Source organism: Oncorhynchus mykiss, chromosome 3 (assembly GCF_013265735.2).
Source record: "Oncorhynchus mykiss isolate Arlee chromosome 3, USDA_OmykA_1.1, whole genome shotgun sequence".
Taxonomy (NCBI): Eukaryota; Metazoa; Chordata; class Actinopteri; order Salmoniformes; family Salmonidae; genus Oncorhynchus; species Oncorhynchus mykiss.
The window spans coordinates 67657815-67729856 of NC_048567.1; the positions used below are offsets into that span (position 1 = coordinate 67657815).

General features: G+C 41.9%; 2 protein-coding genes across 4 annotated transcripts in view; one reads left to right on the top strand and one right to left on the bottom strand.

The window, feature by feature from the left end:
* Positions 1 to 27235: 27235 nt before the first annotated feature.
* LOC110520454 (nectin-3) lies at positions 27236 to 48407 on the bottom strand. 3 transcript variants are annotated; one of them, XM_036975015.1, is made up of 11 exons: positions 48276 to 48407; positions 47919 to 47991; positions 47245 to 47355; positions 47008 to 47157; positions 38346 to 38651; positions 31227 to 31329; positions 30862 to 31016; positions 28351 to 28453; positions 28182 to 28224; positions 28004 to 28081; positions 27236 to 27894 (listed from the first exon to the last, which is right to left on the bottom strand). In XM_036975015.1, exons 2-10 carry the CDS (start codon positions 47971 to 47973, stop codon positions 28046 to 28048), a joined length of 1062 nt encoding a protein of 353 aa, XP_036830910.1. In that variant the 5' UTR covers positions 47974 to 47991; positions 48276 to 48407; the 3' UTR covers positions 27236 to 27894; positions 28004 to 28045. The 3 variants fall into 3 exon arrangements, with proteins under 3 accessions (XP_036830910.1, XP_036830909.1, XP_036830908.1); XM_036975014.1 differs by having other exon boundaries at positions 28375 to 28453; positions 47008 to 47355; XM_036975013.1 differs by having other exon boundaries at positions 47008 to 47355.
* Positions 48408 to 69078: 20671 nt separating this feature from the next.
* The window catches only part of LOC118936465 (nectin-3-like), a 7154-nt gene continuing 4190 nt past the window's right edge, over positions 69079 to 72042 (top strand). Inside the window, exons 1-2 of the mRNA XM_036965127.1 lie at positions 69079 to 69133; positions 69621 to 69968. Coding sequence (XP_036821022.1) covers positions 69079 to 69133; positions 69621 to 69968 — 403 coding nt within the window. The remainder of the gene's footprint in view (positions 69134 to 69620; positions 69969 to 72042) is intronic.

The window sequence follows — 72042 nt, forward strand, 5'->3', positions numbered from 1 at the left end:
GTGTTTTTTCAATGGACATGGCTTGTCATCTCATGTTTACCGAAGATAAACACACTTTTTTCACATTTTTGCAGCCATTACTGACAAAATAATCAAATGTAACGTTTTTGCTAAAAGCTCTACATGGAAAGCAGAAAGCTGTGTTTTTGTGGACAGAGTTCCCTACTCAAATGTATTTCTCTCTGGATCTGTTTGTTGTCCCTCTCTCTCTGGATCTGTTTGTTGTCCCTCTCTCTCTGGATCTGTTTGTTGTCCCTCTCTGTCTGGATCTGTTTGTTGTCTCTCTCTCTCTCTCTGGATCTGTTTGTTGTCCCTCTCTCTCTGGATCTGTTTGTTGTCCCTCCCTGTCTGGATTTGTTTGTTGTCCCTCTCACTCTGGATCTGTTTGTTGTCCCTCCCTCTCTGGATCTGTTTGTTGTCCCTCTCACTCTGGATCTGTTTGTTGTCTCTCTCTCTCTGGATCTGTTTGTTGTCCCTCTCTCTCTGGATCTGTTTGTTGTCCCTCTCTCTCTGGATCTGTTTGTTGTCCCTCCCTCTCTGGATCTGTTTGTTGTCCCTCTCTGTCTGGATCTGTTTGTTGTCTCTCTCTCTCTCTCTGGATCTGTTTGTTGTCCCTCTCTCTCTGGATTTGTGTGTTGTCCCTCCCTCTCTGTATCTGTTTGTTGTCCCTCTCTCTCTGGATCTGTTTGTTGTCCCTCCCTCTCTGTATCTGTTTGTTGTCCCTCTCTGTCTGGATCTGTTTGTTGTCCCTCTCTGTCTGGATCTGTTTGTTGTCCCTCTCACTCTGGATCTGTTTGTTGTCTCTCTCTCTCTGGATCTGTTTGTTGTCCCTCTCTCTCTGGATCTGTTTGTTGTCCCTCTCTCTCTGGATCTGTTTGTTGTCCCTCCCTCTCTGTATCTGTTTGTTGTCCCTCTCTGTCTGGATCTGTTTGTTGTCCCTCTCTGTCTGGATCTGTTTGTTGTCTCTCTCTCTCTCTCTGGATCTGTTTGTTGTCCCTCTCTCTCTGGATTTGTGTGTTGTCCCCCTCACTCTGGATCTGTTTGTTGTCCCTCCCTGTCTGGATTTGTGTGTTGTCCCCCTCACTCTGTATCTGTTTGTTGTCTCTCTCTCTCTGGATCTGTTTGTTGTCCCTCTCTCTCTGGATCTGTTTGTTGTCCCTCCCTCTCTGGATCTGTTTGTTGTCCCTCTCACTCTGGATCTGTTTGTTGTCCCTCCCTCTCTGGATCTGTTTGTTGTCCCTCTCACTCTGGATCTGTTTGTTGTCCCTCCCTCTCTGGATCTGTTTGTTGTCCCTCTCTCTCTGGTTCTGTTTGTTGTCCCTCTCTTTCTGGATTTGTGTGTTGTCCCTCCCTCTCTGGATCTGTTTGTTGTCCCTCCCTCTCTGGATCTGTTTGTTGTCCCTCTCTCTCTGGATCTGTTTGTTGTCCCTCTCTTTCTGGATTTGTGTGTTGTCCCCCTCACTCTGGATCTGTTTGTTGTCCCTCCCTCTCTCTGTCTGGATCTGTTTGTTGTCTCTCTCTCTCTCTCTGGATCTGTTTGTTGTCCCTCTCTTTCTGGATTTGTGTGTTGTCCCCCTCTCTCTGGATCTGTTTGTTGTCCCTCCCTCTCTGGATCTGTTTGTTGACCCTCTCACTCTGGATCTGTTTGTTGTCCCCCTCTCTCTGGATCTGTTTGTTGTCCCTCTCTCTCTGGATCTGTTTGTTGTCCCTCCCTGTCTGGATCTGTTTGTTGTCCCTCTCTCTCTGGATCTGTTTGTTGTCCCTCTCTCTCTCTGGATCTGTTTGTTGTCCCTCTCTCTCTGGATCTAATTGTTGTCCCTCTCTCTCTGGATCTGTTTGTTGTCCCTCTCTCTCTCTGTCTGGATCTAATTGTTGTCCCTCTCCCTGGATCTGTTTGTTGTCCCTCTCTCTCTCTGGATCTAATTGTTGTCTCTCTCCCTGGATCTGTTTGTTGTCCCTCTCTGGATCTGTTTTTTGTCCCTCTCTCTCTCTGGATCTAATTGGTGTCCCTCTCTCTCTCTGGATCTAATTGTTGTCCCTCTCTCTCTCTGGATCTGTTTGTTGTCTCTCTCTCTCTGGATCTGTTTGTTGTCCCTCTCTCTGGATCTGTTTGTTGTCCCTCTCTCTCTGGATCTGTTTGTTGTCCCTCTCTCTCTGGATCTAATTGTTGTCCCTCTCTCTCTGGATCTGTTTGTTGTCCCTCTCTCTCTCTCTGGATCTAATTGTTGTCCCTCTCTCTCTGGATCTAATCTCTCTGGACCTTTCTTCTGAAACTCGTCAGTCTATTCTTGTTCTGAGAAATGAAAGCTGTCCCATGCAAGAAATTGCCAAGAAACTGAAGATCTCGTACCACGCTGTGTACTACTCCCTTCACAGAACAGCGCAAACTGGCTCTAACCAGAATAGAAAGAGGAGTGGGAGGCCCCCGGTGCACAACTGAGCAAGAGGACAAGTACATTAGTCTCTAGTTTGAGAAAAAAATTAATCACATGTCCTCAACTGTATCTACTAAATTAGTGAAAAGATCTGCATTCTAACTATCAATGTAGTGAAAAGACTTGCATTGTAACTACTAATGTAGTGTAAAGACCTGCATTCTAACTACTAATGTAGTGTAAAGACCTGTTTTCTAACTACCAATGTAGTGAAAAGACTTGCATTGTAACTACTAATGTAGTGAAAAGACCTACATTCTAACTACTAATGTAGTGAAAAGACCTGTATTCTAACTACTAATGTAGTGAAAAGACCTACATTGTAACTACCAATGTAGTGAAAAGACCTACATTGTAACTACTAATGTAGTGAAAAGACCTACATTGTAACTACTAATGTAGTGAAAAGACCTACATTGTAACTACTAATGTAGTGAAAAGACCTACATTGTAACTACTAATGTAGTGAAAAGACCTGCATTGTAACTACTAATGTAGTGAAAAGACCTACATTGTAACTACTAATGTAGTGAAAAGACCTGCATTATAACTACCAATGTAGTGAAAAGACCTACATTCTAACTACTAATGTAGTGAAAATACCTGCATTCTAACTACTAATGCAATGTAAAGACCTGCAATCTAACTACTAATGTAGTGAAAATAACTGTATTCTAACTAACTACCTACAGTAACTACTGGTGGCCAAAAATGACATGCTACACTAACGCTAGGTTAAAACAACAAACAATATAGGGTTAATCAGGGATAAGGTTAATGCGTGGATCGGATCATAAGGCAGCTGTTAGTGGAGCTTCTGTTCTCATTGGATCACTAGCGACACCCTTGGATTCATGGTTCCTCTTATAACTGCTCTCTGTACCAATACTACATAAGGCTGCATAATATGAAGGAACACATTTTGAGCACACACACACACACACACACACGCACACACACACACACGCACACACACACACACACACACACACACACACACACACACACACACACACACACACACACACACACACACACACACACACACACACACACACACACACACACACACACACACACACACACACACACACACACACACACATACATACATACATACATACAGGAGTAATGTTGCTCCCTCTGAAGTCACAAAGCCACTCCACCACGGCAAGGCGGAGTCCAGGAGAGGTGATAAAAAACTGAAACGAGGGCCAGCACTGTGTAAAGCTGTGGTGGAGGAGTGGCCGAGCCGAGGTATCTAATGTCACAGTGAATACTGCATAGGGTCTCTGTTCATTAGATGGTTAGAAAATTGGAGAATGTGCAGACTGGAATTCTTCCCACACCCAGTGCATGTCTGAGATTCTTCCTATCATCCGCTATCAGCCTGTCAGGTGATTTCCTTAAAATACCACAATAATCATACCTCATGAATAGACAATAGCACAAACAATATATATTTTTAATAACATACACAAAAATATTTCCAAAATATCTATAATGTGTGTTCCTTACATCATGATACTTCTTCCTTATCCGCCTTCCTGGTTTGGAGTGGTTAAACCCAGACGCCCATAGTTCATCGTCTTCAACCTTGTCATCAGACATTATAACATAGCAAAAAGTGTCTGATGAGATAGGTTAAGGAAGACTGTTGATTCTTCAAACAACAACTTTATTATAAGATCTGCAAAACTTGGAGTGGTTAACAATCCACTCAACAGTGCAGAGTTAAGAGCCCAACAAACAGAGTTGTCTCTGCTTTTATAGAAAGTACAATCTCCTTTTCTTCGTGACAGTTTAGCAGATGTGTGGAAAAAGGGGCGGAACAGATTATAAAAGGCGTTTGGTTTGTCTGTGCTGATTCAGATAGAGGTTGATAGCACGAGGGCTCAACCGTCTAACTCTGTCACAGTTCACACGAAAATGTGCGAGGTTGATAGCACCAGGGCTCAACCGTCTAACTCTGTCACAGTTCACACGAAAATGTGCTCCTGCCTGCAAGTTTCCAAACAGCTGACTTCCTGCAGATAGTAAAACCATGGGATGTCTCACATGCTGCGTGTGCACCCAAATGGATCTTAGCTATACGCCCAGTCTTATGACTAAGTCACACAAAGACAAGTTTGTATCAGGTTAGAAAAAAACACTAACATAAAACAAGAGACAATTCTCTAAGTAGTAAACACAGGATATCATGAATCATTTTGTAATTTTCCCCCTACAATCCACAAAGACCAAGAAACATCTTGTCCCTGTTTGTGCCTTGTTCCAATGACTTTACAGTGCACTAACCAAAGCACGGCATTGAGTAAACTTTGAATAAGGCATGACATAAGTCTCTTTCTAACCTGCATTCTAACTATTAAGTTAGTGAAAGGCCTGCATTGTAAGTAACCATTTTAACTACTTATGTAGAGAAAAGACCTGCATTCTAACTACTAATGTAGTGAAAAGACCTGCATTCTCTGTAAACTGGTCATCTCTGTACACTCGTCACAAGATCGACTGGTTATGCTTATTTATAAAACCCTCTTAGGCCTCACTCCCAAGTATCCGAGATATCTACTGCAGCCCTCATCCTCCACATACAATACCCATTGTGCCAGTCACATTCTGTTAAATGTCCAGAAAGCACACACAACCCTGGGTCACTCGTCTTTTCAGTTCGCTGCAGCTAGAGACTGGAAAGAGCTGCAACAAACACTCAAACTGGACAATTTTATCTCAATCTCTTCATTCAAAGACTCAATCATGGAAACTCTTACTGACAGCTGTGGCTGCTTTGTGTGATGTATTGTTGTCTCTACCTTCTTGCCCTTTGTGCTGTTGTCTGTGCCCAATAATGTTTGTACCATGTTTTGTGCTGCTACCATGCTGTGTTGCTACCATGTTGTTATCATGTTGTGTTGGTGTCATGTTGTGTTGCTACCATGCTGTGTTGTCATGTGTTGCTGCCTTGCTAATTTGTTTTCTTAGGCCTCTCTTTAGGTAGTGTTGTGTTGTCTCTCTTGTCGTGATGTGTGTTTTGTCCTATATTTATATATATTTATTTATTTATTTTTAATCCCAGCCCCGTCCTCGCAGGAGACGTTTTAACATTTGGTATGCCGTCATTGTAAATAAGAATTTGTTCTTAACTGACTTAAATAAAGGTGAAATAAAATAAATAAATACAATTCTAACTAATAATGTTGTGTAAAGACCTGCATTCTAACTACTATAACTACTGTTGGACAAAAATGCCATGCTACACTAATGTTAGGCTAAAACAACAAATAATACAGGTTTCATGAGGGATAGGGTTAATGCATGTATCATAAGGCAGCTGTTAGTGGAGCTTCTGTTCCCAGTGGATCACTAGCCACACCCTTGGTTTCATGGTTCCTCTTATAACTGCTCTCTGTACCAATACTACATAAGGCTGCATAATATGAAGGAACACATTTTGAGCAGCTACAAGTACCAGCATCAGTCCGGGTTTGGCTTGTCATTACTGACAGGATTCTCCATTTGACATGTTATTTAGATTAAACCTGGCCTCAATTTAGTTGGCTTCAACATGCAACATACATTCATACACACACACACACACGCACACACACACACACACACACACACACACACACACACACACACACACACACACACACACACACACACACACACACACACACACACACACACACACACACACACACACACACACACATACACACATACATACATACATACATACATACATTCATACACACAGGAGTAATGTTGCTCCCTCTGAAGTCACAAAGACCCTCCACCACGGCAAGGTGGAGTCCAGGAGAGGTGCTAAAAAACTGAAACGAGGGCCAGCAATATGTAAAGCTGTGGTGGAGGAGTGGCTGTGGTGGAGATTCTTCTGGCATCCGCTCTCAGTCTGTCCTGTGATTTCTTTAAAATAGTACAATAAATATGCCTCATGAATAGACAATAGCACAAACAATAGATGTTTTTAATAATATTTCAAAATAAATTTGAAAAAATGTGTGTTTCTTACATCAAACTACTTGTTCCTCATCCGCCTTCCTGGTTTGGAGTGTCAGAACCCAGAAGTTCCAGGTTCATCTTCCTCAACCTTGTCATCAGATATTATAACAGTATTATTACATAGCAAAAAGTGGCTGATGAGATAGATTACTCAAGCAACAATGGTGGACTTTAACATAGTCACATACCTGTGGTGGTGCCTGGAACTGGTGATTGGCCATGAGTGAACTCCTGTCATTGAACTCCCCCCCAAAAAATATTATATGAACTTGAGCCAAATCAATATATGATCATCTAATGGCAATTCATTTATTTTTAAATGCAAAATTAAGTTCATAATATTACAGTAGTTGATATTACCAAGGAAACTGTCCGTATATGCACTGTGAGTGCAGCCGCAGCAACAATCAGACAGAGAATGACAATGAGTAGAACCCAACAGGCAGCAGAGGTCTCTGTGAGGAGAGAGGAGATACCGTTAATATAAGTCTGCATTTACAATTACATGTCATTTTGTTTTCCTAGCAGCTGCATTTACGTGTAATTTTGTTGCCCTAGCAATCAGTATAGCTTTGTTGTAAACCCTTCCCTGCAGAAAGTTAAGAGATAATACTAGGTTATAAGACATGTACATACTCAGCAAGAGATAAGTGTCTCATGACCATCTTAGTAATGGTTATACAGTACCTTCCTGTAGAAAGGGGAATGAGGCCATAAGTTTGAAACTAACACATGCAGTGAAAGATAAGTGAGCATCTGGCTCAACTTTGTTATCCATGCTACAACACATTTCTCAACCTCATATATATGTGTGCCATGAATACCTATATCATTGCCAGACACATTTCCCTGTGGGACAAGAAAGTATTCAATAAATCAAGCAATCAAATCAACAAACCAATCAAACTTTATTTTATTTATTTATTTTACCTTTATTTAACCAGGTAGGCAAGTTGAGAACAAGTTCTCATTTACAATTGCGACCTGGCCAAGATAAAGCAAAGCAGTTCGACAGATACAACAACACAGAGTTACACATGGAGTAAAACAAACATACAGTCAATAATAAAGTATAAACAAGTCTATATACAATGTGAGCATATGAGGTGAGAAGGGAGGTAAAGGCAAAAAAAGGCCTTGGTGGCAAGGTAAATACAATATAGCAAGTAAAACACTGGAATGGTAGTTTTGCAATGGAAGAATGTGCAAAGTAGAAATAAAAATAATGGGGTGCAAAGGAGCAAAATAAATAAATAAATTAAATACAGTTGGGAAAGAGGTAGTTGATAGGGCTAAATTATAGGTGGGCTATGTACAGGTGCAGTAATCTGTGAGCTGCTCTGACAGTTGGTGCTTAAAGCTAGTGAGGGAGATAAGTGTTTCCAGTTTCAGAGATTTTTGTAGTTCGTTCCAGTCATTGGCAGCAGAGAACTGGAAAGAGAGACGGCCAAAGAAAGAATTGGTTTTGGGGGTGACCAGAGAGATATACCTGCTGGAGCGTGTGCTACAGATGGGAGATGCTATGGTGACCAGCGAGCTGAGATAAGGGGGGACTTTACCTAGCAGGGTCTTGTAGATGACATGGAGCCAGTGGGTTTGGCGACGAGTATGAAGCGAGGGCCAGCCAACGAGAGCGTACAGGTCGCAATGGTGGGTAGTATATGGGGCTTTGGTGACAAAACGGATTGCACTGTGATAGACTGCATCCAATTTGTTGAGTAGGGTATTGGAGGCTATTTTGTAAATTACATCGCCAAAGTCGAGGATTGGTAGGATGGTCAGTTTTACAAGGGTATGTTTGGCAGCATGAGTGAAGGATGCTTTGTTGCGAAATAGGAAGCCAATTCTAGATTTAACTTTGGATTGGAGATGTTTGATATGGGTCTGGAAGGAGAGTTTACAGTCTAACCAGACACCTAAGTATTTGTAGTTGTCCACGTATTCTAAGTCAGAGCCGTCCAGAGTAGTGATGTTGGACAGGCGGGTAGGTGCAGGTAGTGATCGGTTGAAGAGCATGCATTTAGTTTTACTTGTATTTAAGAGCAATTGGAGGCCACGGAAGGAGAGTTGTATGGCATTGAAGCTTGCCTGGAGGGTTGTTAACACAGTGTCCAAAGAAGGGCCGGAAGTATACAGAATGGTGTCGTCTGCGTAGAGGTGGATCAGAGACTCACCAGCAGCAAGAGCGACCTCATTGATGTATACAGAGAAAAGAGTCGGTCCAAGAATTGAACCCTGTGGCACCCCCATAGAGACTGCCAGAGGTCCGGACAACAGACCCTCAGATTTGACACACTGAACTCTATCAGAGAAGTAGTTGGTGAACCAGGCGAGGCAATCATTTGAGAAACCAAGGCTGTTGAGTCTGCCGATGAGGATGTGGTGATTGACAGAGTCGAAAGCCTTGGCCAGATCAATGAATACGGCTGCACAGTAATGTTTCTTATCGATGGCGGTTAAGATATCGTTTAGGACCTTGAGCGTGGCTGAGGTGCACCCATGACCAGCTCTGAAACCAGATTGCATAGCAGAGAAGGTATGGTGAGATTCAAAATGGTCGGTAATCTGTTTGTTGACGTGGCTTTCGAAGACCTTAGAAAGGCATGGTAGGATAGATATAGGTCTGTAGCAGTTTGGGTCAAGAGTGTCCCCCCCTTTGAAGAGGGGGATGACCGCAGCTGCTTTCCAATCTTTGGGAATCTCAGACGACACGAAAGAGAGGTTGAACAGGCTAGTAATAGGGGTGGCAACAATTTCGATCATTTTAAGATCATTTTAGAAAGAAAGGGTCCAGATTGTCTAGCCCGGCTGATTTGTAGGGGTCCAGATTTTGCAGCTCTTTCAGAACATCAGCTGAATGGATTTGGGAGAAGGAGAAATGGGGAAGGCTTGGGCGAGTTGCTGTTGGGGGTGCAGTGCTGTTGACAGGGGTAGGAGTAGCCAGGTGGAAAGCATGGCCAGCAGTAGAAAAATGCTTATTGAAATTTTCAATTATGGTGGATTTATCAGTGGTGACAGTGTTTCCTATCTTCAGTGCAGTGGGCAGCTGGGAGGAGGTGTTCTTATTCTCCATGGACTTTACAGTGTCCCAGAACTTTTTTGAGTTAGTGTTGCAAGAAGCAAATTTCTGCTTGAAAAAGCTAGCCTTGGCTTTTCTAACTGCCTGTGTATAATGGTTTCTAGCTTCCCTGAACAGCTGCATATCACGGGGGCTGTTCGATGCTAATGCAGAACGCCATAGGACATTTTTGTGTTGATTAAGGGCAGTCAGGTCTGGGGAGAACCAAGGGCTATATCTGTTCCTGGTTCTAAATTTCTTGAATGGGGCATGTTTATTTAAGATGGTTAGGAAGGCATTTTTAAAAAATATCCAGGCATCCTCTACTGACGGGATGAGGTCAATATCCTTCCAGGATACCCCGGCCAGGTCGATTAGAAAGGCCTGCTCGCTGAAGTGTTTCAGGGAGCGTTTTACAGTGATGAGAGGAGGTCGTTTGACCGCTGACCCATTACGGATGCAGGCAATGAGGCAGTGATCGCTGAGATCTTGGTTGAAGACAGCAGAGGTGTATTTAGAGGGGAAGTTGGTTAGGATGATATCTATGAGGGTGCCCGTGTTTAAGGCTTTGGGGAGGTACCTGGTAGGTTCATTGATAATTTGTGTGAGATTGAGGGCATCAAGTTTAGATTGTAGGATGGCTGGGGTGTTAAGCATGTTCCAGTTTAGGTCGCCTAGCAGCACGAGCTCTGAAGATAGATGGGGGGCAATCAGTTCACATATGGTGTCCAGAGCACAGCTGGGGGCAGAGGGTGGTCTATAGCAGGCGGCAACGGTGAGAGACTTGTTTTTAGAGAGGTGGATTTTTAAAAGTAGAAGTTCAAATTGTTTGGGTACAGACCTGGATAATAGGACAGAACTCTGCAGGCTATCTTTGCAGTAGATTGCAACACCGCCCCCTTTGGCAGTTCTATCTTGTCTGAAAATGTTGTAGTTTGGAATTAAAATGTCTGAATTTTTGGTGGTCTTCCTAAGCCAGGATTCAGACACAGCTAGAACATCCGGGTTGGCAGAGTGTGCTAAAGCAGTGAATAGAACAAACTTAGGGAGGAGGCTTCTAATGTTAACATGCATGAAACCAAGGCTATTACGGTTACAGAAGTCGTCAAAAGAGAGCGCCTGGGGAATAGGAGTGGAGCTAGGCACTGCAGGGCCTGGATTCACCTCTACATCGCCAGAGGAACATAGGAGGAGTAGAATAAGGGTGCGACTAAAAGCAATAAGAATTGGTCGTCTAGAACGTCTGGAACAGAGAGTAAAAGGAGGTTTCTGGGGGCGATAAAATAGCATCAAGGTATAATGTACAGACAAAGGTAAGGTAGGATGTGAATACAGTGGAGGTAAACCTAGGTATTGAGTGATGAAGAGAGAGATATTGTCTCTAGAAACATCATTGAAACCAGGAGATGTCATTGCATATGTGGGTGGTGGAACTAATAGGTTGGATAAGGTATAGTGAGCAGGACTAGAGGCTCTACAGTGAAATAAGCCAATAAACACTAACCAGAACAGCAATGGACAAGACATATTGACATTAAGGAGAGGCATGCTTAGTCGAGTGATCAAAAGGGTCCAGTGAGTGGAGAGGTTGGTTTAGGGTCACGGCGATTTAGACAGCTAGCCAGGCCAACCGGTAGCAAGCTAGCATAGGATGGAGTCTGTTGTTAGCCACCTCTTGCGTTCGGTCAGTAGATTAGTAGGGTTCCGTGTGGTAGAGGGGATTAATCCAAATCACACAACAACAACAAAAATAAGAACAATAGATATAGTTATAGAGGCCCGAGAAGAAAACATAATAATAAAAATAAATAAATTGTCCGATTGTCTATTCAGATAGCAGCCGGTAAGACAGCTAACGGTTAGCGGGCCGCAGATGGGCGTTCAGGTAACGTCGCGACAGAGGAGCCAGCCGGATCTCATTCAGGTAGATAACGTCGGCAGTCCGGTTGTGAAGGCCCGGTGGGGCTCCGCGTAGGCAGTGAAACGGGTCCGGATAGGTGACTGCAGCCCAGGAGTGAAAGATGGAACTCAGGAGTGATTGACGGAGCTGGCTAGCACCGGAACAATCGATGTTTGCTCCGGAATCGACGAAAGCCGACTGTCACACGGATAGCAGCTAGCTAGCTGTGAGATCCGGGTATGAATGTCCAGAGAGCAGTTGAAATCCAGGGACATGGAGAGAAAAATTGGTCCGGTATGTTCCGTTCCGAGCCGCGCTGCGCCGTACAAAACTGGCGATAGATTTTCGATAGATTTTCGAGCTAAAGGACAGCCGATGACCACAAACCGTGGTTAGCTTCTGATTAGCTTCTGGATTAGCTTCTGGGCTAGCTCCTGGCTAGCTTCTGGCTAGTTTCTGGCCTGCCTCCTGGAGTTTCTGGCTAGCTTCCTGAAGGATTGCAGATCTGAGGTAAATAATACTTTTTTATAAATATAAATTGGTGAGGCTGGTTGCAGGAGAGTGTTTAGAAGATGAGTTGATGGAAAATAAAAATAAAATGTATGTGAAAAAAGTTGTAAATATATATATATACAGGACACGACAAGACGAGGACAAAAGACGTCTGAACTGCTATGCGATCTTGGAGAAGAGGATCGCATAACAAACGATCGCATAACAATTATAAGCAACTTATAAAACAGTATAAGAAACCAGTTAAGCAACCAGCAGTGGTGTAAACTACATATGTAAAAATACTATAAAGTACTACTTAAGTAGTTTTTGGCGGTATCTGTACTTTACTTAAACTTCTTATGGCTGGGGGGCAGTATAGAGTAGCTTGGATGAATAAGGTGCCCAGAGGTCCTCAGTCCCAGTTTCTAATATATGCATATTATTAGTATATTTGGATAGAAAACACTCTGAAGTTTCTAAAACTGTTTGAATGATGTCTGTGAGTATAACAGAACTCATATGGCAGGCAAAAACCTGAAACAATCCAATCAGGAAGTGGGAAATCTCAGGTTGGTCGATTTTCAACTCAGCCCCTATTGAAGATACAGTGGGATATTGGTCATGTTTCACTTCCTAAGGCTTCCACTTGATGTCATCAGTCTTTAGAAACTGTTTGATGCTTCTACTATGAAGGGGAGCTGAATGAGAGGGGAATGAATCAGAGGTCTGCCAGCAGTCACGCGCTGGTCACGTGCATTTCACATGAGAGGTATCTCCCGTTCCTTTGCTTTTCTGAAGACAAAGGAATTATCCGGTTGGAATATTATTGAATATTTATGTTAAAAACTTCCTAAAGATTGATTCTATACATCGTTTGACAAGTGTCTACGTCCTGTAACGGAACTTTTTGACATTTCATCTGCAACTATTGAACACGTTTCATGAGTTTTGATTTGTTTACCAAACACGACAACAAAAGTAGCTATTTGGACATAAATGATGGACATTATCGAACAAATCAAACATTTATTGTGGAACTGGGATTCCTGGGAGTGCATTCTGATGAAGATCATCAAAGGTAAGTGAATATTTAAAATGTTATTTCTGACTTCCGCTGACTCCAACATGGCGGACATATGCATTTGTTGTCTGAGCGCCGTACTCAGATTATTGCATGGTTTGCTTTTTCCGTAAAGCTTTTTTGAAATCTGTCACAGCAGTTGCATTAAAGAGAGGTGTATCTAAAGTTCCATGCATAACACTTGTATTTTCATCCACATTTATAATCAGTATTTCTGTAAATTGATGTGGCTCTCTGTAAAATCACCGGATGTTTTTGGGAACTACTGAACATAACGCGCCAATGTATACTGAGATTTTTGAATATAAATATGAACTTTATCAAACAAAACATACGTGTATTGTGTAACATGAAGTCCTATGAGTGTTATCTGAGGAAGATTATCAAAGGTTAGTGATTCATTTTATCTCTATTTCTGCTTTTTGTGACTCCACTCTTTGACTGAAAAAATGTTTTTCTGTGGCTTGGCTCTGATCTAACATAATCGTTTGTGGTGCTTTCGCTGTAAAGCCTATTTGAAATCGGACACTGTGGTGGGATTAACAACAAGATTACCTTTAAAATGGTATAAGATGCTTGCATGTTTGAGGAATTTTAATTATGAGATTTCTGTTGTTTTGAATTTGGCGCAGTGCACTTTCACTGGCTGTTATCATATCGATCCCGTTAAGGGGATTTCAGCCCTAAGAAATGTTAACTATTTATATTTTCGACAACTTTTACTTTTACTTCACTGCATTCCTAAAGAAAATAATGTACTTTTTCCTCCATACATTTCCCTGACTCCCAAAAGGGTTTGTTACATTTTGAATGGTTAGCAGGACAGGAAAATGGTCCAATTCACACACTTATCAAGAGACCATCCCTGTTCTACCCTACTGCCTCTGATCTGGCGGACTCACAAAACACAAATGTTTTGTTGGTAAATGATGTCTGAGTGTTGGAGTGTGCCCCTGGCTATACGTAAATAAAATAAAAAAGACAATTGTGCCATCTGGTTTGCTTAATATATTGATACTTAAGCATTATTTTGCTATTACATTTACTTTTGATACTTAAGTGTATTTAAACCCAAATACTTAGACTTTTACTTATGTAGAAATTTGCTGAGTGAATTCCACTTTTATGTAAGTCATTTTTTATTAGGGCATGATGTACTTTTTCCACCACTGTCAACCAGTATGAATAGTGTGTGTGTCTCAGGTGATTCTCACCAGAGGATGTGTGTACATAGAAGGAGCCAGTTACTCGTCCGTAGGGTTGGAGGCCTCACAGACATAGAGACCATTCAGCTCAGAGTTGAGACTGAGGAAGTTCAGTGTGTCTCCTCCCTCTGCTCTCACTGAAGACCCAGGCCATGGCTGGGCCACTCTGAGTGGGAGAGAGAGAGAAGGAGGTCTGTGTGTGTGTGTGTGTGTGTGTGTGTGTGTGTGTGTGTGTGTGTGTGTGTGTGTGTGTGTGTGTGTGTGTGTGTGTGTGTGTGTGTGTGTGTGTGTGTGTGTGTGTGTGTGTGCGTGTGTGTGTGTGAGAAAGACAACGGCATGATTTGACTGCCAGCACAATTCAACAACTGTCCTTTAGAATTGAACATACTGATGATTCAAGCCTACACTACCATTTTAACGTTAGAAATGTCCTTGTTAATTAAATAAAACTTTTTTTTATATAACAATAACATGAAATTGATCAGAAATACAGTGTAGATATTGTTAATGTTGTAAATGACTATTGTAGCTGGAAAAGGCAGATTTTCTATGGAATATCTATATACGTAGGCCCAGAGTTGCAAAGAAAAAGCCATATCTCAGACTGGTCAATGAAAATAAAAAATTAATATGGGCAAAAGAACACAGACACTGGACAGAGATAAGGCTTTTTCTTTGCAACTCTGCCTACAAGGCCAGCATCCCGGAGTCGCCTCTTCACTGTTGACGTTGAGACTGGTGTTTTGCGGGTACTATTTAATGAAGCTGCCAGTTGACTTGTGAGGCATTTGTTTCTCAAACTAAACACTCTAATGTACTTGTCCTCTTGCTCAGTTGTGCACCGGGGCCTCCCACTCCTCTTTCTATTCTGATTTGAGCCAGTTTGTGCTGTTCTGTGATCTTCCGTTTCTTGGCAATTTCTCACATAGAGTAGCCTTCATTTCTCAGAACAAGAATAGACTGACGAGTTTCAGAAAAAAAGGTATTTGTTTCTGGCCATTTTGAGCCTGTAATCAAACCTACAAATGCTGATGCTCCAGATACTCAACTAGTCTAAAGAAGGCCAGTTGTATTGCTTCTTTAATCAGAACAACAGTTTTCAGCTGTGCTAACATTTTTGCAAAAGGGTTTTATAATGACCAATTAGCCTTTTAAAATTATAAACTTGGATTATCTAACACAACGTGCCATTGGAACACAGGAGTGATAGTTGCTGATAATGGGCCACTGTACGCCTATTTTAGATATTCCATAAAAAATCTGCCGTTTCCAACTACAATAGTCATTTACAACATTAACAATATCTACACTGTATTTCTGATCAATTTCATGTTATTGTAAATAGACAAAAAAAAAGCTTTTCTTTCAAAAACAAGGACATTTCTAAGTGACCCGCTCTTTTTAACGGTAGTGTACATGTACAGCTAACATTTACATTTAAACTGGATTTACAGTTTTTCTCAATTGCTACAACACTAAAACCCATTGGCTGAACAAAGTTTTCAGTTGCCTGGACTCATTTAGCTAATTATGCAGTCTGTTATCAATACCTTAAACCATTTCACATGGTAAAACACAATTTGCAGATCTCACTTAGACTTTTCAGCAAAACTCTAAACACATTCTCATTTTCAAAACATATTCTGCACTCTAATGCACATGTCATCCATACTGGTAAACACAAGTGGTAACAATCAAATACAAATAGAGAAGACATGTCATTGATTGAACACAACCACTCAAAATTGATTTAACCTGTTTCACATGATGCGACACAACCAATATAAGCCAGTTCAGAGAGCAAACAGGTTGTTGAAGGTGGAAAGGAGAAAGTCTGAGAATGGATAGAAGAAACAATGTGAGAGGACGAGTGCGTATGCGAGGTGGGCAACGAGGAGGAAGAGGAGGAGGAGGGCAATAAAGAGGAAGAGGAGGACAAAGAGGAAGAGGAAGACAAAGAGTGGAAATATCTGATCAAATTCGAGCAACAGTTATAGACCATGTTCTTGTCCATGGACTGACAATGAGGGAAGCAGGACTTAGAGTGCAACCCAATTTGAGACGATTTTCTGTGTCCACCATAGTAGGGACATTCAGAGAAGAGAACAGGTACAGGATACTACTGTATTTTTGAAATTGCAAATTTACTGTACTACACTATATGCAGCTGTTTCAATAGACATTTGTAAAGTTAACACTGTATGTATTGTACAGCATGAATATGTTTTGTAACTGCACAACTACTTTTTGTAGAATTGCAAGGCTGCCACATGCAGGTGGAAGGTCAGCTATATTCACTTGGGAGCAAGAGGCCGTTATAGTTGGCATGGTCCTTCAAGATAATGCAATACGACTAAGAGAAATCCAGGAACGAGTGATACAAGACAACACACACTTCCAGGGAATCGACAGTGTGAGCATTTCCACAATTGGCCGTGTCCTCCATCGTAACAGGATGCGAATGAAACAAGTATACAGAGTACCTTTTGAGTGCAACTCACCAAGGGTGAAAGAACTGCGAGCTCAGTATGTGCAAGTAAGTGTATTCAGAAACATTTACTGTAATCCAGATTGTCTACAGTACTAACACATACTATGTGAATGACATTACTCTTCAGTACATACATTGTATGTGAATCAGAAGCCTAATTGTACTCTACAGTATAGCACTGTCTCTGTATGACTTACAAAATCCTACGTACAGTATATTGTATTTCTACACAGACAATATTTGACTTGGAATCCTTGGACAGACCCCATGAGTTCATCTTTGTCGATGAAGCAGGCTTCAATCTAACAAAGAGGAGAAGGAGAGGCCGAAACATGATTGGACAGCGGGCCATTGTTGAAGTCCCTGGTCAACGAGGTGGCAATGTCACAATCTGTGCTGCTATCAGCAACCATGGTGTTCTACATCACCATGTTACACTCGGGCCATATACAGTGCCTTGCGAAAGTATTCGGCCCCCTTGAACTTTGCGACCTTTTGCCACATTTCAGGCTTCAAACATAAAGATATAAAACTGTATTTTTTTTGTGAAGAATCAACAACAATCTTGAAGTGGAACGACATTTATTGGATATTTCAAACTTTTTTAACAAATCAAAAACTGAAAAATTGGGCGTGCAAAATTATTCAGCCCCCTTAAGTTAATACTTTGTAGCGCCACCTTTTGCTGCGATTACAGCTGTAAGTCGCTTGGGGTATGTCTCTATCAGTTTTGCACATCGAGAGACTGAAATTTTTTCCCATTCCTCCTTGCAAAACAGCTCGAGCTCAGTGAGGTTGGATGGAGAGCATTTGTGAACAGCAGTTTTCAGTTCTTTCCACAGATTCTCGATTGGATTCAGGTCTGGACTTTGACTTGGCCATTCTAACACCTGGATATGTTTATTTTTGAACCATTCCATTGTAGATTTTGCTTTATGTTTTGGATCATTGTCTTGTTGGAAGACAAATCTCCGTCCCAGTCTCAGGTCTTTTGCAGACTCCATCAGCTTTTCTTCCAGAATGTTCCTGTATTTGGCTCCATCCATCTTCCCATCAATTTTAACCATCTTCCCTGTCCCTGCTGAAGAAAAGCAGGCCCAAACCATGATGCTGCCACCACCATGTTTGACAGTGGGGATCGTGTGTTCAGCTGTGTTGCTTTTACGCCAAACATAACGTTTTGCATTGTTGCCAAAAAGTCAAATTTTGGTTTCATCTGACCAGAGCACCTTCTTCCACATGTTTGGTGTGTCTCCCAGGTGGCTTGTGGCAAACTTTAAACGACACTTTTTTATGGATATCTTTAAGAAATGGCTTTCTTCTTGCCACTCTTCCATAAAGGCCAGATTTGTGCAATATACAACTGATTGTTGTCCTATGGACAGAGTCTCCCACCTCAGCTGTAGATCTCTGCAGTTCATCTAGAGTGATCATGGCCCTCTTGGCTGCATCTCTGACCAGTCTTCTCCCTGTATGAGCTGAAAGTTTAGAGGGACGGCCAGGTCTTGGTAGATTTGCAGTGGTCTGATACTCCTTCCATTTCAATATTATCACTTGCACAGTGCTCCTTGGGATGTTTAAAGCTTGGGAAATCTTTTTGTATCCAAATCCGGCTTTAAACTTCTTCACAACAGTATCTCGGACCTGCCTGGTGTGTTCCTTGTTCTTCATGATGCTCTCTACGCTTTTAACGGACCTCTGAGACTATCACAGTGGCAGGTGCATTTATACGGAGACTTGATTTCACACAGGTGGATTGTATTTATCATCATTAGTCATTTAGGTCAACATTGGATCATTCAGAGATCCTCACTGAACTTCTGGAGAGAGTTTGCTGCACTGAAAGTAAAGGGGCTGAATAATTTTGCACGCCCAATTTTTCAGTTTTTGATTTGTTAAAAAAGTTTGAAATATCCAATAAATGTCGTTCCACTTCATGATTGTGTCCCACTTGTTGTTGATTCTTCACAAAAAAATACAGTTTTATATCTTTATGTTTGAAGCCTGAAATGTGGCAAAAGGTCGCAAAGTTCAAGGGGGCCGAATACATTCGCAAGGCACTGTAACACCCAGCACCTTCTAAGATTTACTGCCAATCTAAGATATATTTTATTTGAGCAGCAGGTTCAAGAGCAGCAGGGTCAAGAGCTAAATGAGAATCCCATTCCCACCTATGTGATAGTGTGGGACAATGTCAGTTTCCACCAAGCTGCTCAGGTAAGGGAATGGTTTAACATCAATGGGCAGTTTATGAACTTGAACCTCCCTCCATACTCGCCTTTCCTGAATCCGATTGAGGAGTTTTTCTCCTCTTGGAGATGGAAAGTGTATGATAGACAACCCAATACCAGAGTAAATCTGCTGCAAGCCATGGTTTTAGCCTGTGGTGATATAGGTGAGGAATCATGTCAGGGCTGGATACGCCACACAAGAGGCTTCTTCCCCTGTTTTCTCAGGAGGGACAATTTTGCTTGTGATGTCGACGAAGTGCTCTGGCCTGACCCAGCCCAAAGACAAGAAGAAGCACATTGATCACATTTACTCCTTTTTTGTCCCTTTTAGTATTGTATACTGTAGTACAGTGCATTGTAGGCTGTATACTGTACAACGGCCAAATTGTATGGCCCTGGACATTGTGCTTTCTTATCCATGTATTAACAGTACTGACTTCTCAATAGATTTTGACTGGTTGCAGGTTCATATCAACAAAGAACAAGAATTACAGTATCACAGAGACAAAGGACAAGTTTGTGAGATGCAGGGTACAGTACTGTAAAAATGGGGGTACAAGGAGGAAGAACAAAAAACAAAATTGCAAAGAGCAAAGCAGAGTAGTAATTTCTGATCAATTTTGAGCTACTATGATAGAACACGTTCATCGAAAGACAATGACGGAAAAATGAATATTTTTTATTTTTTCGGTGTGTTGTTTACTGACTGCTTGAGAGTGTAAATCATTTTGTTCACTTTGTTTATGATTTGAGAGCCGTGTTTGATTTTGAACACAGGTAAAACTGTTTTGAGGCGAATGTTTCATTTTGCAAGAGGAGTCAGAGGTTATGTAAATAGTGCCTGAAGATGAGGTTTTGTGTTGAAAGTTTTCAGGAAATGGAGCAAGGCTTCAGAAATTGTGTTTTAGCAATTGAGAAAAACTGTAACTATTTTACATAGGAGTGAGTACCTGCTCCAGGTGTAGTTGGGGTGTGGGTTGCTGTCTGCTACACAAAGGAATACTGTGGCTTTAGAGGCCTCACTAAGGGTCATGTTCACTGTCTGAGGTGGATCTGAGAGAGAGAGAGAGAGAGAGAGAGAGAGAGAGAGAGTGTGTCAGGCTATAGGGAGAAAGACTGAGACATAGCAGTGTGGTGCCAGGACAACCTCTCCCTCAATGTCAGTAAGCCCAAGGAGTTGATCGTGGACTATAAGAGAAAGAAGGAAGATCACGCCCCCATCCACATCGACAGGGCTGTTGTGGAATGGGTCGAGAGCTTTAAGTTCCTTGACGTCCACACCAGTAATGACTTAACATGGTCGACACACACCCACGAAGAGAAAGGGCCCTCAGATCCTCAAAAAGTTTTACATTGAGAGCATCTTGACTGGCTGCATCACCTCTTGGTATGGCAATTGAACTGCGCTTGAAAGTAAAGAGCTAAAAAAGGTGGTGCGGACTCTACATTAGGCGGTGTGAGAGGCAGCCCCGAACAATTGCCAAAGAGTTCAGCCACCCAAGCCATAGACTGTTCACTCTGCTACCGCCCAGCAAACGGTACTGGAGCATCGGCTCTCAGACCAACAGGCTCAGAGACAGCTTCTACCCCAAGCAATAAGACTATTAAATAGCCACTGCTGAATAGTCAATTAATGGTACACAAACTATCTGCCCTTACTATTTTGATCTGACCCTACGCACACTCACTAGACTTTATATACAGTACACACTCACTCACACAACCACACTACACTGTTACTCCCACACACATCCCTCACACATTCAAACACTACATATGCACACACACACACATAACAAAGATGTGTACCAACACAGAAACACACACTCACACTTCTACACATAATTTTCTGCAGCAACTCTGTTCCTTCTTTTACTCTTATTATTATCTCTCCTGATGCCTAGTCACTTTACCTTGCCTTCATGTACATATCTACATCAACTACCTGTACTTCTGCACATTGATCTGGTACTGGTACTTCCTGTAAATAGCCCCATTGTTGTATATTGTTTTGTATTTCTCTTGTGTTTGTTACTAATTTATTTATTACAATGCTTTTTTAAACTCTGCATCGTTGGGAAAGGTTTGTAAGCAAGCATTTCACTTTAAAGTCTACACCAGTTGAGTTCAAATCAAATTTTATTGGTCACATACAAATGTTTACCAGATGTTATTGCGGGTGTAGCGAAATGCTTGTAAATTCGACATATTTGATTTGATAGAGAGAGACATTGAGAGAGACAGCGAGTGAAAGAGAGACATCGAGGTGGTTACAGCTACTGCAGATATAGAATGTAAATAGACCTACACTCACACACCCATACCAAGGCAGATATATGACACCCATAACAATGACTCTACAGTCTCTGAGCAGTAGGTGGAACTTAAAACCTTTTAAGGATTAGCCCCTTTTTTCAAATTTTCGCCTAAAATGACATACCCAAATCTAACTGCCTATAGCTCAGGCCCTGAAGCAAGGATATGCATATTCTTGGTACCATTTGAAAGGAAACACTCATGGAAATATGAAAGGAATGTAGTAAAATATAACAATAGGTCTGGAAAAAAGATAAAACAAAGAAAAAATCAACTGTTCTTTTTTTTGTACCATCATAATTTTTTGTACCATCATTTTTTGTACCATCATAATTTTTTGTACCATCATAATTTTTTGTACCATCATCATTTTTTGTACCATCATCATTTTTTGTACCATCATCATTTTTTGTACCATCATCATTTTTTGTACGATCATAATTTTTTGTACGATCATAATTTTTTGAACCATCATCATTTTTTTAACCATCATCTAAAGGCCATAATGTAAGAGTAGACAGTCACCAATGATCAATGTGGAACTATACATGAAAGAACAACCCAAACACACACAGCCCGTCATGTGAAACTTATCCAAATGCTCATGTTACATGATCAACACACTTTAAATAAACCCTTTCATGTTTTCTATCTGGTCAATTGCAATATACATCATTAGTAGCTACACATTTACTGTACTGGAGGTATGGGCAATCAAGTTTTAACAGGTTTTAGCTCACCATGATGAGAGGTACATGCATCTCAGGATTTAAGTCTCACACACACCCAAAATCTGTTTTTCAGCTTCACCAGTTCCACTGAAAAGTATTCACAGCCCAGTGATTATGCCGTTAAGGAATGCTGGATATAGTGGTGTATTCTTTATATTTCAGCGTTTGTTGCACCATTAGGGAAACTATGGGTGCTTCTCCTGTTTACTGCTTGAGAAAGAGGATACACTCTTAGAAATAAAGATTCTAAGTACAAAGACATAGGGTTCGTGTCCCCACAAGTCATTAAAACTCGTTTTTAAACCACTCCACAAATTTCTTGTGAACAAACTATAGTTATGGCAAGTTGGTTAGGACATCTACTTTGTGCATGACACAAGTAATTTTTTACAACAATTGTTTATGGACAGATGATTTCACTTATAATTCACTGTATCACAATTCCAGTGGGTCAGACGAATGAAAACGCTAAGTTGACTGTGCCTTTAAACAACTTGGAAAATTCCAGAAGATGACGTCATGCCTTTAGAAGCTTCGATTAGGCTAATTGACATCATTTGAGTCAATTGGAGGTGTACCTGTGGATGTATTTCAAGGCATACCTTCAAACTCAGTACCTCTTTGCTTGACATCATGGGAAAATCTAAAGAAATCAGACAATTGTAGACCTCCACAAGTCTGGTTCATTCTTGGGAGCAATTTCCAAACGCCTGAAGGTACCACGTTGATCCGTACAAACAAACGTGTGCAAGTAAAAACACCATGGGACAACGCAGCTGTCACACCGCTCAGGAAGGAGACGTGTTCTGTCTCCTAGAGATGAACGTAAAGTGCAAATCAATCCCAGAACAACAGCAAAGGACCTTGTGAAGATTCTGGAGGAAACAGGTACAAAAGTATCTATATCCACAGTAAAACGAGTCCTATATCGACATAACCTGAAAGGCCACTCAACAACAGGGAAGCCACTGCTCCAAAACCACCATATAAAAGCCAGACTACGGTTTGCAACTGCACCTGGGGATGAAGATCACACTTTTTGGAGGAATGTCCTCTGGTCTGATGAAACAAAACTAGAACTGTTTAGCCATAATGACCATCATTCTGTTTGGAAGAAAAAGGGGGAGGCTTGCAAGCCGAAGAACACCATCCAAACCGTGAAGAATGGGGGTGGCAGCATCATATTGTGGGGGTGCTTTGCTGCAGGAGGGACTGGTGCACTTCACAAAATAGATCTCATCATTTAGCAGGAAAATGTTGTTGATATATTGAAGCAACATCTCAAGACATCAGTCAGGAAGTTAAATCTTGATTGCAAATGGGTCCTCAAATGGACAATGACCCCAAGCATACTTCCTTCCAAAGTTGTCGCAAAATGGCTTAAGGACAACAAAGTCAAGGTATTTGAGTGTCCATCACAAAGCCACAAATTTGCAGGCAGAACTGCAAAAGTGTGTGCGAGCAAGGAGGCCAACAAACCTGACTCAGTTACACCAGCTCTGTCAGGGGGAATGGGCCAAAATTCCCCCAACTTATTGTGGGAAGCTTGTGGAAGGCTACCCAAAACGTTTGACCCAAGTTAAACAATTGAAAGGCAATGCTACTATACACTAATTGAGTGTATGTAAACTTCTGACCCACTGGGAATGTGATGAAAGAAATAAAAGCTGAAATAAACACACAATTCTCTCTACTATTATTCTCACATTTCACATTCTTAAAATAAAGGGATCCTAACTGACGTAAAACAGGAAAATGTTTGCTGGGATTAAATGTCAGGAATTTTGAAAAAATTAGTTTAAATGTACTTGGCTAAGGTGCATGTAAACTTCTGACTTCAACTGTATATAGAGTGTGTTAACAGGGTTTTAGGCCACCACGACCTGCCAGGACAGCTTCAATGCGCCTTCGCATCGATACTAAGAATGGACTTAGTGCTCAGAGTAACAGCATATTAATAAATGTAGGAACTTGGCCGGAGGCTTAGCTACTAGCATTCAGTCCAGAAACAGTGACTTATTTGAGAGAAAGAGTTTCAATGTCCGTTATCTGATATCTCTTTGTCTTGATAGTTATTTTTACAGTTTTTTGTTTTCATCAATCTCTCTGTATCACCCCTCTGTCACTGGTTACACATTCCAAAGGGAAACTTCCCATCTCCGGGGAACAGAGTAATGTGAGGGAGTCATGTTTTTGCTGTGTATGCACTGTACTTTTGAATTCTATGTGTTCTTTTGTATTTACTGCTAGCCTTCTGGCCAGGTCTCCCTTTTCTGAACCCAAATGGGACTTTCTGGCTAAATAAAGGTTAAATAAAAAATATTATAAAAGTAGCAATTCTTTACATACTGCACACAACACGTAAAAATATAATTATAATAATATAGAATAATAATAATGATAATAATATAATAATACTATAATAATAGGTAGACTCAGTCACAAACTTCTGAATGATTTTTAACAGTTTACAATATGTTCAAAAGCACTGAAACTAAAGAGTAGTTAAAAATATATTCTCAGGAAGGAAACAACTGCTAACCGTCTAGCAGATGTTCAAAAATATAATTATTTATCTCTGATGCAAGTTTGGTGGTTGCAACCAAACTGTGGTTTTCACTGACTTCCTTCTTCTTTCTTCTTCTCCTTTTTTGAGTGGTCATACAGCTACTGTTCACTGCAGTGCCTGGTCACTAGAGATATTGGATTATTTTAAATTTCACTGAACGAAATGCATATCCCACTCAGAATAGTATAGGATTAATTAGCATCCAACCAATCAGTATGTGTGAATAAAACCAACACAAAGAAATGTACACTAGTAATGTACACACACACCACCCACTACCACTACCACCCATAAACCAAAAGACATGACTCTTCTTGTTGATTAAAAGGCAGAAGTGCACACTAGGTTAACCTTTAGGAATGCTTTAACTTGATAAGAATTCATGTATTTTGGAAGATTGGGTTGGGAGGAAGTTGAGGCTAAAACAGTTAATGGATCAGAGGAGGGAATTAATCAAGCAGACAGAACAGAGCCACAACGACCAGGAAACAGCTTGTCCCTGTATGTTTCTAGTTCCAAGGCTGAAATACAAGGACTTTACAGTGCACGAAGCAAAGCAAGGCCTTATGAAAATTGTGTGTACATTTTGAACAAGACATGACATAACAGTCTCTTTCTAACCTGCATTCTAACAATTAACTTAGTGAAAATATCTGCATTGTAACTAGACCTGCATTCTAGCTAATAATATAGGGAAAATAACTGCATTATAACTACTAACTACCTACAGTAACTACTGGTGATCAAAGAATGCCATGCTACACTAATACTAGGCTAAAAAAAAACAAATAACAGGGTTTATCAGAGATAGGGTTAATGCATGGATCATAAGGCAGCTGTTAGTGGAGCTTCTGTCCCCAGTGGCTCAGTAGCCATGGGTGGCAGGTAGCCTAGTGGTTAGAGCGTTGGACTAGTAACTGAAAGGTTGCAAGATCAAATCCCAGAACCGACAAGATAAAAATCTGTTGTTCTTGCCCCTGAACAAGGCAGTTAACTCACTGTTCTGGTCTATCATTGAAAACAAGAATGTGTTCTTAACTGACATGCCTAGTTAGGTAAAAAAAAAAAAAACTAGCCACACCTTTGGTTTCGGTTCCTTTTATCCCTGTACCAGACCCCATAAGGCTGCATAATATGAAGGAATTCATTTTAGAGCAGCTGCAAGAACCACCATCAGCCAGGGTTTGTCTAGTCATTACTGACAATATTCTCAATTTGCACATGTTATTTAGATTATACCTGACCTCCTTTTAGTTGGATTCAACATGCACCATATACACTGCTCAAAAAAATAAAGGGATCACTTAAACAACACAATGTAACTCCAAGTCAATCACACTTCTGTGAAATCAAACTGTCCACTTAGGAAGCAACACTGATTGACAATAAATTTCACATGCTGTTGTGCAAATGGAATAGACAACAGGTGGAAATTACAGGCAATTAGCAAGACACCCCCAATAAAGGAGTGGACCACTTCTCAGTTCCTATGCTTCCTGGCTGATGTTTTGGTCACTTTTGAATGCTGGCGGTGCTTTCACTCTAGTGGTAGCATGAGACGGAGTCTACAACCCACACAAGTGGCTCAAGTAGTGCAGCTCATCCAGGATGGCACATCAATGCGAGCTGTGGCCAGAAGGTTGGCTGTGTCTGTCAGCGTAGTGTCCAGAGCATGGGGGCGCTACCAGGAGGCAGGCCAGTACATCAGGAGACGTGGAGGAGGCCGTAGGAGGGCAACAACCCAGCAGCAGGACCGCTACCTCCGCCTTTGTGCAAGGAGGAGCAGGAGGAGCACTGCCAGAGCCCTGCAAAATGACCTCCAGCAGGCCACAAATTTGCATTGGTCTGCTCAAACGGTCAGAAACAGACACCATGAGGGTGGTATGAGGGCCCGACGTCCACAGGTGGGGGTTGTGCTTACAGCACAACACCGTGCAGGACGTTTGGCATTTGCCAGAGAACACCAAGATTGTCAAATTCGCCATTGGCGCCCTGTGCTCTTCACAGATGAAAGCAGGTTCACACTAAGCACATGTGACAGACGTGACAGAGTCTGGAGATGTCGTGGAGAACGTTCTGCTGCATGCAACATCCTCCAGCATGACCGGTTTGGTGGTGGGTCAGTCATAGTGTGGGGTGGCATTTCTTTGGGGGTCCACACAGCCCTCCATGTGCTCGCCAGAGTTAGCCTGACTGCCATTAGGTACCGAGATGAGATCCTCAGACCCCTTGTGAGACCATATGCTGGTGCGGTTGGCCCTGGGTTCCTCATGTGGCTGGAGTGTATCAGCAGTTCCTGCAAGAGGAAGGCATTGATGCTATGGACTGGCCCGCCCGTTCCCCAGACCTGAATCCAATTGAGCACATCTGGGACATCATGTCTCGCTCCATCCACCAACGCCACATTGCACCACAGACTGTCCAGGAGTTGGCGGATGCTTTAGTCCAGGTCTGGGAGGAGATCCCTCAGGAGACCATCCGCAACCTCATCAGGAGCATGCCCAGGCGTTGTAGGGAGGTCATACAGGCACATGGAGGCCCCACACACTACTGAGCCTCATTTTGACTTGTGTTAAGGACATTACATCAAAGTTGGATCAGCCTGTAGTGTTGTTTTCAACTTTAATTTTGAGTGTGACTCCAAATCCAGACCTCCATGGGTTGATAAATTTGATTTCCATTGATCATTTTTGTGTGATTTTGTTGTCAGCACATTCAACTATGTAAAGAAAAAAGTATTTAATAAGAATATTTCATTCATTCAGATCTAGGATGTGTTATTTTAGTGTTCCCTTTATTTTTTTGAGCAGTGCATATACATAAAGGAAAGTTGTTGTTCCCACTGAAGCAACAATGCCCCTCCACCACGGCAAGGCAGAGTCCATGAGAGGGGAACAAAAATGGAAACGAGGACCAGCACTATTTAAAGCTGTGGTGGAGGAGGGGCCAAGCTGAGGTTTCTAATGTCACAGAGAATCCTGCATAGGGTCCCTGTTCATTAGGCTCCCAAGTGGCACAGTGGTCTAAGACACTGCATCTCAGTGCTAGAGAGGTCACTACAGACAACCTGTTTTAAATCCAGACTGTATCACAACTGGCTGTGATTGGGAGTCCCATAGGGCGTCGCACAATTTTCCCAGCGTTGTCCGAGTTTGGCCGGTGTAGGCCGTCATTGTAAATAAGAATTTGTTCTTAAGTCACTTGCCTAGTTAAATACATATTTTTTTAAAGTTGGAGAATGTGCCTGTTCTTGCAAATGGCTGTAGCGTTGGAGAATGTGCAGACTGGAATTCTTCCCCCACATAGTGCATGTCTGCGCTTCTTCTGGCATCTGTTCTCAGGCTGTCCAGTGATTTCTTTAAAAAAAGCACAACAATCATACCTCATGAATAGACAAGACCTCAAACAAGATATAAATCATGTTAAAAATACAAAATAATAATAAAAATAATGTGTGTTCCTTACATCACGTTACTTCTCCCTTATCCACCTTCCTGGTTTGGAGTGTTAGAACCCAGACGTCCCAGGTTCATCTTCCTCAACCTTGTCATCAGACATTATAACATTATTATTGCATACCAAAAGGTGGCTGATGAGATAGGTTAATCACACAACAATGGTGGACTTTAACATAGTCACATACCTGTGGTGGTGCCTGGAACTGGTTATTGGCAATGATTGGACTCCTGGAATATCGTCAAGAAAAAAATATAATCTGAATTTGATCCAAATCCATATATGATCATCAAATGAAAATGATTTTTTTTCATAATGGAACATTTTGTTCATAATATTACAATAGTTGATATTACCAAGGAAACTGTCCGTATTTGTACCTGTACAACATGAGTGCAACCGCAGCAACAATCAGACAGAGAATGACAACGAGTAGAACCCAACAGGCAGCAGAGGTCTCTGTGAGGAGAGAGGGGATACAATTAACATAACAAACAGTCTTCATTTACAATGACATGTAATCTTGTTGCCCTAGGAAACACAATGGCTCTGATGCAAACACTTTCCTGCAGAAAACAAAGAGATAATACTACAGTCGTGGCCAAAAGTTTTGAGAATGGCACAAATATTAATTTTCACAAGGTCTGCTGCCTCATTTTGTTTGATGGCAATTTGCATATACTCCAAAATGTTATGACGAGTGATCAGATGAATTGCAATTAATTACGAAGTCCCTCTTTCCCATGCTAATTAATCCCCCCCCAAAATTCCACTGCATTTCAGCCCTGCCACAAATGGACCAGCTGACATCATGTCAGTGATTATCTCATTAACACAGATTGAGTGTTGACGAGGACAAGATTGGAGATCACTCTGTCATGCTGATTGAGTTTGAATAACAGACTGGAAGCTTCAAAAGGAGGGTGAGGCTTTGAATCATTGTTCTTCCTCTGTCAATTATGGTTACCTGCAAGGAAACACGTGCTGTCATCATTGCTTTGCACAAAAAGGGCTTCACTGTCACACCCTGACCATAGTTTGCTTTGTATGTTTCTATGTTTTGTTTGGTCAGGGTGTGATCTGACTGGGCATTCTATGTTGGATGTCTTGTTTGTCTGTTTCTGTGTTTGGGCCTGATATGGTTCTCAATCAGAGGCAGGTGTTAGTCATTGTCTCTGATTGGGAGCCATATTTAGGTAGCCTGTTTTGTGTTGTGTTGGGTTGGGTTTTGTGGGTGGTTGTCTCCTGTGTCAGTACCACACGGGACTGTTTCGGGTTTCACCTTTCTTGTTTTGTAGTTTATTCATGTATAGTTTCATTATTAAAGAACCATGAATAATAACCACGCTGCATTTTGGTCCGCCTCTCCTTCCCAGGAAGAATCCCGTTACATTCACTGACAAGGATATTGCTGCCAGTAAGATTGCACCTAAATCAACCATTTATCGGATCATCAAGAACTTTAAGGAGAGCGATTCAATTGTTGTGAAGAAGGCTTCAGAGTGCCCAAGAAAGTCCAACAAGCGCCAGGACCGTCTCCTAAATTTGATTCAGCTGCGGGATCGGGGCACCACCAGTACAGAGCTTGCTCAGGAAGGGCATCAGCACGCACAGTGAGGTAAAGACTTTTGGAGGATGGCCTGCTGTCAAGAAGGGCAGCAAAAAAGCCACTTCTCTCCAGGAAAAACATCAGGGACAGACTGATATTCTGCAAAAGGTACAGGGATTGGACTGCTGAGGACTGGGGTAAAGTTATTTTCTCTGATGAATGCCCTATCCGATTGTTTGGGGCATCCGGAAAAAAGCTTGTCTGGAGAAGACAAGGTGAGCGCTACCATCAGTCCTGTGTCATGCCAACAGTAAAGCATCCTGAGACCATTCTTGTGTGGCTTCGCTTCTCAGCCAAGGGAGTGAGCTCACTCACAATTTTGTCTAAGAACACAGCCATGAGTAAAGAATGGTACCAACACATCCTCCGAGAGCAACTTCTCCCAGCCATCCAGGAATAGTTTGGTGAGGAACAATGCCTTTTCCAGCATGATAGAGCACCTTGCCATAAGGCAAAAGTGATAACTAAGTGGCTCGGGGAACCAAACATCGATATTTTGGGTCCATGGCCAGGAAACTCCCCAGACCTTAATCCCATTGAGAACTTGTGGTCAATCCTCAAGAGGCAGGTGGACAAACAAAAACCCACAAATTCTGACAACCAAACATTGATTATGCAAGAATGGGCTGCCATCAGTCAGGATGTGGCCCAGAAGTTAATTGACAGCATGCCAGGGCGGATTGCAGAGGTCTTGAAAAAGAAGGGTCAACACTGCAAATATTGACTCTTTGCATCAACTTCATGTAATTGTCAATAAAAGCATTTGACACTAATGAAAGGATTATAATTATACTTCAGTATTCCATAGTAACATCTGACAAAAACATCTAAAGACACTGAAGCGGCCAACTTTGTGGAAATCAATATTTGTGTCATTCTCAAAACTTTCGGCCATGACTGTAGGTTAAACGACATGTACATATGCAGTAAGAGATAAGTGTGTATCATGACCATCTCAGTTAGTGGTTATACAGTACCTTCCTGTAGAAAGGGTAATGAGGCCATAAGTCTGATATTAACACATGCAGTGAAAGATAAGTGAACATCTGGCTCAACTTTGTTATCCATGCTACATCACATTTCTCAACCTCATATATGTGTTTCATGTGTATACCAGGAAAGCCTGTATATTTATCAGACAAATTTCCCTATGGGACAATAAAGTATTCAATAAATTAGGCAATCAATCAATTATAAGCAAGTAGCATGAATGTGTGTGTTTGTGTGTGTGTGTGTGTGTGTCTCAGGTGCATCTCACCAGAGAATATGTGTACATTGAGGGAACCAGTTGCTCGTCCGTAGGGGTTGGAGGCCTCACAGACATAGAGACCATTCAGCTCAGAGCTGAGACTGAGGAAGTGCACTATGTCTCCCTCTGCTCTCACTGAAGACTCAGGCCATGGCTGGGCCACTCTGAGGGGGAGAGAGAGAGAAGGAGAGGGGCTGAGAGTATGTGTGTGACTGTATGTGTGTGTGTGTGTGTGTGTTAAAGACAAAGGCATGATTTGACTGCCAGCATAATTCAACAACTGTCCTTTAGCTTATTTAGATCTCATGTCTTAACATGTGCAGATAACATTTACATTTAAACTGGTATGAAATTGTTTACATAGGAGTAAGTACCTGCTCCAGGTGTAGTTGGGGTGTGGGTTGCCATCTGCTACACATAGTAAGACTGTGTCTTTAGAGGCCTCACTAAAGGTAACGTTCACTGTCTGAGGTGGATCTATATGAGAGAGAGAGAGACAGAGAGAGAGAGAGAGAGAGACTAAAGTGATGGTTCAAACTCATATACAGTAAGAACAGTGAGGAAGTCAAAGACTTAGCAGTGTGGTGACAAAGGAGTTGTTTGTGGACTATAGGAGAAAGAAGGGAGAGCACTTCCATCCACATCGACGGGGCAGTTGTGGAGTGGGTCGAGACCTTTAAGTTCTTTGGCGTCCACATCTGTAAGTACTTAACATGGTCCACATTCACCCGCACAGTCCTGAAGAGAATGGGCCCTCAGATCCTCAAAAAATTATGTAGCTGCATCATCGCTTGGTATGGCAATTCCACTGCCCTTGACCGCAAAGCGCTACAAACGTTGATGCAAACAGCCCAGTAACATCACAGGGGCCGAGCTCCCTGCCATCCAGGATCTCTATAGCAAGTGGTCCCAGAGGAAGACCCGAAAAATTGCCAAAGAGTTCAGCCACCCTAACCATAGACTGTTCACTCTGCTACCGGAGCATCGGCTCTAGGACCAACAGGCTCAGAGACAGCTTTTACCCCCAAGCCATAAGGCTGCTAAATAATCAATTATGGTACCTGAACTATCTGTACTGACTCTGTCTTGCACTGACTCTACACTTTACATATACACTGACCTGATATATACTGACCCTACGCACACTCACTAGACTATTTATACACACCTACACACTCACTTACACACCCACACTACATTGCCACTCACAGACAAATCCATCACACATTCAAACACTAAATATGCACACACACATAACATGCACGCATACTGACACAACACAAACACACAAATATAGACAGACACTCACACACTAACATACACACACAGACTTTTACACATAATTTGCTGCTGCTACTCTGTTCTTTATTTTACTATTATTATTACTATCCTGATGCCTAGTCACTTGACCCTGTTTTCATGTACATATCTACTTCAACCACCTCGTACCTCTGCACATTGATCTGGTACTGGTACTCCTTGCATATAGCTCCTTTCTTGCGTATTTTATTTTATTCCTCTTGTGTTAGTTACTATTGAATTTATTTTTTAAACTCTGCATCGTTGGGAAAGGATTTTAAGCAAGCAATTCAATGTTAAGTCTACACCAGTTGTAGTCGGCGTATGTGATAAGCAACATTTAATTTTCTTTGATTTGAGAGACAGAGAAAGAGAACAGAGAGGTGATTACAGTTACTGCAGGTATAGAATGTAAAAAGACCTACACTCACACACCAATACCAAGACAGCTATATTACAACTACAACAACGACAGGAGTGGAACTTTAATCCACAGATTTGTTTGATTTTAATTGAACGTTTGTTTAAAGAGGCAAGTCAGTTAAGAACAAATTCTTATTTACAATTATAGCCTAGGAACAGTGGGTTAACTGCCTTGTTCAGGGGCAGAACGACAGATGTTTACCTTGTCAGCTCAGGGATTCAATCTAGCAACCTTTCAGTTACTGGCCCAAAGCTCAGATGAGGCAAAACCTTATCTTCCTTCATTTCAGTTTGATTACTTGCAGTAGAGGAGCAGTACAATGAAAGCCTTGTAAAGGTCCATGCCACTCTGTGCCTCAGAACTATGTTTAAGCTAAAGAAAATAACAGTTGTTACGGGGCTAGATCAAATGCTTTCCTCTGTGCAAATGGTTTTACCTGGAACCTAATGGATTCTACCTGGATCTAATAGGGGGTTATTCAAAGGATTCTCTTCAAAGGCTTCTCCTGTTGGTTCTAGGATAGAACCGTATTTTCTAAGAGTGTATAGACAGACATGGTGTCAAGCCCTGACCATAGAGATCCCTTGGTTCTCTATGGTGTTGTAGGTCAGGGCGTGACAAGGGGGGTGTTCTAGTTTTCCTATTTCTATGTTGGTGTACTTGGTATGGTTCCCAATTAGAAGCAGCTGATTATCGTTGTCTCTAATTGGGGATCATACTTTAAGTTCTCCATTGTTCCCACCTGTGTTTTAGGATATTGTTTTGTTTATGTGCATGTAGCACCACTGATGTCACGGTTCATTGGTTTTTTATTGTTTTGTTTGGAAGTTTCACTTTATTAAAAGATGTGGAACTTTAATCACGCTGCGCCTTGGTCTGTCTCTCCTCACGACCGTGACACATGGACTGGTTAGAGGAGAAGATTTTGCGCTCATGGAGATGGAGGAACGCGTCATGGAACAAGCGGAGGAGATTGACAGTCTGAGCGCCGCCATGGATCGCGTTGTCCAGAATATCGACTGCTGGGAGAGAAAGAGTTTTTCCAGCACCTCCACCACCACAACCGGGATCTCCCTTGAACGCTTTTTCTCCTCCTGAACTAAACAAGATCCATTTATCCCTACCCACGGGATACAACGGAGATACTGCCGGCTGTCAGGGTTTTCTCCTTAAACTGAACTTGTATCTGGCCATGGTCTCCCCAGTTCCATCGGACCGTGAGAAGAGCTGTGCCCTCGTCTCGTGCCTCACCGGGAAAGCCCTGGAGTGGGCCAGCGCTGTGTAGAGAGGAGGATGGACCATTTTGAGGAGTTCACCCGCCATTTCAGGACAGTATTCGACCACCCACCCGAAGGCAGAGCGGCGGGTGAGCGCCTCTACCATCTGAGGCAGGAGACTAGGAGTGCACAGGAGTTTGCTCTGGAGTTTAGGACCCTGGCTGCCGGTGCTGGATGGAGCGACAGGGCCCTGATCGACCATTACCGTTGTAGTCTACGCGAAGACGTCGATCGGGAGCTGGCCTGTAGAGACACCACCCTCACCTTCGACCAGCTGGTGGACATGTCCATCAGGCTGGACAACATGCTGGCTACTCGTGGACGTCTAGATCGGGGTCTGGTTGTTCCATCCTCCCGCACCCTCTCTCCCGAACCTATGGAATTGGGAGGGATGGTGCGCAGGGAGACCGGAGGGTGTTCCCGCTCGAGCACCATCTATGGTCGCAGAGGGCACACTGCTGGTCGGTGCCGGGTTGGTTCCTCTGGGAATAGAGAAGGCAGGCAGGGCACTCTGGCATCACCCCAGGTGAGTAGGCACCATTCTCATCCAGAGCCATCTGTTGCACTAATGTTTGTCTCTGTCACCTTTCCTGATCCCCCCCCCCCCCCCCCCCCCCCCCATTCCCAGTAAAAGGCGCTGGTAGATTCAGGTGCGGCTGGGAATTTCATTAATAAAAGTTTAGCTCATAGCTTAGGGATCTCTATTGTTTCTGTGGATATGCCTTTCCCTGTTCATGCCTTAGATAGTCGACCATTAGGGTCAGAGTTTATCAGGGAGGTCACCGCTCCTTTGTGTATGATAACGCAGGAGGGTCACAAGGATAAGATTCCTTATTGATTCTCCTGCGTATTCTGTGCTAGGCCTACCCTGGTTAGCTTGTCATAACCCCCACAGAGGGCTCTCACGGGGTGGTCGCGAGAGTGCTCAGGTAGGTGTTTAGGGGTTTCCGTTGGTGCTACTACGGTCGGAAAGTCCAGACCAAGTCTCCACCGTGCGCATTCCCCCAGAATTTGCCGATTTGGCTCTCGCCTTCTGTAAAAAGAAGGCGACTCAATTACCACCCCATCGATGGGGGAGTTGTGCGATAGATCTCTTGGTAGACGCTGCACTTCCCAGGAGTCACGTGTATCCTCTGTCGCAAGCGGAGACGGTGGCTATGGAGACATATGCCTCTGAATCCCTGTGTCAGGGGTACATTCAGCCATCCATTTCACCCATCTCTTCGAGTTACTTTTTTATGAAGAAGGATGGCGGTTTACGCCCGTGCATTGATTATCGAGGTCTCAATAAAATCACGGTGAAATATAGTTACCCTCTACCTCTTATAACTACAGTTATTGAGTCAATGCACGGGACACGCTTCTTCACAAAATTGGATCTCAGGAGTGCGTACAATCTGGTGCGTATTCGGAAGGGTGATGAGTGGAAGACAGCATTTAGCACCACCTTAAGTCATTATGAGTACCGTGTCATGCAATATGGGTTCATGAATGCTCCATCAGTCTTCCAATCATTTGTAGATGAGATCTTAAGGGACCTGCACGGGCAGGGTGTAGTGGTGTATATCGATGATATCCTGATATGCGCCGAGCATGTGTCCCTGGTGCGCAAAGTGCTTGGTCGCCTGTTGGAGCATGATCTATATGTCAAGGCTGAGAAATGCTTGTTCTTCCAACAATCCATCTCCTTCCTAGGGCATCGGATTTCCACATCAGGAGTGGAAATGGAGAGCGACCGCATTGCAGCCGTGCGTAATTGGCCGACTCAAACCACGGTAAAGGAGGTGCAGCGTTTTTTAGGGTTTGCCAATTACTACCGGGGGCCGGTGCACTTGCAGTGGTCAGCTGAGGCGAACAGGGCTTTTAGGCACCTGAAGACCTGTTTACCTCGGTTCCTGTGTTGGCTCATCCGGATCCCTCTTTGCCATTCATAGTGGAGGTGGACGCATCCGAAGCTGGGATAGGAGCAGTGCTCTCTCAGAGTTCGGGTGCGCCACAGAAGCTCCGCCCCTGTGCTTTCTTTTCGAAGAAGCTCAGCCCGGCGGCGCGAAACTATAATGTGGGGGACCGGGAGCTGTTAGCTGTCGTAAAAGCCTTGAAGGTGTGGAGGCATTGGCTTGAGGGGGCTAAACACCCTTTTGTCATCTGGACTGACCATCGTAATCTGGAGTACATCCGGGAAGCGAGGAGACTGAATCCTCGCCAGGCAAGGTGGGCCATGTGGTTCACTCGTTTTGTTTTTACTCTTTCTTACAGACCAGGCTCCCAGAACGTTAAGGCAGACGCATTGTCCCGGCTGTATATGACAGAGGAGCGGTCCATGGATCCTACTCCCATACTCCCAGCTTCGTGTTTGGTGGCGCCAGTAGTGTGATAGCTGGACGCGGACATTGAGTGGGCGTCACGTGCAGAGCCCTCTCCCCCTGAGTGTCCAGCTGGTCGTCTGTACGTTCCATCTACTGTCCGCAACCGATTGATCTATTGGGCTCACACGTCATCCTGGGATAGGTCGGACGATGCGCTGTCTTGATGGGAGGTACTGGTGTCCCACTTTAGCTAAGGACGTGAAGATTTATGTTTCCTCCTGCTCGGTGTGCGCCCAGTGCAAGGCACCTGCCCAGATGTAAGCTACAACCTTTTCCCTGTTCCACAGCGGCCGTGGTCGCACCTGTCGGTGGATTTTTTTAAAACCGATCTTCCACCTACACAGAGTAACACCACGATCCTGGTCGTTGTGGATCGGTTTTTGAAGTCCTGTCATCTCCTCCCTTTGCATGGTCTCCCTAGGGCCTTACAAACTGCGGAGGCCCTGTTTACACATGTTTTCCGGCACTATGGGGTGCCTGAGGATATAGTGTCTGATCGGGGTCCCCAGTTCACATCAAGGTTCTGGAAGGCGTTCATGGAACGTCTCGGGGTCTCGGTTAGTCTTACCTCAGGTTTTCACCCAAAGAGTAATGGGCAGGTGGATAGAGTTAACCCGGATGTGGGTAGGTTCCTGCGGTCTTATTGCCAGGACCGGCCGGAGGAGTGGGCGGAGTTCGTGCCTGGGCAGAGATGGCCCAGAACTCGCTACGTCACTCCTCCACTAACCTTACTGCCTTTCAATGTGTATTAGGGTATCAGCTGGTTCTGGCTCCTTGGCATCAGAGTCAGACCGAGGCTCCTGTGGTGGACAATTGGTTTCGGCGCACTGAGGAAACCTGGGAGGCAGCCCACGTCCACCTTCAGCGCGCCATAATGCGCCAGAAAGTTGGTGCAGACCGTCACCGCAGTGAGGCCCCGGTGTTCGCACCAGGGGACAGGGTCTGGCTCTCGACCCGAAACCTGCCCCTCTGCCTGCTCTGCCGGAAGCTGGGTCCGCGGTTTGTGGGGCCGTTTAAAGTCCTGAGGAGAGTGAACGAGGTATGTTATAGGTTACAACTGCCCACTAATTACCGTATGAACCCCTCGTTCCATGTGTCTCTCCTCAGGCTGGTGGTGGCTGGCCCGCTCCAGGAGGCTGAAGTGCGTGATGTTCCTCCGCCTGCTCTAGACGTCGAGGGGTTCCCAGCGTACTCTGTTCGACCCATTTTGGATTTGAGATGTCGGGCGAGGGGCCTTCAGTAGCTCGTGGACTGGGAGGGGTACGGGCCGGAGGAGAGATGCTGGGTTCCGCTGGAGGACGTGTTAGATCCTTCCATGTTAAAATAATTCCACCGTCTCCATCCGGAGTACCTCGTGGACTGGGAGGGGGTACAGGCCGGAGGAGAGATGCTGGGTTCCGGTGGAGGACGTGTTAGATCCTTCCATGTTAAAATAATTCCACCGTCTCCATCCGGATTGCCCTGCACCTCACCCTCCCGATCTTCCCCGAGGCTGGTGTCAACGCGCTGCTGGAGCCGTGCGTCAAGGGGGGGTACTGTCACGACTTCTGCCGAAATCGTTGCCCCCTCCTTGTTCGGGCGGTGCTCGGCGGTTGACGTCACCGGTCTTCTAGCCATCATTGATCCATTTTTCATTTTCCATTGGTTTTGTCTTGTCTTCCTACACACCTGGTTTCAATCCCATTCATTACCGGTTGTGTATTTAACCCTCTGTTTCCCCTCATGTCTTTGTCAGACATTGTTTTATGTCAGTGTTGTTTTTATAGTTGTATGGGTGCACGACGGGTCCTCGTACCCATGTTTATTTATGTATGTACATTTAGTGTTTGGAGCATGTTTAGTGGACATGTATTAAAAGACTACATTACACTCCGTTTGACTCTCCTGCGCCTGACTTCCCTGCCACCTATAAACACGACTCTGACAAGAGGGCTACTAGGCTACAGCCAGTAAGACTCTATTCATAGACAGTGAGACTCTATACATACAGTGGATGTCTATGGTCTATGACATTGATAGTGGAATATAAATGTACAGTGGATGCGGCTAGTGTAGGACAGTGGTAGTAGAATATATTTACAGTGTCTGTCTATAGGGTAGGGCAGTAGTAGTGGAGTATATACTTACAGTGGATATCTATGGTGTAGTTGTAGCTCCTTTCTGTTGCCAGGGCAGACTGGTTGACCACACACTGGACCTGCTGCTGATTGGCTGCTCTGGTTGGCAACCCTAGCAGGTGGCTGAGTACTGTGGTGGTTCCATTGGTGTGCTGTGTGAAGTTAGTCACTGTCCTCAACAAACTGCCAAATGCACCCGTCTTCCATGTCACTTCTGCCTGTGGCTTGGCACCAGCAGCCATACAGGTTGCTAAGACAACCTCATTCTCCCCAGTGACAGGAGGAACATAAACTGTCACACTCACTACTGGAGGAACTGTGGCCAGAAACAAACAAACAGAGAACAGAAAAGAACAGAGAACAGAAAACATGAACAAGTAACTCATTGTAAATGTTGAACTATACATGGAAAAACTACCAAAACAGACCTCACATCACATGAAATGCTCATGTTATATGTCCAACAAACTTTAAATAAACCATTTCATGTTATCTATTTGTTCAATTGCAATATACATTAGTAACGACATGTACTTATTGAAGGAATTTTATTCCTCTATTCTAATACCCAATTAAAATTAAACACTCTGTCAATTCATAAGAATTTGTAAGACCCTTATTTTATAGGAATGGACAGAGCCCGGTCTTAAAGTCAAATAGCAGCCTTTATTCAAGAGAGTACTCCCACGATACAGGTTACCACAGGTTATAAACTGAAAATGACATCATTAGTTCCAACACCACCCCGTGCCATCTCCGTTCCAGTACAAAGGCTGTATCTCAAGCCTTCCCACATCCGTCTCCCTACCAATTTAATATAATTTACGAGTCAAGGTTTTCTCGTGTAGATAAGCATTCTAGCCAGTCTGATTCATTTGTACCAAGGAACAGATAGTCATTGTTCTAACTCTTGACCACATTCACACACATTATATTCAGTACCAGGATCAAGAAAGAAAATTCATACATATACAGTAACATTTAGTATTCTGATTAGTACATATACAGTAACATAATAGTATTCTGATTAGTACATCCTGATTGAAATGTATACATAATTAGTCATTATAGTTAAAAACTCCCTTAACAGTACTGTATTGGAGGTTTAGGCAAATCCAGTTTAAACAGGTTTCAGCTCACCCTGATGAGAGGTACTTGCACCTGAGGTATTACGTTTCACACACACATCCCAAAATCTGTTTTTCAGCTTCAGCAGTTCCACAAATCATTCACAGCCCAGTGATTATACTGTTAAGGAATGCTGGATATAATGGTGTATTCTGTATATTCCAACATCTGTTCCACCATTAGGGAAACTATTGATGCCTGTACTCTCCTGGTTTACAGCTTGAGTAAGAGGATACACTCTCAGAAAGGAAGGTGCTAAGTACAACCACATAGGGTTCTTTAGTTTGTCCCCATATGGGATCCCTTTTTGGTTCTACCTAGAACCCTCTGTGTAGGGTTCTTACATAGAATTAGGAATTAGAATTGGATCTCTATGCGTTCTTCATAGATCCCCCTTTAAATGGTTCTGCCAAGAACCCTCCATAAATAATCAAATCTACTTTCTGTTTTATTGTCACATACACCGGATAATTGCAGTGAAATGTGTTGTTTTACTGTGTGAGCCAGAATGGAGCACAGCTGGAGAAAATTAGGCTTATGTGTCTTCTGCAGCCAGAATGAAGATATCCAACAATTGGAACTTTTAATCACCTTCAACAAGCATTTTAGAAAGACTGTCAGGTTCAGGAAACTCTGTAAAATATCAATTTTAGTCTAACTATTAAAAGATCAAAACATTTTAGAAAAATATTGTTATTTTTTTCCGTGTAGCATAAGGTTAATACCAAAACACAGATATTGAAACAAACAAATCTACCTGCAATAGAGCATGCTGGGAAATATGATAATGATGGGAATGGTTATGGGTGTTTAGGCTTCTCCAAGCTCTGATGCTGCTGATGGTCATTAGTAGCCTTCCAATTTTGCTTACTGCTTGGTACTCTGCACACTATTGTCCCTCTAACATCATTGCAAAGGTAATTGAAAATCTAATAAAACACATTTCTATAAGCTATGCAATTGCATGAGAAAACATAGTTTTGATGGCCTCTATTAAAAAGGGGAGGGAGTATCCCATCAGCTTTCTATAGGCTAGACCAGTGGTGTACTTAAGTAATACTAGTTTTAAGTACTACTTAAGTAGTTGTGGGGGTATCTGTACTTTACTTTTAATACTTTTGACAACTATTACTTTTACTCCACTACCTTCCTAAAGAAAATAATGTACATTTTACTCCGTACATTTTCCCTTGCATCTAAAGGTACTCCTTACATTTATAATGCTCAAGCAGGACAGAATTATGGCACCTATCAATATAACGCTTTGTCATCCCTACTGCCTATGATCTGGCAGACTCGCAAAACACAACTATTGTGTTTGTAAATGATGTCTGAGTGTGCACCTGTCTGTCCCTAATTAAAAATAAGAAGAAGATTGTGCCTTCTGGTTTGCTAAGTATAAGGAATATGATGTATAGCATTTACTTTTACTTTGTGCTTTTACTCAAGTTTGACAATTGAGTACTTTTTATACCACTATACTTAAGTATATTTAACTTATAACCTATATTTATTTGAACCTTTATTTAACTAGGCACGCAATTCATCCAAAGTGAAAATACTGCCCCCTATCCCCAACAAGTTAAGAACAAATTATTATTTAGAATGACGGCCTACCCCAGCCAAACCCAGACAACGCTGGGCTAATTGTGCGCCTCCCTATGGGAGTCCCAATCACAGCCGGATGTGATGTAGCCTGGATTCAAATCAGGTACTGCAGTGACGCCTCTTGCACTGAGATGCAGTGTCTGAGATCACTGCACACTCTGGAGCCCAAAATGATGTGTGCTTATTATAGACGTATTAAGGACACAGTATGTTTAACATGAGTTATTTTGTGTTCAACTCCTCCCATCTATCTCTTATCTATATTGGATTTTTATTTACCATATATTTTTCAACGATTCGGTGATGTTTCACCAAAAAATCTGAACCTTTCTATTTTCATTGTTTCTACAGATTATACATTAAAAATACAATGTTTGCTGACAGTATTATTATATTATTGATCAATTGACTATGACTTTTCAGATCATCCAGTAGTGCTATCTGCAGAGTTAGCTACAGGTAAATATAGCAATTCTTCAGCCATTCCTGGACCTGTGACCAAAAACAAGCTACGTATGGACAGTATCAAAACAAAATATCTAATGATTCTGTCTCTTCGCAGCAAAATCTGCAGAGCTGGGAAGGTTGCATCCCCCATATAAATAGCATTCGTTTGGTTGCAAGAATTTTGTATAATAATTTAAATTTAACAATTCAAAGTTTTGAATCCGGCATAATTTTGCGTATCTGTTCATAAACCATGTGCCATGGAGTCGGTAAGTCAAAAATCTCTTCCCAACTATTTTGCAATCTATATGGAGTCAACTCAATTACCACCCCATCGACGGGGGGATTGTGCGATAAATCTCCTGGTAGACGCAGCACTTCCCAGGACTCACGCTACCAGCTGCCTCTCATAGCCAGTGCGATAGAGTAAATCCACCGGGCGCGCTTCTTCACAAAATTGGATCTCAGGAGCGCTTACAACCTGGTGCATATGGGCTGATGAATGCTCCATCAGTCTTCCAGGCATTTGTAGACAAGATTTTCCGGGACCTGCACGGGCAGGGTGTAGTGGTGTATATCGACGACATTCTGATATACTCCGCATTTCTACACTGGTGTGCAAGGTGCATGGTTGACTGTTGGAGCATGACCTGTACGTCAAGGCTGAGAAATGTCTGTTCTTCCAACAGTCCGTCTCCTTCCTAGGGTACCACATTTCCACTTCAGGCGTGGAGATGGAGAGTGACCGCATTTCAGCCGCGCATAATTGGCCGACTCCCACCACGATAAAGGAAGTGCAGCGGTTTTTAGGGTTTGCCAACTACTACCGGAGGTTTATCCAGGGTTTTGGTCAGGTAGCGGCTCCCATTACCTCACTGCTGAAGGGGGGACCGGAGCGACTGCAGTGGTCGGCTGAGGCGGACAGGGCTTTTGGTCACCTGAGGGCTCTGTTTACCTCGGTTCCCGTGCTGGCTCATCCGGATCCCTCTTTGGCGTTCATAGTGCAGGTGGACACGTCCGAGGCTGGGATAGGAGCCATGCTCTCTCAATGCTTGGGTACACCACCAAAGCTCAGTCCCTGCACTTTTTTTAAAAGAAACTCAGCCCGGTGGAGCGAAACTATGATGTGGGGGACCAAGAGATTTTGGCTGTTGTCAAGGCTCTGAAGGCATGGAGTCATTGGCTTGAGGGGGCTAAACACCCTTTTCTCATCTGGACTGACCACCGCAATCTGGAGTGCATCTGGGCGGCGAGGAAACTGAACCCTCGCCAGGCAAGGTGGGCCTTGTTCTTTACTCGTTTTGTTTTAACTCTTTCCTACAGACTAGGTTCCCAGAACGCTAAGGCAGACGCACTGTCCCGGATGTATGACACAGAGGAGTGGTCCATGGATCACACTCCCATACTCCGGCCTCTTGCCTGGTGGCACCAGTGATATGGGAGCTGGGCGCGGACATCGAGTGGCCGTTACACACAGAGCCCACTCCCCCCCAGTGTCCAGCTGGGCGTCTGTATGTTCCGTCTGCTATCCGCGACCGTTTGATCTATTGGGGCCACACGTCACCCTCCTCTGGTCATCCTGGCATCGGTCGGATGGTGCTTTGTCTTAGTGGGAAGTACTGATGGTCCACCTTGGCCAAGGACGTGAGGGTTAGTTTCCTCCTGCTCGGTGTGCGCCCAGTGCAAGGCCCCTAGGCACCTGCCAAGAGGGATGTTACTACAGCCCTTACCCGTTCCACAACGGCCGTGGTTGCACCTATCGGTGGATTTTCTCACAGATCTTCTGTGAGTCGTTGTGGATCGGTTCTGTCGTCTCCTTCCTTTGCCCGGTCTCCCTACGGCCCTACAGACTGCGGAGGCTCTGTTTACAGACATCTTCCGGCAGTACGGGGTGCCTGAGGATATAGTGTCTGATCGAGGTCCCCAGTTCACGTGAAGGGTCTGGAGGGAGTTCATGGAATGTCTGGGGGTCTCAGTCAGCCTTACTTCAGGGTTTCACCCCGAGAGTAACGGCAGGTGGAGAGAGTAAACCAGGATGTGGGTAGGTTTCTGCGGTCCTATTGCCAGGACCGGCCGGGGGAGTGGGCGGCGTTCATCCCCTGGGCAGAGATGGCCCAAATCTCGCTCCGCCACTCCTCCATTAACCTCTCCACTTTCCAGTGCCTACTGGGGTATCAGCCGGTTCTGGCACCTTGGCATCAGAGCCAGATCGAGGCTCCTGAGCTGGACGAATGGTTTAAGCGCTTGGAGGAGACCTGGGACGCCGCTCATGTGCACGAGCAATGGGCCGCAGATCGACACCGCAGTGAGGCCCCGGGTCTGGCTCTTGACCCGAAACCTGCCCCTCCGCCGGCCCTGCTGGAAGCTGGGCCTGTGGTTTGTGGGGCCATTCAAAGTCCTGAGGAGACTGAACGAAGTTTGCTACAGGTTACAACTTCCCCCAGATTACCGTATTATCCCCTCGTTCCATGTGTTTCTCCTCGGGCCAGTGGTGGCTGGTCCACTCCAGGAGTCTGAGGTGCGGGAGGTTCCTCCGCCCCCTCTGGACATCGAGGGGTCCCCGGCGTATGCTGTTAGAGCCTGTTCGAGCCTACTCGAATACTACATTCTGTTATCCAAAATAAATTCAATTGAATTCAATTCATTTTGAATGTTCAGCGGAACAGGAAAATTGTGAAATTCACTCACTATCAAGATAACACGTGATCATCCCTACTGCCTATGTTCTGGCGGACTCACTAAACACAAATGCATCTTTTGTAAATCATGTCTGACTGTTGGAGTGTGCCCGTGGCTATCCGTACATTTTTAAAGCAATAATATGGTGCAGTCTGATTTGCTTAATATAAGAAATTAGAAATTATTTCTATTTTAACTTTTACTTTTCATACTTAAGTATATTTTAGCAATTACATTTTCTTTTGATAATTAAGTATTTTTAAAATCAAATACTTTTAGACTTTTACTCAAGTAGAATTTTACTTGGTAACTTACACTTTTACTTGAGTAACTTTCTATTAAGGTATTTATACTTTTATTCAAGTCTGACCATTTGGTACTTTTCCCATCACTGATGATTTCAAAAAGTTGCAAAACAAAGGCAAGCTGTGTCTTGCCTTACTGCACAACCTGGGCTTCATTCCTAAGTGATAATACATCATTCACAAGTGATAGGCTAATATTGTCACCCATCAGACTGTTCTTAATTTAGTGTCATCTTTACATATACTAAATAATATATGTGTGAAATTAGTTTTTATTTAGAATGGATCATTATCGTGCACCTGTCACGGAACAGTGAGAGGTTGAGGGTAGAGAAAGACAGGAGTAAAAACAAACAAAATAGAAATATTGTAAAATTGACTGCGTACATAAAATGTATATAGTATTCACTAGTTTACTCCAATTAGGGGACGGGTGGTAGGATTAGAAAGTAATAAAGTCAAATATATTTAAAAAAATGGGATCTGTATTTATCTATGTGTGTATGTATGTATGTGTATATATATATATATATATATATAAATATATATTTGCAAAGAATACATGAGGGATTGGAAGTGATGCAGACAATTACATTGATGGAATTTAGAATCTATCTGCAACATTAAAGCTGATTTACCTCTTTAAAAAAGTACTTTGCTTTGTCAGGGAAAATGTATGGAGTAAAAAGTATAATATTATCTTCGGAAATGTAGTAGAGTAAAAGTAAAAGTTGTCAAAAATAGTAATAGTAAAGGAAAGTACAGATACCCCCAAAAAATTACATTAAGGAGTACTTTAAAGTATGTTTATTTATGTACTTTACACTACTGCAAATCATAGTCGCACACCTCATGTACCCTAGCCCATATACCTACATGTTTTGATAAGGTTTGTAGCACAACTAAAGTGGCCAAGTAACTTCTTAAAATTAAGCACATTCATTTGCTTTATAACCAGTATAGCCTACTGGCATACATAGGCTGAGGGTGAGTTTCACGTTTTGGAAGATAATTTTCACCATAAAAATGCACCTTTATAATAAACCATTCGATGCATGATTGCATTTGTCATCACTTTTGAGAACAGTGCATGTGCAATCGAAAATCACACCAAACACTTATCATCAAAACAGCTTTTTCATACTTTTAAAACTCACCTCACTGTGATGATCAATTTGAAGAAAGAAGTTCAACAGCAGGTTGAAACGGTGTAACGAAATGGACAGAGCTCACAAGGTGATGATTAATTCAGAACATCCATATGCACATTAGAGCTTATGCATATGTATATCAGCATTCTGGTTTCCCAAATTAAGCATTGGGTAGCTGCAGGAACACGATTGGAGAGCCGATGGCATACAGCGTTTAGGTGAAATATCACCTGTTGGGCAGCGACAGCATACTCCTCAAACAGTGGATAATGCGTGGAGTGAAATAAGTGTTATTGTATTTATTTCTCAGCTGCTCTTAAGCACATGCTCCACTATGAAACCGAAGTGGCCTATCTATCATCATTGAATATCAGACTGTCGGGAAAACTGGCGGCCTCCATTCCCTAACCGAGTGCATACAGATGACATGTATTTTACACATTAGTAAAAACAAGATTAAATTGAGAATAGTCTGATGAGTGAAAATCACTTGATGAGAGAACAGCAGTGCACCCTGAGGAAGTGCACCCTCAAATCATCAACAGCCTAATGTTGCACCATATGTTTTGATTTCTAAGACATTTTAAGGTTGGTATCATTCACAACTAAACTCTAAATCTAGCATATAGGACATGTTTCAAGAAAAATATCCTTCAATTACATTCTTCATAATATAAAATCATATAAAATAAAATAATGGCACGGGACTTAAAGAATATCTTGTCAGCTAAAATAACAAGAATACAGCATATGGCATGGAGCATAGCCACATAGCACGCAGTAGGCCAACTCATATTTTGTTATTCTGAAATTGTTATTCTGAAATACATTTTCTTCATATCATAATGTTTCTTTAGACCTGATTAAAATAATACATTTATTTATTGTGATGGTGTATATTAAACTTATTTATATTTTTTATGTAGATATTCCAAAGGCGCACATCAGCAACTTGTATGTGTGGAGGTCCGGAGAAGTTAAACATGATTATGTTAAGTAACAGTCAGTTACCGTGAGACATGCAGTCTTTATTTGTATGGCAATAACCGGCTGACAAAATTGTATGACTGCCACAGAATCATCAAATAACTATTTCTTCCAAAAAAGGTTCTTAGGATAAAAAAAGGTTAAAGGTTGAATCGTGTCCCTCTGGAAAGAACCCGTTGGGAACCTTTTTTTCTAAGCGCAGAGAAGATGGAAGATGAGGGTTCTGTAGATGAGGGCTCTGCTCTTGCTTCACTTGAATTATGAAACTACCAACTTCTTACCTTTCTAGTATTGATTATCACATTTAGTCTTTCCACACTGTCAATCATAGAAACAGTGATGCAAAGAGCGAAGGAAGAGTTCTTACCAAGCACAGTCAGAAGTATCTCTGTAGTGTATGCTCCACTAGGGAAAACACTGAAGATACATGTGAAGGTGCCTTCATCAAACAGTCTGACAGCTGTTATTCGAATAGATCCAAGGTTTTCTGATGGGTTCCCAATAAACTGGACTCTACCACTCAATCCATTCGGTGCAATAAATTTAGTAACCCCATTGGGATAAATCAGCATAAAATTATGGTTCTGTGTTTCTTCCCAAGTACTTTTCTGCCATGTTATCTGTTCGAGGTCCTCAGTTGTCTCTATCAGTCTGCAGGATAAGTCCACATCCTCCCCCTGTACCACAGTCCTGCATTCACCAATGACCCGTGTACCTGTAGAGAAAACACAAGCCTAAAAAACATTCCAGAAGATACCTGTAGAATAGATGTTTATGAACTCTAATAAACAGAGATGTTACCTAAACACACAGACAAGACCATTATTGGTATTTAGCTGTGCTTATGAACTATGAAATCCTATTGATGCTGAAATGTGGCTATTGCAACAACAAATGTGCCAATTACTCAATCTTTGACCCTAACCCCATTTGGACAGCCATAGTCAGATGAGATGGCTAAAGCACGGACTGATCTGGGTCCAGTCTAGGCTGAAACTACTTAGTGAATATGTTATTAGAATAATACGCCAAAAGCCCTGACTCTATATTAACACTAAATCAAGACTAAGATATTCAATACATTCCCAGATATTTGTGAATGCTCAGCATGTCTCAAAACTACTGAGATAAAAACATTGTCAACTTACTGAGCTGATGTGTGTGCCTTATGTACCCTAAAAGGACAAGGACTACAGTTGAATGGTGGGATTGTGTGTTTGGTGGGTGTTACTGTCTTGCCTTGTGTCAATAAGAAGAAAGAGACAATTGGAAACCTACTTTCTGTATCCCTCTGGATGATGAGTAGAATCACACAGCTCAGCTTCAGTAACATGCTTTGCTCTTCTCATTGCTAGGATCAGAGGGGAAATGTAATTATGTAATTATATTACTTTTTAAATTGGATCTATTCATTGTTTATGTAAGACAATTATGTAGGCTGAGCTGTATGTAAAATAATGTTCTATGCAATAAAATGTATTCAAGCATTGGTCTGCAATCATCACTCTTTGATGGAGACTATGCACATCTTGCAATGTAGCCAAAACCTTTTCTCCAAAATAAACAACCAGTCCTACATTGGTCAGTAATAATGGATCTAAACATTTGTATCTGTAAATTTAAGAGACCACTAACCTTTTGATGAATGGAAGTTCCTCTGCTGAAATAGCAGACATTTGTTTTTGATGTTTGTGCTGACAGAAAAATGTCCTCCTACTGTTGGAAAACACTAATTCAGTAAGCCACAGCAGCTATAGCACAATGGGGTGGATCATGGATGAGACAGTCTAGGCTCCACCCCACTCGCAGACTCTTGGCTTTTCATAGGCTGTGTGCTTCCTCTTTGGAGTGAGCTGTATGACTCCCACCCCCCTCCTCATTCACTTGTACCCCTACCCGGCGACCACGCACCCCGCCTAAACAGCAGTGGATACAGCACTAGGCCTCCTACCCACCTGCCTTCCAGACCCAATCAGCTATACTGGTTATGAAACATGAAACATACACATAGTCCTCACTACAAATAAATAACAATGATGGGACAAAATTATGTATTTTCTTTAAGAAAAACATAGTTATAAACAACAACAGGCCAGAATCTGTATGACTTGGGACCCCCCTCTCTGGTGATACACTATATACACTACAGTTCAAAAGTTTGGGGTCACTTAGAAATGTCCTTGTTTTCCATGAAAACACACATGAAATGAGTTGCAAAATGAATAGGAAATATAGTCAAGACGCTGGCAAGGTTATAAATAATGATTTTTAATTGCAATAATAATTGTGTCCTTCAAACTTTGCTTTGTAAAATAATCCTCCATTTGAAGCAATTACAGCCTTGCAGACCTTTGGCATTCTAGTTGTCAATTTGTTGAGGTAATCTGAAGAGATTTCACAACATTGCGTCCTGAAGCACCTCCCACAAATTGGATTGGCTTGATGGGCACTTTTTACGTACCATACGGTCAAGCTGCTCCCACAACAGCTCAATAGGGTTGAGATCCAGTGACTGTGCTGGCCACTCCATTATAGACAGAAGGGTATGGCATAGCATTACAAAATGGAGTGATAGCCTCCTTCAAGATCCCTTTTACCCTGTACAAATCTCCCACTTTACCACCACTACAGCACCCCAGACCATCACATTACCTCCACCATGCTTGACAGATGGTGTCAAGCTCTAATCCAGCATCTTTTCATTTGGTCTGCGTCTCACGAATATTCTTCTTTGTGACCCGAACAACTCAAACTTAGATTTGTCTGTCCATAACACCTTTTTACAATCTTCCTCTCTCCAGTGTCTGTGTTCTTTTGCCCATCTTAATCTTTTATTTTATTGGCCAGTCTGAGATATGGCTTTTTCTTTGTTTTGCAGGTACAGTTTAATGAAGCTGCCAGTTGAGGACTTGTGAGGTGTCTGTTTCTCCAACTAGACACCAGGGCCTCCCACTCCTCTTTCTTTTCTGGTTAGAGACAGTTTGGGCTGTTCTGACAAGGGAGTAGAACACTGCGTTGTACGAGACCTCCAGTTTCTTGGACAATTTACGCCTGATATTCCATACAAAAAACAGCTGTTTCCAGCTACAATAGTCATTTACAACATTAACAATGTCTACACTGTCTTTCTGATCAATTTTATGTTATTTTAGTATTTTAAATTACCTCAAACTTTTGAACAGTAGAGTACATGTTACCTCAATTACCTTGACTAACCTGTGCCCCCGCACATTGACTCTGTACCCGTACCCCCTGTATATAGCCTCTCTACTGCTATTTTACTGCTGCTCTTTAATGATTTGTTATTTACATTTTTTACTTATCTATATTTTACTCAGCACTTATTTTTTTTAAACTGCATTGGTGGTAAAGGGCTTGTAAGTAAGCTTTTCACTGTAACGTGAAATTTGATTTGATTTATTTCAGACATTTAGCCCAGGAGTCAAATAAAGTATTTCAATTCAGGTAAACAATCATGTTCATTTTCAATTGTTTGGGAACATATCCCCAATCCCCCACATCAAACACCCCCACATTTTACAATTATATTTATTGTACCAGCCGTTATAAGCCTATTTCACACAGTAGTGCTTCAGGGTGTGGTACTTGCAATAAGCAAGGAACTGCACACAAGGCTGTGTTACGACTCACACCTGTACTTGGTCATCTTCCTTTGTTTCTGTCATCGGGTAGATGTTAGACAGACCTTGCAATGTCCTCCTTGTGCTTTTTCCTTGCAGGGTGGTCTGAGGGACATCACTTGGAAAGTGGTGTCCAGTGAGGTGTAGAGGATTGTCAGAGGCAGGACGGCCCCCAGTAGATGGACAACAAGTAGTGTGGTGGTCCTCAAGGAGCTGCTGCATCAGGTTTATCCTGTACTTCTGGTATGAGATCATCTGTCCTGTGACCTGCCGGTGAGCAATGTAATATTAGCATTCCCTTCCTGTTGGATCTCACTTTGCCACAGGCCCCTGTGTTCTCCCTCAAAAAGGTACAGGAAAAGGGTAGCGCTACTGTAGCAGTGTACCCCTTTCCGAGGTAAGGCTGCAGCATGATGATCACAACTGATCCAGATATGCCAAGACCCTCAACATGCCTCATATCTGTGCTGGTGCCGGTGTAGATGATCAGGTCCTGAACACATCCTGTCAGACAGTCACGTAAAACAAAGAACTTGACTCCAAATCTGTGGTGCTTTGAAGGGATGAATCGGCAGAATGCAAGCCTCGCTTTCCAAGAAATGAGAGGCTTATCAATGCACAAGTCCTTGTGATGCGCAGTCTTCCAAATGCCCCGGTCAAGCTGCCCAGGACATTCCTCATTTTGTGAATGGGGTTGGCGAGGTTGGCAGTTGCATTGTTCACAAAGTGGAGCGCTCTCAGAAAGACAAGGATGTGGGACAGGGAGAAAAGCTTTGGGGAAAAAGGGGTCTGTAGCATGGGGTCAGGGGTTCAGTAATCTCTCACAGAGCCCTTCTTCACTAGTCCCATCAGCAGCACCGTGAGCAAGAAGGTATACATTTCACTGATTGTAGTGTTTACACATGTTGAGAGCATTCATTTTACGCCAAGGCCAGTCTTCTCTTTCAGTTCATGAGAATACCTGCAAACAAATATGCTCACAGTGGCAAGAAAAAGTGTGAACCCTTTGGAATTACCTGAATTTCTGCATAAATTGGTCATACATTTTGATCTGATCTTCATCTAAGTCACAACAATAGACAACACAGTCTGCTTAAACTAATAACACACAAACAATTAAATGTTTTTATGTCTTTATTGAACACACCGTGTAAACATTCACAGTGCAGGTGGAAAAAGTATGTGAACCCTTGGATTTAATACCTAGTTTTCCCTCCTTTGGCAGAAATAAACTCAAGCAAGCTGTTCAGGATTGTATCTTTTAGAGATACTTTTTAACCCTTTCCAGCTTTATGCAAGTCAAGAATTCTTAATCTCAGGGTTTCTGAGATCTCCTTTGTTCGAGGCATGGTTCACATCAGACAATGCTTGTTGTGAATAGCAAACTCAAATTTTGTGAATGTTTTTAGTGTTCTGGTGTGGCAAGGTTCATTTGGGCAACAATCATTTGAGATGTGAGCTTGTTTTAAAACAATATGTGTAACAGTATTAGCTGTGTTGCCACTGCAGAACGTTAACGTTATGTATCAATGCACTTGTATGTTAAGGTGTATGATTGAGTAAGCTGGCATGGACAAACTAGACTTTAGTACATTACAGTAGAGCACAATAGAGTACAGTATACACCACTGTATTCACATTTAATGTGATGACTGTACTGTACTATACAAATTAAAAGACCATTTCAGTATTTAGGACCCTAATCATATAAATGCCATGTTATAGAAGGGTGAAGACAAAAAAAATTAGAGTCACTTACCCGCAGCAGCAATTGTCTTCCTGATATGGAAATAGTAACAAAGGCTCCAAAAACACAGAAATACATAGTACTTTAACAAGCTGAAAAGTTATCATTATCATGGTGCAGGTCTGTACTGTAGATGTTGTAGAAATTAACATTTTGTAATTCTAAGCTTTATCTCCAATGATAAGTTTGGCCTTCTTGAGACAATATCTGAAATGCACAAACTACCATTTTATATATTTATTTTACCTTTATTTAACATTCAAAATCAATTAAGAACAAATTGTGACTTACAATGACTGCCTACCTACAGGGTCAGCCCCTGGAGCAAATTAGGGTTAAGTGCCTTGCTCAATGACACATCCACAGGTTTTTCACCTGGTCAGCTTGGGTATTTGACCTTGTGACCTTCTGATTACTGGAACAACGCTCTAACCACTAGGCTACCTGCCACCAGTTTCTTCACCATGAAAACGAGATGTTTGCAGCTTGTAAAAGGATTTCTGTGTAAGTTTTATTTTGCCAACTTGCACCAAATTTCCAGAAGATGCTCAGGAAGACAAACGCTGCTTCAGGTAAGTTACTCAACCTAGTGATTTGTGTTGTTGTTGTTGTCTTCACCCTTCTACAACATAGCGTTTATGTGATTAAATACAGGTAAGTGTCCTAAATGCTGAAATTGTCCTTCAACTGCAGTAATAATTGTGACTTGGTCCTGTCCGGACTAACCATATGTGGGGTTGTAGCTCAAAAATAGCCACATTGTAGTTATATCATTATATGTATTATCTTTTGCTTGTGAATACAATGTACAAATCATAGTCCAACCCTGTCTTTATTGTTTTTCACAAGGCCATCTAGTCCAGACAAAGTGTCTCTTGGAATGTGCGGCCCAAATGAGGATTTCTTATGGCAGACCTCCAGTTTTATTATGGTAGTACGGCACTGTTTCGGCTAGAATAAGGGAACTATTGATGAGTTGTTGGCTAAAATGTGGTTGCAAGGTGGGTAAATTCTGGCTGAGTTACGGCTACCGCATCTGGGCCATCGCATCTGGGCCACTGTACGAGCAATGCCGTCAGACGTAAACCAAATAAAAATGTGATTCACATTTTCAAACAGTCCATTTAGATTTTCCAACGGGGCTGTACATCTGGGTGATGTTTTATTCTTGTCTCGTTTAGCCTCGTTTCACCAAAATAAAATTAAACCATCTGGTGTTCAGCAAAATAACAACACAATGTCAAATACAGGTAAGTCTAGTCAAATAATTAACATCCAATCACATTAACCATTACTCTCTTGCGAGAATTCCACTAACGGTCCGTATGTAGCCTAACGTAGCTGCTGCTCATTCCGTTTGCTCAAAGATGGATTAATGTTTTAAAAAAGTAAGGCCTGCGTCTGTAGAGACACATACCATCTCAACTGGTACTACTGCTACTTTGTTCATTTTTAAATTGAACCTTTTTTTAACTAGGCAAGTCAGTTAAGAACAGGGTTGGCAGGTAGCCTAATGGTTAGAGCATTGGGTCAGTAACCGCAAGGTTGCTAGATAGTATCACCTAGCAGACAAGGTAAAAATCTGTTGTTCTGCCCCTGAACAAGGCAGTTAACCCACTGTTCCAAGGACATCATTGTAAATAAACATTTCTGCCTAACTGACTTGCCAAGTTAAATATAAAAAAAGAACAAATTCACAATGACGGCCTACACTGGCCAAACTTGGATGATGCTGGGCCAATTGTGTGCCAACCACGGCCAGTTGTGATACAGCCTGGATTTGAACCAGTGTGTATGTAGTGACACCTCTAGCACTGAGATGCCACTCACTGCTGAGCTACTACCAGCAGTACTACACCTGCACTTTTTATTTTACCTTTATTTAACCAGGCAAGTCAGTTAAGAACAAATTCTTATTTTCAATGACAGCCTAGGAACAGTGGGTTAACTGCCTGTTCAGGGGCAGAATGACAGATTTGAACCTTGTCAGCTCAGGGGTTTGAACCCTTCCAGTTACTAGTCCAACGCTCTAACCACTAGGCTACCCCAACGACACAAGTTCTTCTGCTTCCACGAGCACATCCAATGCTAGCATCAGTAATTCTACATTTGTTGATAGCCCAGCTAGCATGGACACTTACAGTTGTGATATTATATTTATAAAAAAAATATTATTTACCTCAAATCTGTAATCCTCCATAGAAGCTAACCAGAAGCTAACCAGAAGCTAGCCAGAAGCTAATCCAGAAGCTAGCCAGAAGATAGCCAGAAGCTAATCAGAAGCTAATCAGAAGCTAGTTAGCTTCTTTACTGGCTAAAGTTTGTGGTCATCAGCTAGCTATCCTTTAGCTCGAAAATCTATCGCCAGTTTTGTACGGCGCGGCTCGGAACGGAACATACCGGACCTATTTTTCTCTCCATGTCCCTGGATTTCAACCGCTAACTCTGGACATTCATACCTGTATCTCGCAGCTAGCTAGCTGCTATCTGTGTGACTATCGGCTTTCGTCGATTCCGGAGCAAACATCAATTATTCCGGAGCTAGCCAGCGAAGAGTTCCATCAATCACTCCTGGGCTACAATCACCTATCCGGACCCGTTTTACTGCCAACGTGGAGCCCCACTGGGCCTTCACAACTGGACTGCCGATGTTATCTACCCGAAGAAGTTATCTGGCTGGCTCCTCCGTCGCGACGTTACCTGAACCCCCTTCTGCAGTCCGCTAACCGTTAGCTGTCTTATCGGCTGCTATCTGAATAGACCTATCGGACAATTAATTTATTCTTTTTTTTATTTTCTTTTTCTTGGGCCTCTATAACTGTATCTATAGTTTTTTTTTTTTTTTTTGTGTGATTTGGGTTCATCCCCTCTACCACACGGAACCCCACTAATCCTACCGACGGAAACGCACGAGGTGGCTAATAACAGACCTCCATCCTATGCTAGCTTGCTACCGATGGCCCGGCTAGCTGTCTAAATGGCTGTGACCCCAACCAATCTCTCTACTCACTGGACCCTTTTGATCACTCGACTAAGCATGCCTCTCTTTAATGTCAATATGTCTTGTCCATTGCTGTTCTGGTTTGTGTTTATTGGCTTATTTCACTGTAGAGCCTCTAGTCCTGTTCACTATACCTTATCCAACCTATTAGTTCCACCACCCACACATGCGATGACATCTCCTGGTTTCAATGATGTTTCTAGAGACAATATCTCTCTCTTCATCACTCAATACCTAGGTTTACCTCCACTGTATTCACATCCTACCATACCTTTGTCTGTACATTATACCTTGAAGCTATTTTATCGCCCCCAGAAACCTCCTTTTACTCTCTGTTCCAGACGTTCTAGATGACCAATTCTTATTGCTTTTAGCCGTACCCTTATCCTACTCCTCCTCTGTTCTTCTGGTGATGTAGAGGTGAATTCAGGCCCTGCAGTGCCTAGCTCCACTCCTATTTCCCAGGCGCTCTCTTTTGATGACTTCTGTAACCGTAATAGCCTTGGTTTCATGCATGTTAACATTAGAAGCCTCCTCCCCTCCCTAAGTTTGTTCTATTTACTGCTTTAGCACACTCTGCCAACCCGGATTTTCTAGCTGTGTCTGAATCCTGGCTTAGGAAGACCACCAAAAATTCAGAAATTTTAATCCCAAACTAAAACATTTTCAGACAAGATAGAATTCCCAAAGGGGGAGGTGTTGCAATCTACTGCAAAGATAGCCTGCAGAGTTCTGTCCTACTATCCAGGTCTGTACCCAAACAATTTGAACTTCTACTTTTAAAAATCCACCTCTCTAAAAACAAGTCTCTCACCGTTGCCGCCTGCTATAGACCACCCTCTGCCCCCAGCTGTGCTCTGGACACCATATGTGAACTGATTGCCCCCCATCTATCTTCAGAGCTCGTACTGCTAGGCGACCTAAACTGGAACATGCTTAACACCCCAGCCATCCTACAATCTAAGCTTGATGCCCTCAATCTCACGCAAATGATCAATGAACCTACCAGGTACCTCCCCAAAACCAGGCACCCTCATAGATATCATCCTAACCAACTTGCCCTCTAAATACACCTCTGCTGTCTTCAACCAAGATCTCAGCGATCACTGCCTCATTGCCTGCATCCGTAATGGGTCAGCGGTCAAACGACCTCCACTCATCACTGTCAAACGCTCCCTGAAACACTTCAACGAGCAGGCCTTTCTAATCGACCTGGCCGGGGTATCCTGGAAGGATATTGATCTCATCCCGTCAGTAGAGGATGCCTGGATATTTTTTTTTAATGCCTTCCTAACCATCTTAAATAAGCATGCCCCATTCAAGAAATTTAGAACCAGGAACAGATATAGCCCTTGGTTCTCCCCAGACCTGACTGCCCTTTACCAACAGAAAAACATCCTATGGCGTTCTGCATTAGCATCGAACAGCCCCCGTGATATGCAACTGTTCAGGGAAGCTAGAAACCATTATACACGGGCAGTTAGAAGAGCCAAGGCTAGCTTTTTCAAGCAGAAATTTGCTTCCTGCAACACTAACTCAAAAAAGTTCTGAGACACTGTAAAGTCCATGGAGAGTAAGAACACCTCCTCCCAGCTGCCCACTGCACTGAAGATAGGAAACACTGTCACCACTGATAAATCCACCATAATTGAGAATTTTAATAAGCATTTTTATACGGCTGGCCATGCTTTCCACCTGGCTACTCCTACCCCGGTCAACAGCACTGCACCCCCCACAGCAACTCGCCCAAGCCTTCCCCATTTCTCCTTCTCCCAAATCCGTTCAGCTGATGTTCTGAAAGAGCTGCAAAATCTGGACCCCTACAAATCAGCCGGGCTAGCCAATCTGGACCCTTTCTTTCTAAAATTATCTGCCGAAATTGTTGCCACCCCTATTACTAGCCTGTTCAACCTCTTTTTCGTGTCGTCTGAGACTCCCAAAGATTGGAAAGCAGCTGCGGTCATCCCCCTCTTCAAAGGGGGGGGGGTCACTCTTGACCCAAACTGCTACAGACCTATATCTATCCTACCCTGCCTTTCTAAGGTCTTACCTTCTCTGCTATGCAATCTGGTTTCAGAGCTGGTCATGGGTGCACCTCAGCCACGCTCAAGGTCCTAAACGATATCTTAACCGCCATCGATAAGAAGCATTACTGTGCAGCCGTATTCATTGATCCGGCCAAGGCTTTCGACTCTGTCAATCACCACATCCTCATCGGCAGACTCGACAGCCTTGGTTTCTCAAATGATTGCCTCACCTGGTTCACCAACTACTTATCTGACAGAGTTCAGTGTGTCAAATCAGAGGGTCTGCTGTCCGGACCTCTGGCAGTCTCCTTGGGGGTGCCACAGGGTTCAATTCTTGGACCGACTCTCTTCTCTGTATACATCAATGATGTCGCTCTTGCTGCTGGTGAGTCTCTGATACACCTCTACGCAGACGAATACTTAGGTGTCTGGTTAGACTGTAAACTCTCCTTCCAGACCCATATCAAACATCTCCAATCAAAAGTTAAATCTAGAATATGCTTCCTATTTCGCAACAAAGCATCCTTCACTCATGCTGCCAAACATACCCTTGTAAAACTGACCATCCTACCAATCCTCGACTTCTGCAATGTCATTTACAAAATAGCCTCCAATACCCTACTCAACAAATTGGATGCAGTCTATCACAGTGCAATCCGTTTTGTCACCAAAGCCCAATATACTACCCACCATTGCGACCTGTACTCTCGTTGGCTGGCCCTCGCTTCATACTCGTCGCCAAACCCACTGGCTCCATGTCATCTACAAGACCCTGCTAGGTAAAGTCCCCCCTTATCTCAGCTCGCTGGTCACCATAGCATCTCCCACCTGTAGCACACGCTCCAGCAGGTATATCTCTCTAGTCACCCCCAAAACCAATTATTTCTTTGGCCGCCTCTCCTTCCAGTTCTCTGCTGCCAATGACTGGAACGAACTACAAAACTCTCTGAAACTGGAAACACTTATCTCCCTCACTAGCTTTAAGCACCAACTGTCAGAGCAGCTCACAGACTACTTACTGCACCTGTACATAGCCCACCTATAATTTAGCCCAAACAACTACCTCTTTCCCTACTGTATTTAATTTATTTATTTTGCCCCTTTGCACCGCATTATTTTTATTTCTATTTTGCACAATCTTCCACTGCAAATCTACCATTCCAGTGTTTTACTTGCTATATTGTATCTACTTTGCCACCATGGCCTTTTTTTGCCTTTACCTCCCTTATCTCACCTCATTTGCTCACATTGTATATAGACTTGTTTATACTGTATTATTGACTGTATGTTTGTTTTACTCCATGTGTAACTCTGTGTTGTTGTATGTGTCGAACTGCTTTGCTTTATCTTGGCCAGGTCGCAATTGTAAATGAGAACTTGTTCTCAACTTGCCTACCTGGTTAAATAAAGGTGAAAAAAAATATTGCAAATATATATAAATAAAACAACACTGTTTCACATGGCAGAAGATGTTTTGAAACATTTACTGCTTCTCATACAAGTCAGTGAACTCTATGCATTACAGCTGGATGAGTCAGCCTGGCACAGCTCCTGGTACAGTGCCTTGCGAAAGTATTCGGCCCCCTTGAACTTTGCGAACTTTTGCCACATTTCAGGCTTCAAACATAAAGATATAAAACTGTATTTTTTGTGAAGAATCAACAACAAGTGGGACACAATCATGAAGTGGAACGACATTTATTGGATATTTCAAACTTTTTTAACAAATCAAAAACTGAAAAATTGGGCGTGCAAAATTATTCAGCCCCTTTACTTTCAGTGCAGCAAACTCTCTCCAGAAGTTCAGTGAGGATCTCTGAATGATCCAATGTTGACCTAAATGACTAATGATGATAAATACAATCCACCTGTGTGTAATCAAGTCTCCGTATAAATGCACCTGCACTGTGATAGTCTCAGAGGTCCGTTAAAAGCTCAGAGAGCATCATGAAGAACAAGGAACACACCAGGCAGGTCCGAGATACTGTTGTGAAGAAGTTTAAAGCCGGATTTGGATACAAAAAGATTTGGATGAACTGGATGAACTGCAGAGATCTACAGCTGAGGTGGGAGACTCTGTCCATAGGACAACAATCAGTCGTATATTGCACAAATCTGGCCTTTATGGAAGAGTGGCAAGAAGAAAGCCATTTCTTAAAGATATCCATAAAAAGTGTTGTTTAAAGTTTGCCACAAGCCACCTGGGAGACACACCAAACATGTGGAAGAAGGTGCTCTGGTCAGATGAAACCAAAATTGAACTTTTTGGCAACAATGCAAAACGTTATGTTTGGCGTAAAAGCAACACAGCTGAACACACCATCCCCACTGTCAAACATGGTGGTGGCAGCGTCATGGTTTGGGCCTGCTTTTCTTCAGCAGGGACAGGGAAGATGGTTAAAATTGATGGGAAGATGGATGGAGCCAAATACAGGACCATTCTGGAAGAAAACCTGATGGAGTCTGCAAAAGACCTGAGACTGGGACGGAGATTTGTCTTCCAACAAGACAATGATCCAAAACATAAAGCAAAATCTACAATGGAATGGTTCAAAAATAAACATATCCAGGTGTTAGAATGGCCAAGTCAAAGTCCAGACCTGAATCCAATTGAGAATCTGTGGAAAGAACTGAAAACTGCTGTTCACAAATGCTCTCCATCCAACCTCACTGAGCTCGAGCTGTTTTGCAAGGAGGAATGGGAAAAAATTTCAGTCTCTCGATGTGCAAAACTGATCGAGACATACCCCAAGCGACTTACAGCTGTAATCGCAGCAAAAGGTGGCGCTACAAAGTATTAACTTAAGGGGGCTGAATAATTTTGCACTCCCAATTTTTCAGTTTGTGATTTGTTAAAAAAGTTTTAAATATCCAATAAATGTCGTTCCACTTCATGATTGTGTCCCACTTGTTGTTGATTCTTCGCAAAAAATACAGTTTTATATCTTTATGTTTGAAGCCTGAAATGTGGCAAAAGGTCGCAAAGTTCAAGGGGGCCGAATACTTTCGCAAGGCACTGTATATGTCCATTACGTTTATGGGGGTCAATTAAGGAAGACATCCTCTTCTGCAAACCATTGTAAACCAAAACAACAGGATAGGATATGTTTAATGTACTGGACAGCTTTCTGACATCAAATGGACTTTGGAGGTCAAGATGGTATCTGTACTGATGGCGCAAAAGCCATGACAAGGAGACATAGTGTAGTGGTAATGAGAGTGCAAGCAGTTTCTCCCGACGCCACTTGGGTACACTGCAGCATCCACCGAGATGCACTTGCTGCCAAGGGAATGCCTGACAACTTGAAAGACGTTTTGGACGCTACAGTGAAAATGGTTAACTTTGTTAAAGCAAGGCCCCTGAACTCTTGTGTATTTTTTGCATTAGGCAATGATATGAGCAGCAACCATGTAACGCTTTTACAACATACAGAAAGGCGCTGGTTATCATGGGAAAAGTATTGACGTGTTTCTTTGAATTGCAAGACGAGCTTAAGGTTTTCTTTACTGACCATAATTTTCACTTTTCTGACCGCTTGCATGATGATGAGATTCTCCCACGACTGGCCTATCTGGTTTATGTTTTTTCCTACCTAAATCATTTGAATCTAGGATTACAAGGACTCTCCGCAACTATATTCAATGTGTGGAACAAAATTGAGGCTATGATTACGAAGTTGGAGCTCTTCTCTGTCTGCATTAACAAGGAGAACACACAGGTCTTACTATCATTGTATGTCAAATGTGATATAGCGAAGCACCTGAGTGAGTTGGGTGTGCAATTACACAGGTACTTTCCCAAAACGGATGACACAAATAACTGGATTCGTTATTCCTTTCATGCCCTGCCTCCAGTCCACTTAACGATATCTGAACAAGAGAGCCTCATCAAAATTGTAACAAGCGGTTCTGTGAAAATTGTATTTAATCAGAAGCCACTGACAGATTTCGGGATAGGGCTGCACTCAGAGTATCCTGCCTTGGCAAATCTTACTGTTAAGACACTGATGCCATTTGCAACCAAGTATGATTCTCGGCCCTCACTAGCATGAAAACTAAATATAAGCACAGACTGTGTGTGGAAAATTATTCAAGACTCTCTCCAATACAACCCTACATTGTAGTTATGTGCATCCTTTCAAGCACACCCTTCTCGTGAACCTGTGGTGAGATATTCACCATTTTTGATGAACAAATAAAGTATTATATGTCAGATGGCTAAATAAAGAGCAAAATTATTATTATGTGTTCTGGTCCTATAAGAACTCTTTGTCACTTCCAGCGAACCGGGTTGTAACAATAACTAACACTCATTCTTATGTTTAATAAATGTTAATAAATGTATGGTGTGTGTGTGGCAGGCTTACAATGGTGGCAAAAAAACAACATTTGAGTGCGCTGACTCTGGTGCTTAGAGGGTGTACGCAGCTGGAGGTTGAATGTTTGAAGGGGTACGGGATTTAAAAAGGTTTGGGACGCGTTTCCTTCCTAAGCGGCATGGTCCCATGGTGTTCATGCTTGCGTACTATTGTTTGTACAGATGAACGTGGTACCTTCAGCCGTTTGGAAATTGCTCCCAAGGATGAACCAGACTTGTGGAGGCCTACAATTTTTTTCTGAGGTCTTGGTTGATTTCTTTTGATTTTCCCATGATGTCAAGCAAAGAGGCACTGACTTTGAAGGTAGGCCTTGAAATACATCCACAGGTACACCTCCAATTGACAAATTATGTCCATTGGCCTATCAGAAGCTTCTAAAGCCATGACATAATTTTCTGGAAACTTCTGACCCACTGGAATTGTGATACAGTGAATTAAAAGTTAAATAATCTGTCTGTAAACAAATGCTGGAGAAATTACTTGTGTCATGCAAAAAGTAGATGTCCTAACCGACTAGCCAAAACTATAGTTTGTTAACAAGCAATTTGTGGAGTGTTTGAAAAATTAGTTTTGATGACCATATTACCTCAATTAGCCCGACTAACCGGTGTCCCTGTATATTGACTCTGTACCGGTAACACCTGTATACAGCCTTGCTACTGTTATTTTACAGTAATTTTACTGTTTTATTTTCTTTACTTATCTGTTGTTTACCTAAAACCTAAATAATAATACCTAAATACTTCAAACTGCACTGTTGGTTAGGGCTTGTAAGTAAACATTTCACTCTACCTGTTGTATTCGGCGACGTGACAAATACATTTTCATTTGATTTGAAAATCTGCAGAGCTGAGAAGGTTGTATCCCCCATATAAATATCATTCTGTTGGTTGCAAGAATTTTGAATAATAATTTAAATAAAAAAAATCAAAGTTTTGAATCTGATGTAGTTTTGGGTATCAGTTCATGAACCATGTGCATGGAATTGGTTCGTCAAAAATCTCTTCCCAACTATTTAGCAATCTATATAAACACCAGTGTATATTTTGTATACTGTATAATGTCTGAGTGTTGGAGTGTGCACCTGGCTTTCCGTAAAAAAAAATTGTAAATTTTTAAACAAGAAAATGGTGCAGTCTGCTTCGCTTAATATAAGAAATTTGAAATTATTTATATTTTTACTTTTACTTTTGATACTTAAGTATATTTTAGCAAATACATTTAGATGGATACTTAAGTGTGTTTAAAACCAAATACTTTTATACTTTTACTCAAGTAGTATTTTCACTTGGTAACCTTCACCATTACTTGAGTAACTGTCTATCAAGGTACTATACTTTTACTCAAGTATGACAATTTGATACTTTTTTCACAACTGATGATTTGAAAAAGTTGCAAAAAAAAGGCAAGCTGTGTCATGACTTACTGCAGAAATTGGACATCATTCCTAAGTGATAATACATCATTCACATGTGATAGGCTATTCGTGTCCCCATCAGACTGTTCTTAATTGAGTGTCATCTTTACATATACTAAATAATATAAGTGTGAAAGTAGTTTTTTATTTAGAATGGACCATTATCATGCACCTGTCTCGGGAACAGGGGCAATGGAGAAAACAAAATGTCATGTATTTGCTTAAATAGAAAATGGAGGACGCTTTTCCTCTGGTTAATTTTCATGGCATTCAGGTAGGCTATACTCCTGTTGTAAAACGAAGCAATGTGCTTAATATTAGTAAAGTTGATAAATGAATACAGTAGGTCTAGCCTAGTGGTGGAAAAAGCACTAAAATGTCTTACTTGAGTAAAAGTAAAGATACCTTAACAGAAAATGACTCAAGTAAAAGTGAAGGTTACCCAGTAAGATACTACTTGAGTAAAAGTCCAAAAGTATCTGGTTTTAAATATACTTAAGTACAGTGTTAGAAAAGTCCTACATCGTCATACTTGAGTAAAAGTACAAAGTAAATGCTTTACATCAAATTCCTTATATTAAGCAAACTGTGTTCATATTAATTTTAATTAGGGAGAGACAGGTGCACACTCCAACACTCAGACATCATTTTCGGGCTCCCAAGTGACGCAGTGGTCTAAAACACTACATCTCAGTGGTAGCGGCATCACTACAGACAACCTGGTTTGAATCCAGACTACCGTCATTGTAAACACGAATTTGTTCTTAACTGACTTGCCTAGTTAAATAAAGGTTAAATAAAAACACATTATTTGTGATCATAGGCAGAAGGGATGACAAAGCATTATATAGGTTCCATAATTCTGTCCTGCTAGAGCATTCTAAAAGTAACGAGTACTTTTAGCTCAAAGGGAAAATGTATGGAGGAAAATGTACTTAATTTTCTTTTGGAATGTAGTTGGAGTAAATTTAAAAGTTGTAAAAATATGAATAGCAAAATAAAGCACAGATACCCCAAAAATCTACTTATGGCTGGGGGCCAGTATTGAGTAGCTTGGATGAATAAGTTGCCCAAAGTAAACGGCCTGCTCCTCAGTCTCAGTTGCTAATATATGCATATTATTAGTAGTATTGGATAGAAAACACTGAAGTTTCTAAAACTGTTTGAATGATGTCTGTGAGTATAACAGAACTCATATGGTAGGCATAATCCTGAGGAGAAATCAAAACAGGAAGTGAGAAATCTGAGCTTGGTATGTATTCACCACAGTTCCCATTGAAATCCCCTTGGAATATTAATGATGTTGCACTTCCTAGGGCTTCCACTAGATGTCAACCATCTATAGAAATTTGAATGAGACTTCTACTGTGTTGTGGGACTGAATGAGAGCAGAATCTATCAGGTGACTGGCAGTCAGCCATTTCCTGATCACGCGCATTCCTCATGGTATCCTCTTGCGTTCCATTGCTCATCAAGACACGTTGTCCGACGTAACGTTGACCAGAATGAGCGTTTGGATATGTATACCAAACGCGCTAACAAAATGAGGTATTTGGACATAAAGAACGGACATTATCAAACAAAACAGGCATTTATTGTGGACCTGGGATTCCTGGAGTGCTTTCTGATGAAGATCATCAAAGGTAAGGGATATATTTATCATGTAACTTCTTGTTTATGTTGACGCCAACATGGCGGCTATTATGACTATTTTTCTGAGCGCCGTCTCAGATTACTGCATGGTTTGCTAATTCCATAAAGTTGTCTTGAAATCGGACACAGCGGTTGCATTAAGGAGAGGTATATCTATAATTCCATGTGTATAACTTGTATTATCAGCTACGTTGAATGATGTGGTTTTGCAAAATCACTGGATGTTTTTGGAACTAGTGAATGTAACGCGCAAATGTAAACTCATATTTTGATAAATATGAACTTTATCAAACAAAACATACATGTATTGTTTAACATGAAGTCCTATGAGTGTCATCTGATGAAGATCGTCAAAGGTTAGTGACCAATCTTATCTCTATTTGTGCTTTTTGTGACTGCTATCTTTGGTTGGAAAAAATGGCTGTGTTTATTGTCGTTTGGTGGTGACCTAACATAATCGTTTGTGGTGCTTTTGCTGTAAAGCATATTTGAAATCGGACACTGTGGTGGGATTAACAACAAGATTACCTTTAAAATGGTATTAGATACATGTATGTTTGAGGAATTTTAATTATGAGATTTTTGAAGTTTTGAATTTGGCGCCCTGCACTTTCACTGGCTGTTATAATATCATCCCGTTAACGGGATGTCAGCCCAAAGAGGTTTTAAGTAGTACTTCAAAGTGTTTGTACTTAAGTCCTTTACACCACTGGTCTAGCCTATAGAAAGCTGATGGGGTCCTCACTATTTTTAATAGAGACCATCAAAACTCTGTTTTCTCATGCAATTGCATAGCCTATAGAAATATTACGGAATATGAGTTAATGGGCTCTCATTAAGTGTTTGATTAGATTTTTGATTACCTTTGCAATGATGTCAAAGGGATTTGAGGGACAGTAGTGTGCAGAGTACCAAAGAGTACCAAGCAGTAAGCACGTTTGGTAGGCTATTCATGATCTAAATGTGATAGAAATGCACACCTATTTAGGCGAGGTGCTGGCTAGCGGAGCAGAACACCTGAAAAATTAGAGGAGAGCTGCACACTCTAGGAGCTCAGATGCAATAATTTGATTACCAACGTTTCGACAGACAAGCTGTCTTCATCAGGGTATAATGACCAACACTGTGGGGTGACTAGTTTATATAGTGTCAAAGGACACACACAGGTGTCTGTAATCATGGCCGTGTATGGCCTGATATCATTGGTGAATGAATAGCATACGATCATAGATACAATTTGGCCACACATGTGCCCCATTCTTCCTAACAGAGCTGGTGTAACTGAGTGAGGTTTGCAGGCTTCCTTGCTCGCACACGCTTTTTCAGTTCTGCCCACAAATCATTTTCGATAGGATTGAGGTCAGGGCTTTGTGATGGCCACTCCAATACCTTGACTTTGTTGTCCTTAAGCCATTTTGCAACAACTTTGGAAGTATGTTTGGGGTCATTGTCCATTTGGAAGACCCATTTGCGTCCAAGCATTAAAACCTCTTAAGGATCCGCCCCTTTTTTCAATTTTTGCCTGAAATTACATACTCAAATCTAACTGCCTGTAGTTCAGGTCCTGAAGCAAGGATATGCATATTCTTGGTACCATTTGAAAGGAAACACTTTGAAGTTTGTGTAAATGTGAAATGTAAGAGAATATATCACAATAGATCTGGTAAAAGAGAATACAAAGAAAAAAACAACTGTTATTTGTATTTTTTTGTACTATAATCTTTGAAATGCAAGAGAAAGGCCCTAATGTATTATTTCTGCCCAGGTACGATATACATTTTGGCCACTAGATGGCAGCAGCGTCTTTGCAACGTTTTAGACTGATCCAATAAACCATTGCATTTCTGTTCAAAATGTTGTATCTTGACTCCCCAAATATGCCTAATCTTTTTATGTTTAAAATTGTGCACTCTCATCAAACAATAGCATGCTATTCTTTCACTGTAATATCTACTGTAAATTGGACAGTGCAGTTAGATTAACAAGAATTTAAGCTTTCTGCCAATATCAGATATGTCTGTGTCCTGGGAAATGTTCTTGCTACTTACAACCTAATGCAAATTGCATTGTTTGCGATTAGAATTTTGATGCCCAAAATGGCGGAGCAGTAAGACGTGTTTGTTTTCATCCCATGTAAATATGATATTTTTTGTTGTTAACTTTCACTGCTATGCGGATGACACACAGCTGTACATTTTGATGAAACATGGTGAAGCCCCAAAATTGCCCTCGCTGGATGCCTGTGTTTAAGAGATATGGAAGTGGAAGGCTGCAAATGTTCGACTTTTAAACTCGGATAAAACACAGATACTTGTTCTAGGTCCCAAGAAACAATGAGATCTTCTGTTGAATCTGACGATTAATCTTGATGTTTGTACAGTCGTCTCAAATAAAATTGTGAAGTACCTCGACGTTACTCTGGACCCTGATCTCTCTTTTGACGAACATATCAAGACTGTTTCAAGGACTGCTTTTTTCCATCTCCTAATTGTCCCTAGAATTTCTAAGGAAACAGCTGGAGGCAGGGCTTTCTCCTATAGAGCTTCATTTTTATGGAATGGTCTGCCTACCCATGTGAGAGACACAGACTCGGTCTCAACCTTTAAGTCTTTATTGAAGACTCATCTCTTCAGTAGGTCCAAGTGTAGTGTAGTCTGGCCCAGGAGTGTGAAGTGTAGTCTGGCCCAGGAGTGTGAAGGTGAACGGAAAAGCACTGGAGCAACGAACCACCCTTGCTATCTCGGTTACTAGTCCAACGCTCTAACCACTAGAATTCCCTGCTGCCCCAGGGTAGCTGCAGTAGTTTATGTGTCGGGGGGCTAGGGTCAGTCTGTCATAACTGGAGTATTTCTCCTGTCTTATCCGGTGTCCTGTGTGAATTGAAGTATGCTCTCTCTAATTTTCTCTTTCTTTCTTACTTTCTTTCTTTCTTTCTTTCTTTCCTTCTTTCGTAGGACCTGAGCCCTAGGACCATGCCTCAGGACTACCTGGCCTGATGACTCCTTGCTGTCCCCAGTCCACCTGGCCGTGCTGCTGCTCCAGTTTCAACTGTTCTGCCTGCGGCTATGGAACCCTGACCTGTTCACCGGACGTGCTACCTGTCTCAGACCTGCTGTTTTCATCCCTGTAGAGACAGTAGGAGCGGTAGAGATACTCTGAATGATCGGCTATGAAAAGCCACATTTACTCCTGAGGTGCTGACCTGTTGCAACTTCGACAACCACTGTGATTATTACTAATTGACCCTGCTGGACATCTATGAATATTTGAACATCTTGGCCATGTACTGTTATAATCTCCACCCGGCACAGCCAGAAGAGGACTGGCCACCCCTCATAGCCTGGTTCCTCTCTAGGTTTCTTCCTAGATTCTGGCCTTTTTAGGGAGTTTTTCCTAGCCACCCTGCTTCTACACCTGCATTGCTTGCTGTTTGGGGTTTTAGGCTGGGTTTCTGTTCAGCACTTTGAGATATCAGCTGATGAAAGAAGGGCTTTATAAATACATTTGATTTGATTTGACAATGACTTAAAGCACAGCTCCAAACTATGCAATAACTATTTACGGAAGAAAGCTGGAATTTTGTCTATAATGGAATGGCCAGCACAGTCCCCGGATCTCAACCATTTTGAGCTCTTGTGGGAGCAGCTTGACCTTTTGGTATGTAAGAAGTGCCCATCAAGCCAATCCATTACCTCAACAATTTGGTAACTAGAATGCCAAAGGTCTGCTAGGCTGTAACTGTTGTAAATGGAGGATTCTTTGACAAAAGCAAAGTTTTAAGGACACAATAGTTTTTTCAATTAAAAATCATTATTTATAACCTTGTCAATGTTTTGAATATATTTCCTATTCATATTGTAACACATTTCATGTGTGTTTTCATGGAAAACAAGGACATTTCTAAGTGACCCCAAACTTTTGAACTGTAGTGTATATAGTGTATCACCAGAGAGGGGGGTCCCAAGTCATACAGATTCTGGCCTGTTGTTGTTTATAACTATGTTTTTCTTAAAGAAAATATATAATTTTGTCCCATCGTTCTTGTTTTTTTGTAATGAGGCCTATGTGTATGTTTCATAACCAGCATAAGGTTGTACGGGCTTTCAAAGAGGAAGCACACAGCCTATGAAAAGCTGTGAGTGGGGTGGATCATCCAAACTTACTGAATTAGTGTTTTCCAACAGTAGGAGGACATTTTTCATTTTTCAAAAACGAATGTCTCGGCTATTTCAGCAGAGGAACTTCCATTCATCAAAGGTTAGTGGTCTATTAAATTTACAGATGCAAATGTTTTGTTCTGTTCTTACTGACCAATATAAGCCTGTTAGTTTATTTTTGTGAAAAGGATTTGGCTACATTGCAAGATGTGCATAGTCTCCTTCAAAGAGTGTTGATTGCAGACCACTGAGTGAATACATATTATTGCATTCAAGATTATTTTACGTGCAGCTTAGCCTACAGTCTTACATAAACAATGAATGGGTCCTCATTTTTACAAATCACCAATTTTAAAATGTAATATAATTCCATAATTACGTTTCCCTTCTGATCCTAGCAATTAGAAGAGCAAAGCATGTTACTGAAGCGTTGCTGTGTGATTCTACTCATCATACAGAGGGATACAGAAAGTAGGTTTCCAATTGTCATAAAATGTTGAGATCATGTTTTTTGTCTCTTTTTTCTTATTGACACAAGCAAGACAATAACACCCACCAAACACACAATCCCACCATTCAACTGTAGTCAGCACAGTGTGTTTACTATGCTTTTAACTCAGTAGTTTTGAGCTTGCACAAATATCTGGGAATGTCTTGAATATCTTACTCTTGATTAAGTGTAAGAATAGAGTCAGGGCTTTTGGCTTATTATTCTAATAACATATTCACAAAGTAGTTTCAGCCTAGACTGGACCCAGATCAGTATGTGCTTTAGCCCTTTGTTTTTACAATAGCCACACTTCAGCATCAATAGGATTTCATAGTTCATAAGCACAGCTAAATACTAATAATGGTCTTGTCTGTGTGTTTAGTTATCATCTCTGTTTATTAGAGTTCATAACCATCTATTCTACAGGTATCTTCTGGAATGTTTTTTAGGCTTGTGTTTTCTCTTCAGGTACACGGGTCATTGGTGAATGCAGGACTGTGGTACAGGGGGAGGATGTGGACTTATCCTGCAGACTGATAGAGACAACTGAGGACCTCGAACAGATAACATGGCAGAAAAGTACTTGGGAAGAAACACAGAACCATAATTTTATGCTGATTTATCCCAATGGGGCTACTAAATTTATTGCACCGAATGGATTGAGTGGTAGAGTCCAGTTTATTGGGAACCCATCAGAAAACCTTGGATCTATTAGAATAACAGCTGTCAGACTGCTTGATGAAGGCACCTTCACATGTATCTTCAGTGTTTTCCCCAGTGGAGCATACACTACAGAGATACTTCTGACTGTGCTTGGTAAGAACTCTTCCTTCACTCTTTGCATCACTGTTTCTATGATTGACAGTGTGGAAAGATTAAATGTGATAATCAATACTAGAAAGGTAAGAAGTTGGTAGTTTCATAATTCAAGTGAAGCAAGAGCAGAGCCCTCATCTACAGAACCCTCATCTTCCATCTTCTCTGCGCTTAGAAAAAAAGGTTCCCAACGGGTTCTTTCCAGAGGGATACGATTAAACCTTTTAACCTTTTTTTATCCTAAGAACCTTTTTTGGAAGAAATAGTTATTTGATGATTCTGTGGCAGTCATACAATTTTGTCAGCCGGTTATTGCCATGCAAATAAAGACTGCATGTCTCACGGTAACTGACTGTTACTTAACATAATCATGTTTAACTTCTCCGGACCTCCACACATACAAGTTGCTGATGTGCGCCTTTGGAATATCTACATAAAAAATATAAATAAGTTTAATATACACCATCACAATAAATAAATGTATTATTTTAATCAGGTCTAAAGAAACATTATGATATGAAGAAAATGTATTTCAGAATAACAATTTCAGAATAACAAAATATGAGTTGGCCTACTGCGTGCTATGTGGCTATGCTCCATGCCATATGCTGTATTCTTGTTAATTTAGCTGACAAGATATTCTTTAAGTCCCGTGCCATTATTTTATTTTATATGATTTTATATTATGAAGAATGTAATTGAAGGATATTTTTCTTGAAACATGTCCTATATGCTAGATTTAGAGTTTAGTTGTGAATGATACCAACCTTAAAATGTCTTAGAAATCAAAACATATGGTGCAACATTAGGCTGTTGATGATTTGAGGGTGCACTTCCTCAGGGTGCACTGCTGTTCTCTCATCGAGTGATTTTCACTCATCAGACTATTCTCAATTTAATCTTGTTTTTACTAATGTGTAAAATACATGTCATCTGTATGCACTCGGTTAGGGAATGGAGGCCGCCAGTTTTCCCGACAGTCTGATATTCAATGATGATAGATAGGCCACTTCGGTTTCATAGTGGAGCATGTGCTTAAGAGCAGCTGAGAAATAAATACAATAACACTTATTTCACTCCACGCATTATCCACTGTTTGAGGAGTATGCTGTCGCTGCCCAACAGGTGATATTTCACCTAAACGCTGTATGCCATCGGCTCTCCAATCGTGTTCCTGCAGCTACCCAATGCTTAATTTGGGAAACCAGAATGCTGATATACATATGCATAAGCTCTAATGTGCATATGGATGTTCTGAATTAATCATCACCTTGTGAGCTCTGTCCATTTTGTTACACCGTTTCAACCTGCTGTTGAACTTCTTTCTTCAAATTGATCATCACAGTGAGGTGAGTTTTAAAAGTATGAAAAGGCTGTTTTGATGATGTGTTTGGTGTGATTTTCGATTGCACATGCACTGTTCTCAAAAGTGATTATGCATCTAATGGTTTATTATAAAGGTGCGTTTTTATGGTGAAAATTATCTTCCAAAACGTGAAACTCACCCTCAGCCTATGTATGCCAGTAGGCTATACTGGTTATAAAGCAAATGAATGTGCTTAATTTTAAGAAGTTACTTGGCCACTTTAGTTGTGATACAAACCTTATCAAAACATGTAGGTATATGGGCTAGGGTACATGAGGTGTGCGACTATGATTTGCAGTAGTGTAAAGTACATAAATAAACATACTTTAAAGAACTCCTTAATGTAGTTTTTTGGGGTAGCTGTACTTTCCTTTACTATTTATATTTTTTATAACTTTTACTTTTAATTCACTACATTCCTAAAATATCATACTTTTTACTCCATACATTTTTCCTGACAACCCAAAGTACTTTTTCTTTAAGGGGTAGATCAGCTTTAATGTTGCAGATAGATTCTAACTTCCATCAATGTAATTGTCTGCATCACTTCCAATCCCCCATATATATTTGCAAAGAATACATGGGGGATTGGAAGTGATGCAGACAATTACATTGATGGAAGTTAGAATCTATCTGCAACAGTAAAGCTGATCTACCTCTTAATATACTGTATATATATATATACACACATACATACATACATACATA

Bases quoted from the DNA above. Each gene is read 5' to 3' on its own strand.
- LOC110520454 (XM_036975013.1), bottom strand. From the start codon at position 47,973: ATGTTACTGAAGCTGAGCTGTGTGATTCTACTCATCATCCAGAGGGAT. The intron at 28,225-28,350 runs GTAATATCAACT...ACGATATTCCAG, and splicing joins AAATACGGACAGTTTCCTTG to GAGTCCAATCATTGCCAATA. The intron at 28,082-28,181 runs GTATGTGACTAT...TCTGATGACAAG, and splicing joins AGTTCCAGGCACCACCACAG to GTTGAGGAAGATGAACCTGG.